The following is a 72,089-nucleotide window of genomic DNA, read 5'->3' on the forward strand; positions in this document are numbered from 1 at the left end:
GTTCGTATGCACCTTGACATCCACTGTAAAGTGTGTAAATTGCCTGTAAGATTCACCGTTTTTCACAACGACATCACGCTTTCTCTTATCAGCCACCGTATTTTCCTCCTACATCACGTGACACAATACGTCATTGTTTCGTGTGTATCATTCATTCGGTGTGCATGGTTCTGTTTTCAAATTAGCGCGAGTCGCGATGTGTTTGTGTGTGTGTGTGTGTGTGTGTAGTGCACTTAAGGCCTGACTAGCACGCTGGGTCATGTTGCTGTCATGCATCTGGCCGAACACATGTGGTGTACATTTGTCCGAACGCAGTGATACTTCCTTGAAAACTGAAACTGATGTTGTCAGTGTGTATGTGTGCACGCGTTTGTGTGTCCCCACGAGCGCATCTCTCGTCCTCCACTCTTTCTGTAGGCACACACTGATGAATCGTACGTGCTGGTGCACTGACGTGTGTGTGTGTGTGTTTCTTTCTTTAACGTCTTTTCACTAATAAGTGATATTACTATAATTATACAGTAGACCGGGGGGAGAGGGGGTGGGGTTGGGGGAGCAGTACACGTGTGTGCGCGTGTGGAGATTGGGGGGTGGAGAGTGGGGCGCTGGGAAGAGGTGGTGGGATGACTGATACAGGAAAAGAGACACTGATAAGAATTGGCAGAACTGAACAGGGAGAACTACGAAAGACTGAACTGATTTAGAGTAAAGTATAACTATTTCAAACATTCCTGTAACGCAGTGAGGATAAAGCATGATCATTATAACAAAAACATAATCAACGGTAGATAGCAACTGGATTTTGTTTCAAATATTCTGTGATTTGTCCGAGTAATTAATAATTATTCAAAATCTGATATCCGACTTCTAACTTGAGGACAAAGACGTGTTTAGTGGAAACTATTCAGTGAGTTTTTGAAAGACCAGTTTTGTTCTGGGACACTCGACAAGTATATGATAGACATTAACTTCTTTTCCGTATAAACACGCCGCGTGTGTTTTTGCAATATTTTGTACCGGACTGACGAAGAGCATTCAAACGAAATGATAAATTAGACTGACTTCTGAATGGTCTTTAATGGGAGACAAATAAATTACGCAAGAAAGCCTTGGGGATGCTCAGTAACTGTGACGGTAATATTGGCAGTCGGAATCTTTTAACCTATTTCAGTAAGCCTATCACGGGAAACTTTGTCAATACACCTATAACACTCTTGTAGATCTAATGGTAAACTGAAAAGGACTGAGCCTTCACAGTTGTGCGCTGCCTCTGTGGCAGCCTGATCTGCCCCACGGACGTATAAATCCGTGGATCTGCCCGCTCACTTGACTGAAGAAATTCCACAGTGCGAGGGCACCCCAAATTAATGAGAGTTATACGAGTGCCTTTGACCGACAAAAGATGTATAACATGTTTTGTTTCGGTTATTATATCAAGACGGAATTTTTTATTCGGAGATCTAAGAACTAGCATGCAACACTCATTTCGAATCTACGCAAAGGAGAATTTGTCTCTCATTTTTAGGAAGATCTAAAATGTGATTCAAGGCCGTAAGTATGGCAACTAGTTCAGCAGCAAAGATGGAATAATGTTTGCCCAAGTGACATTTTCTCGTGGCACAGTTCTGGTATTGTAAGCTGATCCTGCTTTTCCATCGTATGTGTGTGTGTGTGTGTGTCGTTGTGCCAGTGTGTGTGTGTGTGTGTGTGTGTGTGTTGAGGGGGACGGGCCGGGTGCTGCTGGGTGCGTGTCACTACGAGCGTGCGTGCGCGTGTTCAGTCATCCAACTCAGTTTGGCCTACATTATTTCAGTTGTGCCTATTGTATTTTTTTGGCAGCAGACTTTCCCTCTCTCTCTTCCTACCCCTTCTCTCAGTGTGATCTAGGTATAGATACATACCCCGAAGAACACCACTGATTACATTTGCTGTACCTGACTTCTCACCTCCGATATGAGTTAGCCTACTGGCTTCTGTCATGTTCAAAGTCCTCTATCCACATTAGTACCTTGTCCTGAATGCCGCAACCTTTCGATTTAGTTTTCATATCGTCTTTTGTGCGGGCTCATCAAAGCCGCGCCTACCGAACGTCCACGCAAACTATATTATTATGTCTGTTAGATCGTTGTCATTGAGCATTTTTACCCCCGAGTCTTGATTAATACCTTTTCATAGTTGTGTAACCTAACACACGTCAGTTCTCCCTGATTATATCAGTACATCCATGCTGATACTTTGACAACTGATTATTCTCAATTTTGTCTGAGTGTTTATTGAACACGTCCCTGATTATACTTTCGACAGTTGTTGGTAAGATGGATTGTAGTACCCTGGTTCAAGTCATTTTCGATACCTTGTTTAGATTGTACAATATCATCCTCAATCTGCCGGCAGCCACTTTCCAGCCGTATAGTAGGCCCAATTTCCAGCCTTCTCAGTTTTCTCCTTTTATTATTATGAACAAAAATTCTACATCCACATTTTACAAGTGTTTATGAGGAGCTGCAAAATATGAAAGAAATCTTAACATAAAACAAATTTCTGTATGTGAATAATTTCCACAGAAATGGACAAACTGATAAACAGAGAGAGAGAGAGAGAGAGAGAGAGAGAGAGAGAAATCGAAACTTTTTTATTGAGGGAAAAGGAATAGGCACTTATCGGCCTGTTTTCATCCTGCCCTCGTAAGAAAACGTATAAACTAATCTAGGAAATACAAGAAGACTGAAAAAAGGAGGAAACCCACATCGCATGGCAACAACAACAAGAACAAATAAATGGCATAGAAAATACACAATTCCCCACAAAATAACATAGTATGCTTTTGCGTGAAGGAGAGAGGGAAGAGGGTAAGAGAGGAAGAGATACGAAGAAGGAAAGAGAGGAAAACTGTTGAGAGAGAGGGAGAGCGAGGGAAGGAGGAAGGGGGCGGGGGGGGGGGGGGGGGGAGACAGACAAATAGACAAGGATATTGAGAATACATCATTTGTTTATCAGTCTCAGTAATTTCAAGGATTCGTCGAACATAGCTCTGACATTAGATGTTTATGATATGGTCTTTTGAAGACGCTGAAACTGGAGAGAGAGAGAGAGAGAGAGAGAGACTTTAAAACGCATCGTGCAAGCAAGCTGGAGAGTTTTTGTTGTCGTTGGTTTTGTTGGTTTTGTTTTGTTTTCCGGCGGCATCTTTTATTTCATTATTCCATTGAGAGAGAGAGAGAGAGAGAGAGAGAGAGAGAGAGAGAGATGGATTTATTATATATATATATATATATATATATATATATATATATATATATATATATATATATATATATATATATATATATATATATATAGTTTAAAACGCATTGTACAAGCAAGCCTGAGAGTATTTTTTACTTGTGGTTTTCCGCATCTGTTCACATTTATTTTATTTTATTTTTTATTTATTTGTTTTGTTTTTGTGTGTGTTTTTTTGTAAACAAGGCAGGTTAATCTCGATCTCTCGCCAGAGCGTAATTTGGGTCATCTGTATTGTCAGTGACTGAGTTGTGTTAACTGATCGAGCAAGGGTACCATGCTTGTGTCAACTGTGTCCGGCAGACGGAGGACACAGTGCAGAAGAGAAAACACTGAGAGACTTCATTTGACGGAATGCGACCCTGTAAGTGTACGACAGTCTTTTAATTCACCCAGCTGAGCTTTGCGTCATATGAAACTTAATCTTCAATGAAAATTCATCTGCCGCAAAGCTCAGTTGAATTAATCAGCTGATTGCTAAACTACCGTGCCACACCGAGAAAGGAGCTTTGTACGGCTTCGATTCTTACTTACTTACTTACTTGTATTTGTATATTGCGGTGTTGAAGGCCTAACCGGCCTGTTCACCGATCCAGAAAATATCTCCCACTTGTTATGCAGCATGCGTGGCATATTAATGGTGACAGGCTGGGTCGTACAGTGTAGGCAGGCTCTTCCAATGCGTGTCCAGTCTGTTTTTAAAGGCGTTTACTGATGGGGCGGTCACCACACTATCAGGGAGGCCATTCCATACAGTGACGACTCTCTGGGAAAAATACCCAGCACGCAAGCTCAGCCTGCAATGACCCTTGGCCAGCTTGAGGGTGTTTCCCCGGGTGTCCCTGCCTTGAAAGAGGTGCAGCATGGGTCGATCTGTGTCGTATATTCCGTGTACGTACTTGTACACGTCTATCATGTCACCTCTTGTTCGGCGATGTTCCAGGCTAGGCAGTCTCAGACTAGCGAGACGCTCTGGGTAGGAGAGCTGCTTCAGGGAGCCTATCAGGCGGGTTGCTCGCCTCTGTACATCCTCTATGTCAGTGCGTAGGGTCTTGTGTCTTGGCTGCCAAACTGAATGACCATATTCAATGACTGGTCTCACCAGGGACTTATAGAGCGAGACAAAGGTTTCTGGCGTGAGATGGTCGAAAGACCTTCTTATGACCCCTAGGACTTTGTTGGCTTTTGCTGTTGCATGTGCCACATGATTTTTGAAGCTTAGGTCTTTGTCCACCAGTACACCCAGGTCTCTCTGTACGTCACTCTCCTCCAGCCAATGTGTGCACTCCACTCCCAGAGGATCCCGTCCTCTCATGCAGTAGTGGGCTGCTTCCTTAGGGTTGCCCAATCTTAGGACGCTGCATTTATCTGGATGGAAACGGAGTTGCCAGTCCATGGACCATTGCTGTAATCGATTTAGGTCCTCTTGAAGCATACCCCTCGACTCACTATCGTCACTGCATGAGAAAATCTTGGTGTCATCTGCAAAGAGCTCGACATGACTGTGGACATGACGTGGCAGGTCATTGATGTAAATGACGAAAAGTTTTAATTTTGTTTATCATCGTCTGTCACAGATGATGACCTTCATTGACGTGGCGTGCGCGACCTCCGACGCTGTGGGCACAAACTGAATAAGTAGAGGTGAGTAGAAATTGGGGTTGGGAGTTGAACAGCAACAGCAGCAACAACAACAACAAAAGTTAAACCAATTTTCACGCCGCTCCGGCGGCACAGCCCAGGACTTGAACAGTCCTAATTTGGTTAAACCTGGGATATCGATCTACACTAAAAGGATAACATTTTCAGCTTCCCTTGAATAATGCCAAGATGCATGGGGGCCCCTGCTGCTGTTGCTGGCTTGGATATGGCAGACTGGAATATATAGTTCTTGGAAAGAATGTAGATTTAAAGGTTTAGATCAAGGGGTGCAGTTGGAAATCTTCCTCATTTTGTGTACAGATGTGAAAAAATAAAACCCACACAAAGGCGTGTGATGATCCTGAAGCTATAAAAACCTCACCACCCCCTCTTCCTCACACACCTATTTGATTTCATTTAAAAAAACAAAAAACAAAAAAAAAAACACTAAAAAACGCACAAAAAAACACAACAAAATGAAAGCATGACACAGCTGCTGTGTAATAAACATGTGGGAGGAGAATATTTGTTAATCAAGAATATTGTTTAAGCACTGTATACAGCAAAGTTGGGTTTTTTTTCATGTTATGATTCATTTAGCACAATATTTTATCACTTTAAAAAAAAAAATTTTTTTAAGCATAACATGATATGTATACTGAAAAATTCAGCCACTATACCCAGGCACGCACAGCATGTATACTCACATATTCAGCCCACTGTACCCAAGCACACACAGCATGCATACTTGCATATTCAACCCACTTTTCCCAAGCACACACAGCACGTATACTCTCATATTCAGCCCACTTTTCCCAAGCACACACAGCACGTATACTCTCATATTCAGCCCACTTTTCCCAAGCACACACAGCATGTACACTCACATATTCAGCCCACTTTTCCCAAGCACACACAAAAATGGACACCTGCATGCTTCCCCCCTTCACCACCTCATAAACTGTAGTTCCCCCATCTTGCATGCAAACCATCAACCCTCCCCTCCAGCCCTGAAATAGTTTTCCCACCCATCCCATCCCGCAGTGGTTTGACTCGATGCTCATAGTACTCGTAGTACTTTATTGTTTGAAATATATGAAAGAATTATAATCATATGTGTATATATATGTATATATATATATATATATATGTGTGTGTGTGTGTGTGTGTGTGTGTGTATCTGTATGTGTGGGAGTCATTGCATGACTTGGAACACTTGTGGAACCAGGGATAGTTTTATTCCTGTATTGGTTCGGTTCTTGGCAAATGGTTTTGATGTTTGGGTTTGTGCGTGCTTGCTTATGTGTGCCTGTGTGCATGTGTATCGGTGTTTGTGGGTGTTGGGTTGGGGGGTGGTAAGCAAGAAGGGGGTTGGTGATGGAGAGGAGGGAGAAGAGGGATAGTGGAGGGGACGTGGACATTTCTTTACAATTTCTTAATTATTATTTTTAGAGGTTGTGTTGCTTATGCCAAAGGATGTTGACTTTGCTGTGGAATTGATTTTTTTCATTCATTGAGTTTGAAATTGAGATAAGATGTTTTAGTGTACTGTGAAAATGTTAATTTTCATTTTGCAGTTTCATGTTTTTATTCTTTGAGATTGTGTTGTTTTGTAGCTTAATTTTTATATAAAGCTCATCATCATAATCATTTGTTTCATATATTTTGCAGGTGTATATGCTGAATGTGTGCATGGATGCATATGTATGTTTGGATGTGTGTGTGTATGTGTGCGCTTGTGCTTATGCGCGTATGTGTGTGTCTGGTTGTGCGTGTGTGTGTGTGTGTGTGTGTGTGTGTGTGTGTGTTTTGAATTTTGGAAGGAGTGTGCAATGTGTTGTGTGTATTTCTCACATATGTATAGTTTGCCAGATTTTTCTGTCATGTTCATAGTCTTCACTACACTTTGTTTCTTTTTCCGAGATAGTAATGTTATTCGGATTCTTCTATCTATCTGTTTTTGGCTTGTTGTTGTTGCTTATGTTTTTGTTTGATATGTGAGTAATTATGTAATTGTTATCCAACATCCATCCATTACTCCACCCCCTCGCTGCTTTTTTTTTATAATTTTTTTTTTAAAGAATTTACTTGATTTTTTAATGTATTGCTTTCACTGAGTGGGTTTCAGTCTTTGGTAATATGCAACAGTGTAAGGATGTGTGAAAGAACAGGACTGTATAGCAAAAATTTGGTGTTGGTTTTAGCATATCTTTTTTTTTTTTTTTTTTTTTTTTTTTTGTAATTCAGTTGTCAGCTTTAATATATTTGCACTTGAAATAACTCCCCCCTGCCTTCCCCCAAATCCCAGAAAACCATGACATAATTTTTTATGGTTGTGTTATTAGGGATGATGTCATCAAGGTGTCACCGGTCTTCACAGGGCCACTGAAAAAGCTAAGTCACCTGCCTCTCTCTCTCTCTTCTGTCTGTCTGTCCACCTGTGTGTCTGCCTGTCTCCATCTGTCTGTCTGTCTATCTGTCTGTCTATCCCCCTCTTAGTATGGATGTCCTGAGTGTGGATGTGTGCACCAGTTGAGCATGGTATTGAGCTAACCCTCTAACCCTTACTAACCCTTACTGTGGTGAGGAGTGTTTTGTGTGCGTGTGTGTGTGTGTGTGTGTGTGTGTGTGTGTGTGTGAATTGCGAAGAACAAATAACTGCGGCGCGAATGCCCTTGAGTTTCTTAGGTTTCAAGCAGCCCACTGAGGATGGAGACCAGCAACACCAAGGCTGTGGAAGACGCCAGTGGGATCCAGGATATGGGGCCACTGCCGCTGACAGGTGAGGGATTGCTTTCAAAATCAGATTTTGTACCGAAACTAGAAACCTTGACGATTTCAGGAAATGTAATACATCTTTGACTGACTCTCATGAAGATCTTGTCAGCACCAGGGAGAGAACCACCACGAACCTTAGCTTCACAGATATCATGGCAGGCACAAGAACTTATTGTTAAAAGACTGGATTAACCATCAGTAAGATAGGGCATAGAAATAAGCACCAAAAAGTCCAAGCTGATTGCCACCACCATCACTGCCGATACCCCTGTCCATAGACCATTAAGCAGCACATTGGCCCATATGATCTGATAAAGAAAAGAAAACTCTACTGGTGTGGCCATGTGATAGATTTGGATAAGGCCTTTGACAGATCCCACAGGGAAAGCCTACAGCTTATACTCTATGGAATTGGGGCCCCAGAGCAGATAATCCTTGTCATCAAGAGTTTTGACACCAATTTCACATGGAAAGTAGGAAACAGTAAACAGAAAAAAAGCTATTTGTAAAGACCAGGGCTTTGACACAGAACCCACAGACTTTGAACAGTCTGGTGAACAGTTCTTTGTGTGCTACCCCAGTGACTAAAGAGGCTGAAGGAAAAGATGATGATGATAAATTTAGAATACAAGTGTGTGTCACTAGATATAAGAGAGGCAAGGCCTTCAAGACACTTGTGATATACACTTGATCCAACAAAGGAACTGTGGAGAAAAAAAAGGGGTGTGGATGATCCAGCAAAAAAACACATATGTAGCCTTCAGCTTAGGTATTCATTTTCTGACCAAAACAAATCTCAATAACATAAATATGGTATACCATGCTGAATGAAAACTGGATGAAAAATTAGACCTGGAGAAGTCTGGTAAACAGTTGTTCTCTGTGATGCCCCAGTGGCCCTTCACAGACTGAAGGGAAAAAAAAGATAGACTGATTTGGATACAAGTCTGTCACTAAGTACAAACTTTGGTAAATTAACTCATGAATCTTTCATAAATAGATATTCCAGACTTTGTGACATCTTTAGTAGTGTTGTGGGAGAATACAAATGCAGTCCACATGAGATTAATAACAACTTAATTCCAAAAATATTCAAAGCTGTTCAATCCAAAGTTTGAGATTTTTCCCCCAAAATATGCAGAAATATTTATCTCAAGAAAACAATGTGTTGATTTGTTACAAATTCAGTGCTGTCAGTTTGACTGTTTATTCTTAGAAAATGTCAAAACCAAAAGTAAGTGCATTTAACCATTAGAATTCACTTTCGCGGTCTGTCACTGTTGTCAGTGACCAAAAGATATTTCTTGCTGTCTTCGGGAACAGCACCAGGGGGAGACCAGCACAGAGGTCCACGGTACCAAGGAGGATGGCAGGGGAGACCAGCACCAAGGTCAATGCCAGGGGGAGACCAGAACATGGGGCCACTGCTGCCTTGAGGTGAGGGATTGCTTTCAAAATCAGACTTTGTACCCAAACTAGAAATCAGTGAAATATAGCTATGACTGACTGGTTTGAAGATCATGTTGGCACAGTCAGTATTGAAGGAAATAACACCACGAGCCTTCCAATGTCACAAATGAACAAGTGTGCCAAACCATCAAGCAACAGATTGGCTATTTAAGATCTGATCTCAGCTACAAAAAGAAAACAATGTTGGTATTGGCATATAACAGATTTCGAGAAGGCCTTTGATAGTGTCCACAGGTAAAGGGAATTGCTTATACTTCCTGCATATGGGATCAACCCTAACAAGAGCTTTGACACCAGTTTCATATGGAAAGTAGGAAAGAGCAAACACAGTTTCACTACACATACTTTACCGTGACCCACTAGTGCAGACTCCGGCAGCGAGTCCGATTCCTGTCCTGTGCAGTGCTTAAGACAGTTCAATTCCGTTCAGTTACTCCGAGGCGTCACTGTGTTCAGACAAACCCATATTCGCTGCACCAAATCTGCGCAGCAGATGCTTGACCAGCAGCGTAACCATACATTCTTAGTCAGGCCTTGAGGAAAAATTAAAAGAAATGTGCATAAACAAATAAATGGATACATAATTGATTTAATGAGTAAATAAATAAACAAATAAAAAATAAGAAATATGTATACAAACAAAATGCAATGAAAATAAAATTCAAGTCAAAATAGATGGTGAAAATAAGTAAGCAGATATATACAGAAATTAAATAAAAAGTATGAAAAAAACAAAGGAATAGTGACAATAATAATTACGTATCAAAACTTCCACACCAGGGGGACATCGGCACCGGTCGACGGAGACCAGCACCATGGTCATCGGAGACCAGCACCAAGGTCATCGGAGACCAACACCAAGGTCATCGGAGACCAGCACCAAGGTCGACGGAGAACAGCACCAAGGTCATCGGAGACCAGCACCAAGGTCGTCAGAGACCAGCACCAAGGTCGACGGAGACCAGCACCATGGTCGTCAGAGACCAGCACCAAGGTCGTCAGAGACCAGCACCATGGTCATCGGAGACCAGCACCAAGGTCATCAGAGACCAGCACCAAGGTCGACGGAGACCAGCACCAAGGTCGTCAGAGACCAGCACCAAGGTCGACAGAGACCAGCACCATGGTCGTCAGAGACCAGCACCATGGTCGTCAGAGACCAGCACCTAGGTCGTCAGAGACCAGCACCTAGGTCGTCAGAGACCAGCACCAAGGTCATCGGAGACCAGCACCTAGGTCGTCGGAGACCAGCACCAAGGTCGATGGAGATCATCACCTAGGTCGACGGAGACCAGCACCGAAGTCAACGCGAGGAGGAGACCAGAACATGGGGCTACGGTCGCCTTGAGGTGAGGGATTGCTATTAAAATCAGACTTTGTACCCAAATTAGAAATTAGTGAAATTCGCTATGACTGACTGGTGAAGATCATGTAGGCACAGTCAGTATTGAAGGCAATACCACCGTGAGCCTTCCAGTCACAAATGAACAAGTGTGCCAAACCATCAAGCAACACATTGGCTCATTTAAGATCTGATCTCAGCTACAAAAAAAACAAACAATGTTGGTATTGGCATATAACAGATTTCGAGAAGGCCTTTGATAGTGTCCACAGGTAAAGCGTATGGCTTATACTTCCTGCATATGGGATCCACCCTATCGAGAGCTTTTACACCAGTTTCATATGGAAAGTAGGAAAGAACGAACACGGTTTTGTGCTGAAAACAGTTCAATTCCGTTCAGTTACTCCAAGTCGTCACTGTGTTCAGACAAATCCATATATGCTGCAACAAATCTGCTAAGCAGATGCTTGACCAGCGGCGTAACCAAACGTGCTTAGTCAGGCCTTGAGGAAGAATTAAGAGATATGCATAAACAAATAAATGGATACATAATTGAATTAATGAGTAAATAAATAAACAAATAGAAAATAAACAAATAAAAATAAAGATGTTTGTATACAAACAAAATGCAATGAAAATGAAATTCAAATTAAAATAGATGAAGAAAATAAGTAAGCAGATATACACAGAAATTAAATAAAAAGTATGAAAAAAACAAAGGAATAGTGACAATAATAATTACGTATCAAAACTTCCACGCCAGGGGGACATCAGCACCGGCCGACGGAGACCAGCACCAAGGTCATCGGAGACTAGCACCAAGGTCGACGGAGAACATCACCAAGGTCATCGGAGATCAGCACCATGGTCGACGGAGATCAGCACCTATGTAATCGGAGATCATCACCTAGGTCAACGGAGACCAGCACCGAGGTTATTGGAGATCATCACCAAGTTCGACGCAGACCAGCACCAAGGTCATCGGAGACCAGCACCAAGTTCGACGCAGACCAGCACCAAGGTCATCGGAGATCAGCACCATGGTCGACGGAGATCAGCACCTAGGTCATCATAGATCATCACTTAGGTCGACGGAGACCAGCACCGAGGTCAACGTGAGGAGGAGACCAGAACATGGTGGCAACGGTCGCCTTGAGGTGAGGGATTGCATTTAAAATCAGACTTTGTACCCACACTAGAAATTAGTGAAATATCGCTATTACTGACTGGTTTGAAGATCATGTTGGCACAGTCAGTATTGAAGCGTCGCTGTGTTCAGACAAATCCATATACGCTGCACCACACAGCAGATATGCAAGTTACACAGATAAGAATTAAACTAAAAAATACAAACTTGAAAAATAGTGACAATAACAATAATAAATAAATAAGGAAATATATGTGGACACAGACACGCACAGACAAGCACACACACTCACACACACACACACATACACACACACACACACACACACACACACACACACACACACACATACATACACATACATATATACACAACAGATATGCAACAAACATGCAGTTTCATGGAGATGAAATCATAAACAAAAGTCAACACCACAGTTAAAAACACACGAGCACCGACACATAAAAGCACGCACACTCCCCATTTCCCAGATTACCTCTGCCTCCCACTCCCCACCCCCACACCCACACTCGCACACATTCTTACGTATCAAAACTTCCATGCCAAGGGGATATCAGCACCTGTCGACGCAGACCAGCACCAAGGTCGTCGGAGACCAGCACCTAGGTCGTTGGAGATCAGCACCATGATCGTCAGAGACCAGCACCTAGGTCATCAGAGACCAGCACCAAGGTCGTCGGAGACAAGCACCTAGGTCGACGGAGATCATCACCTAGGTCGACGGAGACCAGCACCGAAGTCAACGCGAGGAGGAGACCAGAACATGGGGCCACGGTCGCCTTGAGGTGAGGGATTGCTTTTAAAATCAGACTTTGTACCCAAACTAGAAATAGTGAAATTTCGCTATGACTGACTGGTGAAGATCATGTAGGCACAGTCAGTATTGAAGGCAATACCACCGTGATCCTTCCAGTCACAAATGAACAAGTGTGCCAAACCATCAAGCAGCACATTGCCTCATTTAAGATCTGATCTCAGCTACAAAAAGAAAAGTATGTTGGTATTAGCATATAACAGATTTCGAGAAGGCCTTTGATAGTGTTCACAGGTAAAGCGTATGGCTTATACTTCCCGCATATGGGATCAACCCTATCAAGAGCTTTGACACCAGTTTGATATGGAAAGTAGGATGGAGCAAACACAGTTTCGTGCTGAAAACAGTTCAATTCCGTTAAGTTACTCCGAGGTGTCACTGTGTTCAGACAAACCCATATACGCTGCACCAAATCTGCAAAGCAGAAGTTTGACCAGCAGCGTAACCAAACTTGCTTAGTCAGGCCCTGTGGAAAAATTAAAAGAAATGTGCATAAACAAATAAATGGATACATAATTGATTTAATGAGTAAGTAAACAAATAAAAAATAAGGAAATATGTACACAAACAAAATGCAATGAAAATAAAATTCAAATTCAAATAGATGAAGAAAATAAGTAAGCAGGTATATACAGAAATTAAATATGAAAAAGTATGAAAAAAACAAAGGAATAGTGACAATAATAATTACGTATCAAAACTTCCACGCCAGGGGAAACATCGGCACCGGTCGACGGAGACCAGCACCAAGGTCATCGGAGACCAGCACCAAGGTCAACGGAGAACAGCACCAAGTTCATCGGAGACCAGCACCAAGATCGACGGAGACCAGCACCAAGGTCATCGGAGACCAGCACCAAGGTCGACGGAGAACAGCACCTAGGTCATCGGAGATCAGCACCATGGTCGATGGAGATCATCACCTAGGTTGACAGAGACCAGCACTGAGGTCATCGGACACCAGCACCATGGTCGACGGAGATCAGCACCTAGGTCATCGGAGATCATCACCTAGGTCGACGGAGACCAGCACCGAGGTCAACGCGAGGAGGAGACCAGAACATGGGGCCACGGTCGCCTTGAGGTGAGGGATTACTTTTAAAATGAGACTTTGTACCCAAACTAGAAATTAGTGAAATTCGCTATGACTGACTGGTGAAGATCATGTAGGCACAGTCAGTATTGAAGGCAATACCACCGTGAGCCTTCCAGTCACAAATGAACAAGTGTGCCAAACCATCAAGCAGCACATTGCCTCATTTAAGATCTGATCTCAGGTACGAAAAGAAAACTATGTTGGTATTAGCATATAACAGATTTCGAGAAGGCCTTTGATAGTGTCCACATGTAAAGCGTATGGCTTATACTTCCTGCATATGGGATCAACCCTATCAAGAGCTTTGACACCAGTTTCATACGGAAAGTAGGATGGAGCGAACACAGTTTCACAGTTCAATTCCGTTAAGTTACTCCGAGGTGTCACTGTGTTCAGACAAACCCATATACGCTGCACCAAATCTGCAAAGCAGAAGTTTGACCAGCAGCGTAACCAAACTTGCTTAGTCAGGCCTTGAGGAAAAATTAAAAGAAATGTGCATAAACAAATAAATGGATACATAATTGATTTAATGAGTAAATAAACAAATAAAAAATAAGGAAATATGTACACAAACAAAATGCAATGAAAATAAAATTCAAATTCAAATAGATGAAGAAAATAAGTAAGCAGATATATACTGAAATTAAATATGAAAAAGTATGAAAAAAACAAAGGAATAGTGACAATAATAATTACGTATCAAAACTTCCACGCCAGGGGGGACATCGGCACCGGTCGACGGAGACCAGCACCAAGGTCATCGGAGACCAGCACCAAGGTCGACGGAGAACAGCACCAAGTTCATCGGAGACCAGCACCAAGGTCATCGGAGACCAGCACCAAGGTCGACGGAGACCAGCACCAAGGTCATCGGAGACCAGCACCAAGGTCATCGGATACCAGCACCAAGGTCATCAGAGAACAGCACCAAGTTCGACGCAGACCAGCACCAAGGTCATCGGAGATCAGCACCATGGTCGATGGAGATCAGCACCTAGGTCATCGGAGATCATCACCTAGGTCGACAGAGACCAGCACTGAGGTCATCAGAGACCAGCACCATGGTCGACGGAGATCATCACCTAGGTCATCGGAGATCATCACCTAGGTCGACGGAGACCAGCACTGAGGTCAACACGAGGAGGAGACCAGAACATGGGGGCCACAGTCGCCTTGAGGTGAGGGATTGCTTTTAAAATCAGACTTTGTACCCACACTAGAAATTAGTGAAATATAGCTATCACTGACTGGTTTGAAGATCATGTTGGCACAGTCGGTATTGAAGCGTCTCTGTGTTCAGACAAATCCATATACGCTGCACCACACAGCAGATATGAAAGTTACAGAGATAAGAATTAAACTAAAAAAAACAAACTTGAAAAAAAGTGACAATAACGATAATAAATAAATAAGGAAATATATGTAAACACAGACAGACACGTACAGACACACAGACAAGCACACACACACACACACACACACACACACACACACACACACCACACACACACACACACACACACATATATATATATATATATATATATATATATATATATATATATATATATATATATATATATATATATATACATATATATATATATATATATATATATACAACAGATATGCAACAAACATGCAGTTTCACAGAGATGAAATCTTAAACAAAAGTGCACAGGCCCAACACCACAGTTAAAAACACACGAGCACCGACACATAAAAGCACGCACACTCCCCATTTCCCAGATTACCTCTGCCTCCCAATCCCCACACCCACACCCACACTCGCACACATTCTTACGTATCAAAACTTCCATGCCAAGGAGATATCAGCACCAGTCAACGCAGACCAGCACCAGGGTCAACGCAGACCAGCACCTAGGTCGACGGAGACCAGCACCAAGGTCGTCAGAGACCAGCACCAAGGTCGTCGGAGACCAGCACCTAGGTCGACGGAGACCAGCACCAAGGTCGTCAGAGACCAGCACCAAGGTCGTCGGAGACCAGCACCTAGGTCGACGGAGACCAGCACCTAGGTCGACGGAGACCAGCACCGAGGTCAACATGGGGAGGAGACCAGAACATGGGGCCACGGTCTCCTTGAGGTGAGGGATTGCTTTTAAAATCAGACTTTGTACCCACACTAGAAATTAGTGAAATTTCGCTATGACTGACTGGTTTGAAGATCACGTTGGCACAGTCAGTATTGAAGGAAATACCACCATGAGCCTTCCGGTCACAAATGAACAAGTGTGCCAAACCATCAAGCAACAGATTGGCTATTTAAGGTCTGATCTCAGCTACGAAAAGAAAACAATGTTGGTATTGGCATATAACAGATTTCGAGAAGGCCTTTGGTAGTGTCCACAGGTAAAGGGTATTGCTTATACTTCCTGCATATGGGATCAACCCTATCAAGAGCTTTTACACGAGTTTCATATCGAAAGTAGGAAAGAACGAACACGGTTTTGTGCTGAAAACAGTTCCGTTCCGTTCAGTTACTCCAAGTCGTCGCTGTGTTCAGACAAATCCATATATGCTGCAACAAATCTGCTAAGGAGATGCTTGACCAGCAGCGTAACCAAACGTGTGTAGTCAGGCCTTGAGGAAAAATTAAAAGATATACATAAACAAATAAATGGATACATAACTGAATTAATGAGTAAATAAATAAACAAAAAGAATATAAACAAATAAAAAATAAAGATGTTTGTATACAAACAAAATGCAATGAAAATAAAATTCAAATTAAAATAGATGAAGAAAATAAGTAAGCAGATATACACAGAAATTAAATAAAAATTATGAAAAAAACAAAGGAATAGTGACAATAATAATTACGTATCAAAACTTACACGCCAGTGGGACATCAGCACCGGCCGACGGAGACCAGCACCAAGGTCATCGGAGACCAGCACCAAGGTCGACGGAGACCAGCACCAAGGTCATCGGAGACCAGCACCAAGGTCGACAGAGAACAGCGCCAAGTTCGACGCAGACCAGCACCAAGGTCATCGGAGATCAGCACCATGGTCGATGGAGATCAGCACCTAGGTCATCGGAGATCATCACCTAGGTCGACAGAGACCAGCACTGAGGTCATCGGAGACCAGCACCATGGTCGACGGAGATCAGCACCTAGGTCATCGGAGATCATCACCTAGGTCGACGGAGACCAGCACTGAGGTCAACGCGAGGAGGAGACCAGAACATGGGGGCCACGGTCGCCTTGAGGTGAGGGATTGCTTTTAAAATCAGACTTTGTGCCCACACTAGAAATTTGTGAAATTTCGCTATGACTGACTGGTTTGAAGATAACGTTGGCACAGTCAGTATTGAAGGAAATACCACCATGAGTCTTCCAGTGTCACAAATGAGCAAGTGTGCCAAACCATCAAGCAACACCTTGGCTCATTAAAGATCTGATCTCAGCTACAAAAAGAAAACAAGAGAGGCAAGGCCTTCAAGACTCACTGTGATACACTAAAAAAAAAAACATAAATAAAAAAACACCTTTAAAATGTGTTCTGTATTTGTTATAATAAAGCTTCGGGTTAAAAAAAAAAAAAAAAAAAAAGTCCTAACCAGATTCGAACCCTGCGTGTTCAGGTGAGAAGAAACTGCCATTTCCATTACACTATCATGGCTCCTTAACTGACGTTCTAAAATTTAATATTTGATACATACTTTTTTAAAGGGCGATAAATCAAATGCAGTATTCGCAGTGAGAACACTGTTTAAATCATATTATTCTGGTGTATCTTGGGCATTCAAAAAATCTTTAAGGGCGATAAAAAAATTCTTTTTTTAAAGTCTGTGGTAAAGATGATGTGGTTATCGCCGCAATCACACTGCAACATTTAGCCGTTTTCACTGGATATAGATAGATGTACAAGTTTAGTTACACCCGCCAGGAATGTAGTACGACATGGTCGATTCAATTTCTCTTATGTTCATTCTAGTTTTATAGTTAAAGTTGATATGAAAATTTAGTATTTTGTTAAACTAATAACATGTAGATCCAAGTACAAGTACTTCTAAACGTCGTAAGAAGTGAAAAGGACTTCATTTTGAGAAAAGTCAAGATTGGAAATTTTTCCGTTTCATCGTGATCAATTCAAGGGTATTAACTCGCATGGTTTACAATTTTTAACTGTGAATTCCGACTGATTTTGTGGATATTTTTATGGCAGTTTGGGGCATAATCCAGTAAGTGATGAGGCGTTCACAAATCTTTTTCTGAATAAATATTTAACGGTCTCCTTCTCCAACTTTCCATCACATGTTATCGTGTATTGTCCATTAATATAGGATTGAATGGGCAGGTCAACAACTTGAAACAAAATGGCGTCGTTCACGTTCGCGAAGAATATTAGCACGTGCTTTGAATGTGTATAAATATGTGTACGGAACTGATTTTTGATCATGACCTTCAGGGCTCAGCCAACAGATCTGTAAAGTCCACTCGTCGTATTGATTTTAGTATTTTCCGAAAAAGACCACTTGGGCGAATGAACATAGTGAAAACCCTGTACACTGAGAGTAAAACACACAAGCTTTTTATGTATTGAGTATAATTTCAAAATGTAATGTTTAAGATGAGAAAGATCAGTTTAAAGCAAATTAAGTGCCATAGCATTAATTACAGAGTAATTTCCCTTCTTTACTATCTGCACCAAAACGTTGGCAAAATAAATAAAACTTCCATGCTTAGCAAAAGAAGTTCCTGTTTGAACAAAAAATGATAATAATGACTGCTCTTGTTGTTGTGTCAGAATATCAGATCAAAGTGCCAAGTTTAGAGAATACAAAAAATATAAATATAACAGTAAATGCAGTTTGCATATAATTAGGCTTCTTTTTTTATTTTTTTGTGCCCATCCCAGAGGTGCAATATTGTTTCAAACAAAATGACTGGAAAGAACTGAATTTTTCCTATTTTTATGGTATCAACTCACAACGTATTTGCAGAGAAAATGTCAATGTTCAAGTTTACCATGGACACACACACACACACACACACACACACACACACACACACACAACCGAACACCGGATTAAAACATAGACTCAATTTTTTTTTTTTACACAAGTGAGTCAACTATGTTGGTACTGGCATATAACAGATTTCGAGAAGGCCTTTGATCGTGTCGACAGGTCAAGCGTATGGCTTATACTTCCTGCATATGGGTTCAGCCCTATCAAGAGCTTTCACACCAATTTCATATGGACAGTAGGAAAGAGCGAACACAGTTTCGTGCTGAAAACATTTCAATTCCGTTCAGGTGGAGGCGTCACTGTGTTCAGACAAATCCATATACGCTACACCTAATCTGCTAAGCAGATGCTTGAGCAGCAGCATAACCCAACGTGTTTAGTCAGGCCTTGAGGAAAAATATAAGAAAAAAAAATATGCATAAAGAAATAAATGGATACATCATTAAATTACTGAAGAAAGAAAGAAACAGATATAAGATAAACAAATGTATATACCAAAAAATACATATACCAAAAAATACATATACCAAAAAATACAATAAGAATGAAATTGAATTTAAAATAGAATTTAAAAAAAACCCAAGGAAGCAGAGAGAGATGAAGAAATGAAATAACAAGAGAGGCAATGCCTTCAAGACTCACTTGTGATTCACTTGAACAAGAGGCAAAGCCTTCATGGCTCATGTGTGAATCCTGTCTAAATGACAACTTTTTGGTTCAATGCATAGAAAGGAAAATTGCAAGTATATTATATACCTGGTAATCACTCCATGTCCTTATGAAATATGTGTATGTTGGTGAAAGCCCGGTTCCCAATACTCTGTGATTGACAATGGAGAGAGAGAGAGAGAGAGAGAGAGAGAGAGACAGTGTGCGTTTACACTGTTAACCGTGACAGTCCGAGTTTGAAATCCATGTCTCATCCGTCTTCTCATACTTTATTTAAAATCATGCAACGATACACCAATCTAATGTGCAGGAAGCATACTGCACACAGAAAATGAACCCATGGCAACATAAGTGTTTGTCCTCTGGCAAAAGTTGTGCAGACGAAATCTACCCCGATGGGTACACAAACATATGCATGCACTCAAAGCCTGATGTATTGGGTTATGCTGCTGATCAGGCATCTGTGTGGTAGACGTGGTTTAGCACATATATGAGTTTGTTCTAATGCCACCATCTTGAGAAACTGACATTTTGAATGTACTGATGGAAATGGTTTCTGAAATGACTGACTGGTGGTGGAAGAAGATGAGCTCAGGTGGTTGGAGGGAGTGGTCATCAACCTGGAGGTTGCTTGTCGTTCAATGAGGGAAGCACTGGGCCAGCTTTTTAGCTGAAATGCTTTAACTGTAGTGATGTTCTTGTTTTCATTTATTTATCTTAATATCATTATCTTTTTTTTTTTTTGGTAGGTGTGACTTTGGTTAGATATTAAAATAAGATATCTTCATTTATCTTATTTTAATATCATTATTATTATTGATTTTTGTTGTTTATTTTTGGTAAGCATGACTTCGGTTAGATGTAAGTAATGGCTGCTTGTGTTGCAGCAAGTTGTGGACTTTATTCAGAGTGGTAAATGTGTTGGGACACTGAATATCAATCACCACAGTGATGGTTTTCATTTTGGCTACTTCTCATTCATAAAAATGCTGAATTAAATATGTAATATAGTTTCTGCCATGAACTTAGTTTTGGGATTTAAAATCTTGAACATGAGTTAGCCATTAAAAAAAAAAAAACAATTTGTGTGTGACTGTGTGTCATATAATATTGATCTTGATCTTGTATATAAAAAAAAAAGGGGGTGTGGGGGGAGGGATTTTGTGTGTGTGTGTGTGTGTGTGTGTGTGTGTGTGTGTGTGTGCATGAATAGTCGTATGCATGCACATATAACTACATGCATCAAATTGGCCTTTCCATTAATCTATCGATAGAGTAAACCAATCAAACCTGAACATTGACATAATTATACATAATACGCAAATTGTACATAACAGGCATAGAAAACAAAAAAAAATGCCAGCAGGCAACTCGTATATCCTAGGTCCAAATTTGAATACAGCTTTGCAAGAATGCACAATTATGAAGTCCAGAAAAATAAATAATCATGGCTATCTTGAAAAAAATGGATGGGAATGAATAGCATGGCTGAAGTAATAAATGACAGAAAAGGAAAAGTGACATATAAAATGATAAATTTTCAGGAGAGGGTTTCCAGAGGGTGGGCATAGTATTTTAATGGAAAGAGTCCCTGACATCCCCACAGGAGCACACAAACAGCACCTTCAACAAACCAAACATCAACTGATCAAGCAACAGAGGCTTATGATGTTGTATTGTATTGTGTTTATTTAGATCAAAAGCATACAGGTTTTCTCACAGAAGATTCTGTTGTTCCTGTCCTAGCTGATGTCCATTTCCTGAAACAGAAGGACGACGAATTGTCAGTCATAAGAGATAAATATGCAAAGACATGTGTTTGCAACTGAATTTTGTCGGGCTTCTACCATACAACCTTTTCAGCAAGGGAAACCCAAAAATGCGTGCATCATGCCAGCTGGTATAGTTTGTGGAACAAATACCCACAACCTGTCCAGCATGGGAGGCCCTACCAGGCATGTGACACATCAAATGACATAGCTCGACAGGTCACTGAAGCACTCAAGCTACCCCACCACGACAAGGTATCAGTTCCATGGGGTAGTAACATATCAAGTTTATTCATGTATTCATTTGTCAGAATGTCATATACAAACCAATGTGAAGCTCACTTTGTAAAACACAATATATTAGCACTAATGTTTACTGAATAGTTTGCAATTTAAAGAAAAAAAGTAAAACAATGGATTATGTTTAAGCATTTAAATCTGGTCTTCTTCTTATGCTACAATTTTTATTGACATTTCACTGTCTGCTGATTAACCATAATTCCATGCCTACAACACCAGTACAAGGCAGTATACCCTCCACACCACAAACCCTCTTCAAATTAGAATGGACCATCTCACGAGAAAGAGCTATAGATCTACATCATATATGTGAAGCAAGTTTTTTCAACAATCCCAAATTTCCTGATCAAGGCATCTATTTCAGAAAAAGTGCATGCCAACACAGCAACGCACTGTTTTGTGCAAACAACATGCACAAGTGTCCAAAGCTTCTGCTGTGGCTGCATGTGATCAAATGTCAATTAATATGCGAGTGTAAACTTCTACTTGTTATGTATCTGATCTATCAACCCGTTTGATGGCAGATACTTGAAGCTGAACTGGACACTTAAACTTTGTAATGATAAAATTTTATGGTGCCAAGTGTATTTTACATGTATATGTGTATACATGCATGTGTATTTTATATGTATATCTATCAATCAATGTATCTATCTATCTATATATAAGTTCTACATACATGTTACAACTTGTATATTTAAATAAAGATATAGAATATACACAAAATGTATACATACATTTTAACATACATGTGCACCTACCCACAACACAGTTTTGTCAGCCAGTTTGGCAACCTTCTCTGATCTATAGCCGTAACAGTTAAGATTGATAATATTAATGATGATAATGATCATACTATTCATAGCCATGTTTCAACTAAACACTAAATATAAGAAACCTTGGTCATTTGTTACGTACTGTGCTAGCCATCTAAAGAGAAAAGATGATCTTACCTTTCAGTGTTCACAGTGAAAGGGCAAGTCTGTCATGGATCCTGTCATATAATCCTGTCAATCACAAACACTTTTGTTTATATAACACATTAGATCAATGCTACATACACACAACAAAATGTGACTAACACACATACCCACACACACAAAATGGATACATACATTTTAACATACATGTGCACCTAACACTAACAGCTACCCACAACACAGTTTTGTCAGCCAGTTTGGCAACCTTCTCTGATCTATAGCCGTAACAGTTAATAATAATGTTAATGATGGTCAAGTTCACTGATGATGCAGGTGAGGGGAACATACTGACACCTTTCCAGATGGAGATGACATAGGATTGGTGCCACACAGCAGTGTTCCACCTTTTGCTGCCCTGTGTCTACTCTGATGGCAAATGTTTTCTCTCTCATTCTTTTGAGATAATGAGACTGCTACATGAAATAATCTATAATTGACTTGAATTTGTACCCTAAAACTCACATATATCTTATTATCTATATCTGTATCTATCTATCTGTCAAATATGTGCAAGTGTATTTTACATCTATATGTGTATACAGGCATGTGTATTTTATATGTATATCTATCAATCAATGTATCTATCTATCTATATTTAAGTTCTACATACATGTTACAACTTGTATATTTAAATAAAGATATAGAATATACACAAAATGCATACATACATTTTAACATACATGTGCACCTAACACTAACAGCTACCCACAACACAGTTTTGTCAGCCAGTTTGGCAACCTTCTCTGATCTATAGCCGTAACAGTTAATATTAATAATATTAATGATGATAATGATCATACTATTCATAGCCATGTTTCAAATAAACACTAAATATAAGAAATTGAGGTCATTTGTTACATACTGTGCTAGCCATCTAAAGAGAAAAGATGATCTTACCTTTCAGTGTTCACAGTGAAAGGGCAAGTCTGTCATGGATCCTGTCAATCACAAACACTTTTGTTTATATAACACATTAGATCAATGCTACATACACACAACAAAATGTGACTAACACACATACCCACACATACAAAATGGATACATACATTTTAACATACATGTGCACCTAACACTAACAGCTACCCACAACACAGTTTTGTCAGCCTGTTTGGCAACCTTCTCTGATCTATAGCCGTAACAGTTAATAATAATGTTAATGATGGTCAAGTTCACTGATGATGCAGGTGAGGGGAACATACTGACACCTTTCCACCTTTTGCTGCCCTGTGTCTGTCCCTGTAGCAAATATTTTCTCTCTCATTTTTTTGAGGTAATGAGACTGCCACATGAAATAATCTATAATTGACTTGAATTTGTACCCTAAAACTCACATATATCTTATTATCTATATATCTATCTATATATCTATCTATTCTATGCAAGTGTATTTACATGTATATGTATATACATGCATGTATATTTTATATGTATATTTATCAATGTATGTATCTATCTATCTATATATATATCTACATACATGTTACAACTTGTATATTACCTTTCAGTGTTCACAGTGAAAGGGCAAATCTGTCATGTATCCTCAATCCTGTCATATATCCTCTCAATCACAAACACTTTTGAGTTTTGTATATGTAACACATTAGATTAATGTTACATAGTAACATACACACAACAAAATGTGACTAACACTCACACATACAAAACGCGATGCATTTTAACATACATGTGCACCTAACACTAACAGCAACCCACAACACAGTTTTGTCCACCAGTTTGGCAACCTTGTCTGATCTATAACTGTAACAGTTAATAGGAATCTTAATGATGATAATGATAGTATTTACTAATAACTTTTTTTTCTCAAAAGTTGTATCACATAACTAAAGTAATAGGCACAAAATATCCATTTGATGATTGTGGCTGTTGAACTTGTATAAGATATGTCAGTCGATCATGTAAAATGATAATTATACATATATATATATATATATATGTGTGTGTGTGTGTGTGTGTGTGTGTGTGTGTGTGTGCGTGTGCATGTGTGTGTGTGCTAACATGTATGTTAATGTAATATATCATATGTACATTTAACACAATCCAACTCTACACAGTATATTTCACACAATTTTAATATAAACTTTAACTGGGTGTTGAAGAGGGAGAGGTGGCATAGCATATTTTGTTTTACTAAATGTATGTTCTATGTGGAAAGCTGTAACTGGTATGAACTAGGTACACATAAACATATATAAATAAGCAGCAACAACATTCGACAATCGTAGTCATAACTGACACAAGGCATGCAGCATTGTTGTTGGAGTGAGACGTGTATCTATCTCTATAAAAAATTATATTTCACATTATTATGCAAGAGCTGAATGACAGACAAGTGGAGAGAGAGCCAGGCACATCAACTGATCATACTATTCATAGCCATGTTTCAACTAAACACTAAACATCAGAAACTGTAGTCATTTGTTGTGTACTGTGCCAGCCATCTAAAGAGAAAAGATCTTACCTTTCACAGTGAAAGGGCACCTCTGTCATGTATCCTGTCATATATCCTGTAAATCACAAACAGTAACAATTTACATTTTAGTATATACGTGAAACTGAAACTGTAACTAGTGTAAGTGTAATGTAAAACTCTCTCTCTCTCTCTCTCTATATATATATATATACACACACACACATATATATATATATATATATATATATATATGTATATATATATATATATATATATATATATATATATATATATATATATAAAGATGATAGGGAAGAGGTATCATCACGCACATCTGTTTATGTATATTTGTGCGTGCCTATGTGTTGTGGGTAGCTGTTAGGTACACATATTATGTTGAAATGCATGTATCCATTTTGTGTGTGTGTGTGTGTGTGTGTGTGTGTGTGTGTGTGTGCGCTTGTGTTTGTGTGTGTGTGACTGAATCACATTTTGCTGTGTGTATGTAACACTGATCTAATGTGTTATGCAAATAAAAGTGTTAAAATTTTAATCATAACATTATAATATAAATTCATCATTTTAAGTCCAGTCCAGTTACTCAAGGAGGCATCACATTCACAGAGTTTGGACATATATATATATATATATATATATATATATATATATATATATATATATATATATATAGCTCAGAGAAGGTTGCCAAACTCGCTGACAAAAACAACATATAATAATGGAAATTATGATAATGGATACTTTTATAGCACACTATCCAGAAATCTGGTGTAGGTGCTGTACAAAAACACTTTTGTTTACATAACACATTAGATCAATGTTACATACACACAACAAAATATCACACACACACACACACACACACACACACACACACACAGACACACACACAATGAATACATACATTTTTACAAGTATGCATTTGCACCTAACACCAGATTTCTGGATAGTGTGCTATAAAAGTATCCATTATCATAATTTCCATTATTATATGTTGTTTTTGTTTCTGTTTATAATGTGCATGAAATAAAACAATGAGACTGAGAATGACTGATTTCTAAGTAAAATTTTAATCATAACATTATAAAATAATTTCATGGTTCTAAGTCCAGCTCAGTTACTCAATGTGGCATCATATTCACAGAGATTGGACACACACACACACACACACACACATATATATATATATATATATGTATGTATGTATGTATATCTATTATTTTAGTTGTTTTTTTGTTTGTTTGTTGTTGTTGTTGTTTTTTTGTTGTTGTTTTTTTGTTTTGTTTTTTTTGGGGGGGTTACATGATGGACTGACATATTATCTCATACAACTTGAGTTCAACAGCCACAATCATCAAACTGATTTTTGTGTGTATTACTTTAGCGGTGTGACACAACTTATGAGGAAACAAAAAATGTTATTAGTATTACTATCATTATTATAATAATTATTATTATTATTAAATGTCACGGCTTTCTATCAGAGAAGGTTGGTTGCCAAACCGGTTGAAAAAACGACCCACACCATCAGATTTCTTCTGTTTTCATTTACTCTTAACATCATGCCTATCTGTCTAGCAGTAACACAACAGTCACCTGAATAAAGATAAACATTTGACAAAACTTGTACACAATAAAAGACATCTTTTAACGTTTTCTTTCACTAACTTCGTACTTAGCAAACACTGATACATCCACCCACCTTCTTGATCCTCGATCGAACGACGCGACGCTATCCCACGATGCTTCACGATTTGGAAAAAATGCAAAGAAAAGATATAGGCTCACATTGTTTACACACTTGAGCCAAAAATCTATTCGTTAAAAAGGGTTCTGTATATGTTATTATAAAACTTCGGGTTAAAAGAACAAGAAAAAAAAAAAATTCCAACAGCAGAAGCGAACCCCAAGTTTTCGAATGAGAAGAATCTGTCTTACCCATTGCACTATCGTGCCACCTGCACTGATGCTCAAAAATATAGTATTTAATTTAAACATGCTTTTTTTAAAGGGCGATAAATCGATTGCAGTATTCGCAGTGAGAACGCTGTTCAAATCATATGATTCTGGTGTATCTTGGGCATTCAAAAAATCTTTAACGACAATAAAAAAAAATATTTTTAAGTCCTTGGTAAAGAAGACGTGGCTATCGCCGCAATCACACTGCAACATTTAGCCGTTTTCTCTGGATCTAGATAGATGTACAAGTTTAGTTACACCAGTTGACACGGTCGATTCAATTTCTCTTTTATGTTCATTCCAGTTTTATAGTTTTAAAGTTGATATGAAAATTGAGTATTTTGTTAAACTAAGAACATGTAGAGCCAAGTACAAGTACTTCTAAACGTCGTATGAAGTGAAAAGGACTTCTTTTTGAGAAAAGTCAAGACTGGAATTTTTTTTGTTTCATCAATTCAAGGGTATTAACTCGCATGGTTACAATTTTTAACTGTGAATACCGACTGATTCTGTGGATAATTTTATGGCAGTTTCGGGCATAATCCAGTAAGTGATGAGGCGTTCACAAATCTTTCTCTGAATAAATATTTAACGGTCTCCTTCTCCAACTTTCCATCACATGTTATCGTGTAATGTCAATTGAATTTTGGATTGAACGGGCAGGTCAACAACTTGAAACAAAATGGCGTCGTTCGCGTTCGCAAGACTGAATAGGCCTATGAGCACGCGCTTTGAATGTGTATAAATATGTGTACCCAATCATTATTTTTTGCACATGAACTTCAGGGCTTAGCCAACAGATCTATAAAGTCCACTCGTCGTATTGATTTTAGTATTTTCCGAAAAAGACCACTTGGGCGAATGAACATAGTGAAAGCCCTGTACACTGAGAGTAAAATACACAAGCTTTTTATGTACTGAGTATAATTTCAAAATGTAATGTTTAAGATGAGAAAGATCAGTTTAAAGCAAATTAAGCCCCCAGCATAAGTACAGATTAATTTCCCTTTTTTACTAACTTCACCAATACGTTTGCAAAATAAATAAAACTTCCATGCTTAGCAAAAGAAGTTCCTGTTCGAACAAAAAATGAAAATAATGACTGCTCTTGTTGTTGGGTCAGAATATCAGATCAAAGTGCCAAGTTTAGAGATTACAAAAAATATAAATATAACAGTAAATGCAGTTTGCATATGATTAGGCTTCATTTTTTATTTTTTTGTGCCCATCCCAGAGGTGCAATATTGTTTTAAATAAGATGACTGGAAAGAACTGGATTTTTCCTATTTTTATGCCTAATTTGGTGTCAACTGACAAAGTATTTGCAGAGAAAATGGCAATGTTAAAGTTTACCACGGACACACAGACACACAGACACACACACACACACACACACACAGACAACCGAACACCGGGTTAAAACATAGACTCACTTTGTTTACACAAGTGAGTCAAAAAGTAGGAAAAAACAAACGCATAGATTGTGACAATAATAACAATAGATAAATAAATGAATAAGAAAATATATGTAAACGCACGCACGCACGCACGCACACACGCACGGACGCACGCACACACACACACACACACACACACACACACACACACACACGTACATACACACGTACATACACACACACACATATATACACGCACACACATGCACACACACACGCACATACACACACACACACACACACACACACATGCACAACAGATGCAGTTTCACAGAGATTAAATCATAAACAAAAGTGCGCAGGCCCATCACCACAGATAAAAACACACGAGCACCGATACATAAATACACACACTCCCTATTTTCCCACATTGCCCCTACCCTCCTCCCCTCACACACACACACACACACACACACACACATGTCCACACACACACATACACACACACACACACGTACACACACACACACACACACACACACACACACACACACACACACACACACACACACAAATATGCAGAATTATTTATCTCAAGAAAAGAGAATGTGTTGATTTGTTACATACTGAATGCTGTCGGACCATCAAGCAGCACACTGGCCCATTTAAAGATCTGATCTTAGAATTGAATGAAAATAAAAATAACATCAAAATAGAATTAAAAAAATAAGCAAGCAGGTGGATAATGAAATGAAACAAAAAGTAGAAAAAAAAGTGACAATAACAGATAATGAATAAATAAATAAATAAATAAGGAATTAGATGTAAACACACACACACACACACACACACACACACACACACACACACACACACACAGATATTCAACAAACATGCAGTTTCACAGGTATGAAAGCATAAACAAATGTGTACAGGTCCAACGTTGCAGATAAAAAGCACAAGAGCCTCAACACATAAACACACACACACACACATGTAAATGTAAATAAATAAACAGACACAGACAGACGGATACACACACACACACACACACACACACACACACACACACACACACACACACACACACACACATGCACAGTAGATATGCAGCTATTATTATTTGGAGCATTTACCACTAATCATGAAATTAAGCCATGGGCATTTACAAATTTAAACCGCAAATATCAGAAAGAAAAAAATTGAACACAAGATGCAAAGCATTATTAAATTATTCACTCCACCCCACCTCATACACACACACACACACACACACACACACACACATCCACACCCACCCACACAGCCACCCACCACTGACCAGAAAAGATGTATGAATGTCTTCAGTGACTGGACCATGAGGACACCTTGACAGAGGACGATGATACCAGACACCTGAGGAGGCCAGCTGAAGAGAAGTTGCGTAGACATCTTTGTCTTTCTTTCTATCTGTCTGTCTGTCTCTCTGTGTTTCTGTCTGTCTGTCCCCCCTTGAGAGTGGGTGGCATGAGTGTGGTTTGCACTAGTTGAGCATGATGTTGAGCATGATGTTGAGACCCTAACCCTTCTACTAATACACTAACACAAACACTTACACAGCACAGAGTGGTTGAGCTGAGTGCGGTTGAGCGCAGTGTCTGCGTTTGTGATGATGGAGAATAAACAAGTAACTGGCCGAACGTCGGGAGTTTTGTAGTTTCTGACAGGTCAAGGACTTATTACACCAGCCCAGCGACTCCATCCCAGAAACCAGGAATTGTCATCACCAGGACATCAAATAGCCACTGATTAGGTAGGAGGTGAAGTGCTTCACTCACATAATCACTGGTGGTGGTGGTTGGTGGTGGTGGGGTTCTGGGGTGGTAGTAGTGGTGTAGGTGGGTGGTGGTGAGTGGTGGTGGCAGTGTGTGGTGACAGGAAGAGGCAGTGGAGGGTTGTGGTGGTGGTGGTGGGAGGGGGGTTGGTGGGTGATGGTGGGAGTGGGTTGGGTGGTGGTGGTGTGGTAGTAGTGAGTGGTGGTAGCGATGGAGCGAACACAGTTTCGTACTGAAAACAGTTCAGTTCCGTTCAGTTACTCCAAGTCGTCACTGTGTTCAGACAAATCCATATATGCTGCAACAAATCTGCTAAGCAGATGCTTGACCAGCAGCGTAACCAAACGTGTGTAGTCAGGCCTTGAGGAAAAATTAAAAGATATGCATAAACAAATAAATGGATACATATTTGAATTAATGAGTAAATAAATAAACAAATAGAAAATAAACAAAAATAAAAATAAAGAAGTTTGAATATAAACAAAATGCAATGAAAATAAAATTCTAATTAAAATAGATGAAGAAAATAAGAAGCAGATATATACAGAAATTAAATAAAAAGTATGAAAAAACCAAACAAAGGAATAGTGACAATAATAATTACGTATCAAAACTTCCACACCAGGGGGACATCAGCACCGGTCGACGGAGACCAGCACCAAGGTCATCGGAGAACAGCACCAAGTTCGACGCAGACCAGCACCAAGTTCAACGCAGATCAGCACCAAGGTCATCGGAGATCAGCACCATGGTCGACGGAGATCAGCACCTAGGTCATCGGAGATCATCACCTAGGTCGATGGAGACCAGCACTGAGGTCAACGCGAGGAGGAGACCAGAACATGGGGCCACGGTCGCCTTGAGGTGAGGGATTACTTTTAAAATCAGACTTTGTACCCAAACTAGAAATTAGTGTAATTTCGCTATGACTGACTGGTTTGAAGATCAAGTAGGCACAGTCAGTATTGAAAGCAATACCACCGTGAGCCTTCCAGTCACAAATGAACAAGTGTGCCAAGCTATCAAGCAGCACATTGTCTCATTTAAGATCTGATCTCAGCTACGAAAAGAAAACTATGTTGGTATTGGCATATAACAGATTTCGAGAAGGCCTTTGATAGTGTCCACAGGTAAAGCGTATGGCTTATACTTCCTGCATATGAGATCAACCCTATCAAGAGCTTTTACACCAGTTTCCTATGGAAAGTAGGAAAGAAGGAACACGGTTTTGTGCTGAAAACAGTTCAGTTCCGTTCAGTTACTCCAAGTCATCACTGTGTTCAGACAAATCCATATATGCTGCAACAAATCTGCTAAGCAGATGCTTGACCAGCAGCGTAACCAAACGTGTGTAGTCAGGCCTTGAGGAAAAATTAAAAGATATGCATAAACAAATAAATGGATACATAATTGAATTAATGAGTAAATAAATAAACAAATAGAAAATAAACAAATAAAAAATAAAAAAGTTTGTATACAAACAAAATGCAGTGAAAATAAAATTCAAATTAAAATAGATGAAGAAAATAAGTAAGCAGATATATACAGAAATTAAATAAAAAGTATGAAAAAAACCCTCAAAGGAATAGTGACAATAATAATTACGTATCAAAACTTCCACGCCAGGGGGACATCGGCACCGGTCGACGGAGACCAGCACCAAGGTCATCAGAGAACAGCACCAAGTTCGATACAGACCAGCACCAAGGTCGACGGAGAACAGCACCAATTTCGACGCAGACCAGCACCAAGGTCATCGGAGATCAGCACCATGGTCGACGGAGATCAGCACCTAGGTCATCGGAGATCATCACCTAGGTCGACGGAGACCAGCACTGAGGTCAACGCAAGGAGGAGACCAGAACATGGGGCCACGGTCCCCTTGAGGTGAGGGATTACTTTTAAAATCAGACTTTGTACCCAAACTAGAAATTAGTGAAATTCGCTATGACTGACTGGTGAAGATCATGTAGGCACAGTCAGTATTGAAGGCAATACCACCGTGAGCCTTCCAGTCACAAATGAACAAGTGTGCCAAACCATCAAGCAGCACATTGCCTCATTTAAGATCTGATCTCAGGTACGAAAAGAAAACTATGTTGGTATTAGCATATAACAGATTTCGAGAAGGCCTTTGATAGTGTCCACATATAAAGCATATGGCTTATACTTCCTGCATATGGGATCAACCCTATCAAGAGCTTTGACACCAGTTTCATATGGAAAGTAGGATGGAGCGAACACAGTTTCGTGCTGAAAACAGTTCAATTCCGTTAAGTTACTCCGAGGTGTCACTGTGTTCAGACAAACATATATACACTGCACCAAATCTGCAAAACAGAAGTTTGACCAGCAGCGTAACCAAACTTGCTTAGTCAGGCCTTGAGGAAAAATTAAAAGAAATGTGCATAAACAAATAAATGGATACATAATTGATTTAATGAGTAAATAAATAAACAAATAAAAAATAAGAAATATGAATGCAAACAAAATAGAATGAAAATAAAATTCAAATTCAAATAGATGAAGAAAATAAGTAAGCAGATATATACAGAAATTAAATATGGAAAAGTATGAAAAAAACAAAGGAATAGTGACAATAATAATTACGTATCAAAACTTCCACGCCAGGGGGGACATTGGCACCAGTCGACGGAGACCAGCACCAAGGTCATCATAGACCAGCACCAAGCTCGATGGAGAACAGCACCAAGTTCATCAGAGACCAGCACCAAGGTCGACGGAGAACAGCACCAAGTTCATCGGAGACCAGCACCAAGGTCATGAGAGACCAGCACCAAGGTCATCGGAGACTAGCACCAAGGTCGACGGAGAAAAGCACCAAGTTCATCGGAGATCATCACCTACGTCATCGGAGACCAGCACCAAGGTCATCGGAGACCAGCACCAAGGTCGACAGAGAACAGCACCAAGTTCGACGCAGAACAGCGCCAAGGTCATTGGAGACCAGCACCAAAGTCATCGGAGACCAGCACCAAGTTCGACGCAGACCAGCACCAAGGTCATCGGAGATCAGCACCATGGTCGATGGAGATCAGCACCTAGGTCATCGGAGATCATCACCTAGGTCGACAGACCAAAACTGAGGTCATCGGAGACCAGGACCATGGTCGACGGAGATCAACACCAAGTTCATCGGAGATCATCACCTAGGTCATCGGAGACCAGAACCAAGGTCGACGGAGACCAGTACCAAGGTCATCGGAGAACAGCACCAAGGTCGACGGAGAACAGCACCAAATTCGACGCAGACCAGCACCAAGGTCATCGGAGACCAGCACCAAGGTCGATGGAGAACAGCACCAAGGTCATCGGAGACCACCACCAAGGTCATCGGAGTCCAGCACCAAGGTCGACAGAGAACAGCACCAAGTTCGACGCAGACCAGCACCAAGGTCATCGGAGACCAGCACCAATGTCATCGGAGACCAGCAACAAGTTCGACGCAGACCAGCGTCAAGGTCATCGGAGATCAGCACCATGGTCGACGGAGATCAGCACCTAGGTCATCGGAGATCATCACCTAGGTCGACGGAGACCAGCACTGAGGTCAACGCAAGGAGGAGACCAGAACATGGGGCCACGGTCCCCTTGAGGTGAGGGATTACTTTTAAAATCAGTCTTTGTACCCAAACTAGAAATTAGTGAAATTCGCTATGACTGACTGGTGAAGATCATGTAGGCACAGTCAGTATTGAAGGCAATACCACCGTGAGCCTTCCAGTCACAAATGAACAAGTGTGCCAAACCATCAAGCAGCACATTGCCTCATTTAAGATCTGATCTCAGGTACGAAAAGAAAACTATGTTGGTATTAGCATATAACAGATTTCGAGAAGGCCTTTGATAGTGTCCACATGTAAAGCATATGGCTTATACTTCCTGCATATGGGATCAACCCTATCAAGAGCTTTGACACCAGTTTCATATGGAAAGTAGGATGGAGCGAACACAGTTTCGTGCTGAAAACAGTTCAATTCCGTTAAGTTACTCCGAGGTGTCACTGTGTTCAGACAAACATATATACGCTGCACCAAATCTGCAAAACAGAAGTTTGACCAGCAGCGTAACCAAACTTGCTTAGTCAGGCCTTGAGGAAAAATTAAAAGAAATGTGCATAAACAAATAAATGGATACATAATTGATTTAATGAGTAAATAAATAAACAAATAAAAAATAAGAAATATGAATGCAAACAAAATACAATGAAAATAAAAATCCAAATTCAAATAGATGAAGAAAATAAGTAAGCAGATATATACAGAAATTAAATATGGAAAAGTATGAAAAAAACAAAGGAACAGTGACAATAATAATTACGTATCAAAACTTCCACGCCAGGGGGACATCGGCACCGGTCGACGGAGACCAGCACCAAGGTCATCGGAGACCAGCACCAAGGTCGACGGAGAACAGCACCAAGTTCATCGGAGACCAGCACCAAGGTCATCAGAGACCAGCACCAAGGTCATCGGAGACCAGCACCAAGGTCGACGGAGACCAGCCATCGGAGACCAGCACCAAGGTCATCGGAGACCAGCACCAAGGTCGACGGAGAACAGCACCAAGTTCATCGGAGATCATCACCTAGGTCATCGGAGACCAGCACCAAGGTCGACGGAGACCAGCACCAAGGTCATCGGAGAACAGCACCAAGGTCGACGGAGAACAGCACCAAGTTCGACGCAGACCAGCACCAAGGTCATCGGAGACCAGCACCAAGGTCATCAGAGACCAGCATCAAGTTCGACGCAGACCAGCACCAAGGTCATCGGAGATCAGCACCATGGTCGATGGAGATGACCACCTAGGTCATCGGAGATCATCACCTAGGTCGACGGAGACCAGCACTGAGGTCAACGCGAGGAGGAGACCAGAACATGGGGGCCACAGTCGCCTTGAGGTGAGGGATTGCTTATAAAATCAGACTTTGTACCCACCCTAGAAATTAGTGAAATATAGCTATTACTGACTGGTTTGAAGATGATGTTGGCACAGTCAGTATTGAAGCGTCGCTGTGTTCAGACAAATCCATATACGCTGCACCACACAGCAGATAATTATGCAAGTTACACAGATAAAAATTAAACTAAAAAATACAAACTTGAAAAATAGTGACAATAGCAATAATAAATAAATAAGGAAATATATGTAAACACAGACACGTACAGACACACAGACAAGCACACACACACACACACACACACACACACATATATATATATATATATATATATACACACAACAGATATGCAACAAACATGCAGTTTCACAGAGATGAAATCATAAACAAAAGTGCACAGGCCCAACACCACAGTTAAAAACACACGAGCACCGATACATAAAAGCACGCACACTCCCCATTTCCCAGATTACCCCTGCCTCCCAATCCCCACACCCACACCCACACTCGCACACATTCTTACGTATCAAAACTTCCATGCCAAGGAGATATCAGCACCAGTCAACGCAGACCAGCAACAGGGTCAACGCAGACCAGCACCTAGGTCGACGGAGACCAGCACCTAGGTCAACATGAGGAGGAGACCAGAACATGGGGCCACGGTCGCCTTGAGGTGAGGGATTGCTTTTAAAATCAGACTTTGTACCCACACTAGAAATTAGTGAAATTTCGCTACGACTGACTGGTTTGAAGATCACGTTGGCACAGTCAGTATTGAAGGAAATACCACCATGAGCCTTCCGGTCACAAATGAACAAGTGTGCCAAACCATCAAGCAACAGATTGGCTATTTAAGATCTGATCTCAGCTACGAAAAGAAAACAATGTTGGTATTGGCATATAACAGATTTCGAGAAGGCCTTTGATAGTGTCCACAGGTAAAGGGTATTGCTTATACTTCCTGCATATGGGATCAACCCTATCAAGAGCTTTTACACGAGTTTCATATGGAAAGTAGGAAAGAACGAACACGGTTTTGTGCTGAAAACAGTTCCGTTCCGTTCAGTTACTCCAAGTCATCGCTGTGTTCAGACAAATCCATATATGCTGCAACAAATCTGCTAAGGAGATGCTTGACCAGCAGCGTAACCAAACGTGTGTAGTCAGGCCTTGAGGGAAAATTAAAAGATATGCATAAACAAATAAACGGATACATAATTGAATTAATGAGTAAATAAATAAACAAAAAGAAAATAAACAAATAAAAAATAAAGATGTTTGTATACAAACAAAATGCAATGAAAATGAAATTCAAATTAAAATAGATGAAGAAAATAAGTAAGCAGATATACACAGAAATTAAATAAAAAGTATGAAAAAAACAAAGGAATAGTGACAATAATAATTACGTATCAAAACTTACACGCCAGGGGGACATCAGCACCGGCCGACGGAGACCAACACCAAGGTCATCGGAGACTAGCACCAAGGTCGACGGAGAACATCACCAAGGTCATCGGAGATCAGCACCATGGTCGACGGAGATCAGCACCTATGTCATCGGAGATCATCACCTAAGTCAACGGAGACCAGCACCGAGGTCATTGGAGATCATCACCATGGTCGACGGAGATCAGCACCTAGGTCATCATAGATCATCACTTAGGTCGACGGAGACCAGCACCGAGGTCAACGCGAGGAGGAGACCAGAACATGGGGGCCACGGTCGCCTTGAGGTGAGGGATTGCTTTTAAAATCAGACTTTGTACCCACGCTAGAAATTGGTGAAATATCGCTATTACTGACTGGTTTGAAGATCATGTTGGCACAGTCAGTATTGAAGCGTCGCTGTGTTCAGACAAATCCATATACGCTGCACCACACAGCTGATATGCAAGTTACATAGATAAGAATTAAACTAAAAAATAGAAACTTGAAAAAAAAATGACAATAACAATAATAAATAAATAAGGAAATATATGTAGACACAGACGCACAGACAAGCACACACACTCACACACACACACACACACACACACACACACACACACACACACACACACACACACACACACACATACATACATACATACCCATACATATATACACAACAGATATGCAACAAACATGCAGTTTCATGGAGATGAAATCATAAACAAAAGTCAACACCACAGTTAAAAACACACGAGCACCGACACATAAAAGCACGCACACTCCCCATTTCCCAGATTACCTCTGCCTCCCAATCCCCACCCCCACACCCACACTCGCACACATTCTTACGTATCAAAACTTCCATGCCAAGGGGATATCAGCACCTGTCGACGCAGACCAGCACCAAGGTCGTCGGAGACCAGCACCTAGGTCGTTGGAGACCAGCACCATGATCGTCAGAGACCAGCACCAACGTCATCGGAGACCAGCACCAAGGTAGACGGAGAACAGCACCAAGGTAGACGGAGAACAGCACCAAGGTAGACGCAGACCAGCACCAAGGTCATCGGAGACCAGCACCAAGGTCATCAGAGACCAGGACCAAGGTCATCGGATACTAGCACCAAGGTCGACGGAGAACAGCACCAAGTTCATCGGTGATCATCACCTACGTCATCGGAGACCAGCACCAAGGTCATCGGAGACCAGCACCAAGGTCATCGGAGACCAGCACCAAGTTCGACGCAGACCAGCACCAAGGTCATCGGAGATCAGCACCATGGTCGATGGAGATCAGCACCTAGGTCATCGGAGATCATCACCTAGGTCGACAGAGACCAGAACTGAGGTCATCGGAGACCAGCACCATGGTCGATGGAGATCAGCACCTAGGTCATCGGAGATCATCACCTAGGTCGACGGAGACCAGCACCGAGGTCAACGCGAGGAGGAGACCAGAACATGGGGCCACGGTCGCCTTGAGGTGAGGGATTGCTTTTAAAATCAGACTTTGTACCCAAACTAGAAATTAGTGAAATTTCGCTATGACTGACTGGTGAAGATCATGTAGGCACAGTCAGTATTGAAGGCAATACCACCGTGAGCCTTCCAGTCACAAATGAACAAGTGTGTCAAACCATCAAGGAACACCTTGGCTTATTTAAGATCTGATCTCAGCTACAAAAAGAAAACAATGTTGGTATTGGCATATAACAGATTTCGAGAAGGCCTTTGATAGTGTCCACAGGTAAAGCGTATGGCTTATACTTCCTGGATATGGAATCAACCCTGTTGAGAGCTTTGACACCAGTTTCATATGGAAAGTAGGATGGAGCGAACACAGTTTCGTGCTGAAAACAGTTCAATTCCGTTAAGTTACTCCGAGGTGTCACTGTGTTCAGACAAACCCATATACGCTGCACCAAATCTGCAAAGCAGAAGTTTGACCAGCAGCGTAACCAAACTTGCTTAGTCAGGCCTTGAGGAAAAATTAAAAGAAATGTGCATAAACAAATAAATGGATACATAATTGATTTAATGAGTAAATAAATAAACAAATAAAAAAGAAATATGTATACAAACAAAATGCAATGAAAATAAAATTCAAATTCAAATAGATGAAGAAAATAAGTAAGCAGATATATACAGAAATTAAATATGGAAAAGTATGAAAAAAACAAAGGAATAGTGACAATAATAATTACGTATCAAAACTTCCACGCCAGGGGGACATCAGCACCGGTCGACGGAGACCAGCACCAAGGTCATCAGAGACCAGCACCAAGGTCATTGGAGAACAGCACCAAGTTCGACGCAGACCAGCACCAAGGTCATCGGAGATCAGAACCATGGTCGACGGAGATCAGCACCTAGATCATTGGAGATCATCACCTAGGTCGACGGAGACCAGCACCGAGGCCAACGAGAGGAGGAGACCAGAACATGGGGCTACAGTCGCCTTGAGGTGAGGGATTGCTTTTAAAATCAGACTTTGTACCCAAACTAGAAATTAGTGAAATTTCGCTATGACTGACTGGTGAAGATCATGTAGGCACAGTCAGTATTGAAGGCAATACCACCGTGAGCCTTCCAGTCACAAATGAACAAGTGTGTCAAACCATCAAGGAACACCTTGGCTCATTTAAGATCTGATCTCAGCTACAAAAAGAAAACAATGTTGGTATTGGCATATAACAGATTTCGAGAAGGCCTTTGATAGTGTCCACAGGTAAAGCGTATGGCTTATACTTCCTGCATATGGAATCAACCCTGTTGAGAGCTTTGACACCAGTTTCATATGGAAAGTAGGAAAGAACGAACACGGTTCGAAAACAGTTCAATTCCGTTCAGTTACTCTGAGTCGTCGCTGTGTTCAGACAAATCCATATATGCTGCAACAAATCTGCTAAGCAGATGCTTGACCAGCAGCGTAACCAAACGTGCTTAATCAGGCCTTGAGGAAGAATTAAAAGATATGCATAAACAAATAAATGGATACATAATTGAATTAATGAGTAAATAAATAAACAAATAGAAAATAAACAAATAAAAAATAAAAAAGTTTGTATACAAACAAAATGCAGTGAAAATAAAATTCAAATTAAAATAGATGAAGAAAATAAGTAAGCAGATATATACAGAAATTAAATAAAAAGTATGAAAAAAACCCTCAAAGGAATAGTGACAATAATAATTACGTATCAAAATTTCCACACCAGGGGGACATCAGCACCGGTCGACGGAGACCAGCACCAAGGTCATCAGAGAACAGCACCAAGTTCGATACAGACCAGCACCAAGGTCGACGGAGAACAGCACCAATTTCGACGCAGACCAGCACCAAGGTCATCGGAGATCAGCACCATGGTCGACGGAGATCAGCACCTAGGTCATCGGAGATCATCACCTAGGTCGACGGAGACCAGCACCGAGGTCAACGCGAGGAGGAGACCAGAACATGGGGCTACGGTCGCCTTGAGGTGAGGGATTGCTTTTAAAATCAGACTTTGTACCCAAACTAGAAATTAGTGAAATTCGCTATGACTGACTGGTGAAGATCATGTAGGCACAGTCAGTATTGAATGCAATACCACCGTGAGCCTTCCAGTCACAAATGAACAAGTGTGCCAAACCATCAAGCAGCACATTGCCTCATTTAAGATCTGATCTCGGCTACAAAAAGAAAAGTATGTTGGTATTAGCATATAACAGATTTCGAGAAGGCCTTTGATAGTGTCCACAGGTAAAGCGTATGGCTTATACTTCCTGCATATGGAATCAACCCTGTTGAGAGCTTTGACACCAGTTTCATATGGAAAGTAGGAAAGAATGAACACGGTTCAGAAACAGTTCAATTCCGTTCAGTTACTCTGAGTCGTCGCTGTGTTCAGACAAATCCATATATGCTGCAACAAATCTGCTAAGCAGATGCTTGACCAGCAGCGTAACCAAACGTGCTTAATCAGGCCTTGAGGAAGAATTAAAAGATATGCATAAACAAATAAATGGATACATAATTGAATTAATGAGTAAATAAAATAAACAAATAGAAAATAAACAAATAAAAAAAAAAAAGTTTGTATACAAACAAAATGCAGTGAAAATAAAATTCAAATTAAAATAGATGAAGAAAATAAGTAAGCAGATATATACAGAAATTAAATAAAAAGTATGAAAAAAAACCCTCAAAGGAATAGTGACAATAATAATTACGTATCAAAACTTCCACGCCAGGGGGACATCGGCACCGGTCGACGGAGACCAGCACCAAGGTCATCAGAGAACAGCACCAAGTTCGATACAGACCAGCACCAAGGTCGACGGAGAACAGCACCAAGGTCATCGGAGATCAGCACCATGGTCGACGGAGATCAGCACCATGGTCGACGGAGATCAGCACCTAGGTCATCGGAGATCATCACCTAGGTCGACGGAGACCAGCACCGAGGTCAACGCGAGGAGGAGACCAGAACATGGGGCTACGGTCGCCTTGAGGTGAGGGATTGCTTTTAAAATCAGACTTTGTACCCAAACTAGAAATTAGTGAAATTCGCTATGACTGACTGGTGAAGATCATGTAGGCACAGTCAGTATTGAATGCAATACCACCGTGAGCCTTCCAGTCACAAATGAACAAGTGTGCCAAACCATCAAGCAGCATATTGCCTCATTTAAGATCTGATCTCAGCTACAAAAAGAAAAGTATGTTGGTATTAGCATATAACAGATTTCGAGAAGGCCTTTGATAGTGTCCACAGGTAAAGCGTATGGCTTATACTTCCTGGATATGGGATCAACCCTATCAAGAGCTTTGACACCAGTTTCATATGGAAAGTAGGATGGAGCGAACACAGTTTCGTGCTGAAAACAGTTCAATTCCGTTAAGTTACTCCGAGGTGTCACTGTGTTCAGACAAACCCATATACGCTGCACCAAATCTGCAAAGCAGAAGTTTGACCAGCAGCGTAACCAAACTTGCTTAGTCAGGCCTTGAGGAAAAATTAAAAGAAATGTGCATAAACAAATAAATGGATACATAATTGATTTAATGAGTAAATAAATAAACAAATAAAAAATAAGAAATATCTATACAAACAAAATGCAATGAAAATAAAATTCAAATTCAAATAGATGAAGAAAATAAGTAAGCAGATATATACAGAAATTAAATATGGAAAAGTATGAAAAAAACAAAGGAATAGTGACAATAATAATTACGTATCAAAACTTCCACGCCAGGGGGGACATTGGCACCAGTCGATGGAGACCAGCACCAAGGTCATCGGAGACCAACACCAAGCTCGATGGAGAACAGCACCAAGTTCATCAGAGACCAGCACCAAGGTCGACGGAGAACAGCACCAAGTTCATCGGAGACGAGCACCAAGGTCATCAGAGACCAGCACCAAGGTCATCGGAGACTAGCACCAAGGTCGACGGAGAACAGCACCAAGTTCATCGGAGATCATCACCTACCTCATCGGAGACCAGCACCAAGGTCATCGGAGACCAGCACCAAGGTCGACAGAGAACAGCACCAAGTTCGACGCAGACCAGCGCCAAGGTCATCGGAGACCAGCACCAAGGTCATCGGAGACCAGCACCAAGTTCGACGCAGACCAGCACCATGGTCGATGGAGATCAGCACCTAGGTCATCGGAGATCATCACCTAGGTCGACAGAGACCAGAACTGAGGTCATCGGAGACCAGCACCATGGTCGACGGAGATCAGCACCAAGGTCATCGGAGAACAGCACCAAGGTCGACGGAGAACAGCACCAAGTTCGACGCAGACCAGCACGAAGGTCATCGGAGACCATCGCCAAGGTTATCGGAGACCAACATCAAGTTCGACGCAGACCAGCACCACGGTCATCGGAGATCAGCACCATGGTCGATGGAGATCACCACCTAGGTCATCGGAGATCATCATCTAGGTCGACAGAGACCTGCACTGAGGTCATCGGAGACCAGCACCATGGTCGACGGAGATCAGCACCTAGGTCATCGGAGATCATCACCTAGGTCGACGGAGACCAGCACTGAGGTCAACGCGAGGAGGAGACCAGAACATGGGGGCTACAGTCGCCTTGAGGTGAGGGATTGCTTTTAAAATCAGACTTTGTACCCACACTAGAAATTAGTGAAATATAGCTATTACTGACTGGTTTGAAGATCATGTTGGCACAGTCAGTATTGAAGCGTCGCTGTGTTCAGACAAATCCATATACGCTGCACCACACAGCAGATATGCAAGTTACACAGATAAAAATTAAACTAAAAAATACAAACTTGAAAAATAGTGACAATAGCAATAATAAATAAATAAGGAAATATATGTAAACACAGACAGACACGTACAGACGCACAGACAAGCACACACACACACACACACATATATATATATATACACAACAGATATGCAACAAACATGCAGTTTCACAGAGATGAAATCATAAACAAAAGTGCACAGGCCCAACACCACAGTTAAAAACACACGAGCACTGATACATAAAAGCACGCACACTCCCCATTTCCCAGATTACCCCTGCCTCCCAATCCCCACACCCACACCCACACTCGCACACATTCTTACGTATCAAAACTTCCATGCCAAGGAGATATCAGCACCAGTCAACGCAGACCAGCACCAGGGTCAACGCAGACCAGCACCAAGGTCATCGGAGACCAGCACCTAGGTCGACGGAGACCAGCACCTAGGTCAACATGAGGAGGAGACCAGAACATGGGGCTACGGTCGCCTTGAGGTGAGGGATTGCTTTTAAAATCAGACTTTGTACCCACATTAGAAATTAGTGAAATTTCGCTGTGACTGACTGGTTTGAAGATCACGTTGGCACAGTCAGTATTGAAGGAAATACCACCATGAGCCTTCCGGTCACAAATGAACAAGTGTGCCAAACCATCAAGCAACAGATTGGCTATTTAAGATCTGATCTCAGCTACGAAAAGAAAACAATGTTGGTATTGGCATATAACAGATTTCGAGAAGGCCTTTGATAGTGTCCACAGGTAAAGGGTATTGCTTATACTTCCTGCATATGGGATCAACCCTATCAAGAGCTTTTACACGAGTTTCATATGGAAAGTAGGAAAGAACGAACACGGTTTTGTGCTGAAAACAGTTCCGTTCCGTTCAGTTACTCCAAGTCATCGCTGTGTTCAGACAAATCCATATATGCTGCAACAAATCTGCTAAGCAGATGCTTGAACAGCAGCGTAACCAAACGTGCTTAGTCAGGCCTTGAGGAAGAATTAAAAGATATGCATAAACAAATAAATGGATACATAACTGAATTAATGAGTAAATAAATAAACAAATAGAAAATAAAGAAATAAAAAATAAAAAAGTTTGTATACAAACAAAATGCAGTGAAAATAAAATTCAAATTAAAATAGATGAAGAAAATAAGTAAGCAGATATATATAGAAATTAAATAAAAAGTATGAAAAAAAAACCCTCAAAGGAATAGTGACAATAATAATTACGTATCAAAACTTCCACGACAGGGGGACATCGGCACCGGTCGACGGAGACCAGCACCAAGGTCATCAGAGACCAGCACCAAGTTCGACGCAGACCAGCACCAAGGTCATCGGAGATCAGCACCATGGTCGAAGGAGATCAGCACCTAGGTCATCGGAGATCATCACCTATGTCGACGGAGACCAGCACCAAGGTCAACGTGAGGAGGAGACCAGAACATGGGGCCACGGTTGCCTTGAGGTGAGGGATTGCTTTTAAAGTCAGACTTTGTACCCAAACTAGAAATTAGTGAAATTCGCTATGACTGACCGGTGAAGATCATGTAGGCACAGTAGTATTGAAGGCAATACCACCGTGAGCCTTCCAGTCACAAATGAACAAGTGTACCAAACCATCAAGCAGCACATTGCCTCATTTAAGATCTGATCTCAACTACGAAAAGAAAACTATGTTGGTATTAGCATATAGCAGATTTCGAGAAGGCCTTTGATCGTGTCGACAGGTAAAGCGTATGGCTTATACTTCCTGGATATGGGATCAACCCTATCAAGAGCTTTGACACCAGTTTCATATGGAAAGTAGGATGGAGCAAACACAGTTTCGTGCTGAAAACAGTTCAATTCCGTTAAGTTACTCCGAGGTGTCACTGTGTTCAGACAAACCCATATACGCTGCACCAAATCTGCAAAGCAGAAGTTTGACCAGCAGCGTAACCAAACTTGCTTAGTCAGGCCTTGAGGAAAAATTAAAAGAAATGTGCATAAACAAATAAATGGATACATAATTGATTTAATGAGTAAATAAATAAAATAAAAAATAAGGAAATATGTATACAAACAAAATGCAATGAAAATAAAATTCAAATTCAAATAGATGAAGAAAATAAGTAAGCAGATATATACAGAAATTAAATATGAAAAAGTATGAAAAAAACAAAGGAATAGTGACAATAATAATTACATATCAAAACTTCCATGCCAGGTGAAACATCGGCACCAGTCGACGGAGACCAGCACCAAGGTCATCGGAGACCAGCACCAAGGTCGACGGAGAACAGCACCAAGTTCATCGGAGACCAGCACCAAGGTCGACGGAGAACAGCACCAAGTTCATCGGAGACCAGCACCAAGTTCATCAGAGACCAGCACCAAGGTCATCAGAGACCAGCACCAAGGTCGACGGAGACCAGCCATCGGAGACCAGCACCAATGTCATCGGAGACCAGCACCAAGGTCTACGGAGAACAGCACCAAGTTCATCGGAGATCATCACCTAGGTCATCGGAGACCAGCACCAACGTCGACGGAGACCAGCACCAAGGTCATCGGAGACCAGCACCAAGGTCATCGGAGAACAGCACCAAGGTCGACGGAGAACAGCACCAAGTTCGACGCAGACCAGCACCAAGGTCATCGGAGACCAGCACCAAGGTCATCAGAGACCAGCATCAAGTTCGACGGAGACCAGCACCAAGGTCATCGGAGATCAGCACCATGGTCGATGGAGATGACCACCTAGGTCATCGGAGATCATCACCTAGGTCGACGGAGACCAGCACTGAGGTCAACGCGAGGAGGAGACCAGAACATGGGGGCCACAGTCGCCTTGAGGTGAGGGATTGCTTTTAAAATCAGACTTTGTACCCACACTAGAAATTAGTGAAATATAGCTATTACTGACTGGTTTGAAGATGATGTTGGCACAGTCAGTATTGAAGCGTCACTGTGTTCAGACAAATCCATATACGCTGCACCACACAGCAGATATGCAAGTTACACAGATAAAAATTATACTAAAAAATACAAACTTGAAAAATAGTGACAATAACAATAATAAATAAATAAGGAAATATATGTAAACGCAGACAGACACGTACAGACGCACAGACACACACACACACACACACACACACACACACACACATATATATATATATATATATATATATATACACATATATATATATATATATATATATATATATACACACACACACAACAGATATGCAACAAACATGCAGTTTCACAGAGATGAAATCATAAACAAAAGTGCACAGGCCCAACACCACAGTTAAAAACACACGAGCACCGATACATAAAAGCACGCACACTCCCCATTTCCCAGATTACCCCTGCCTCCCAATCCCCACACCCACACCCACACTCGCACACATTCTTACGTATCAAAACTTCCATGCCAAGGAGATATCAGCACCAGTCAACGCAGACCAGCACCAGGGTCAACGCAGACCAGCACCTAGGTCGACGGAGACCAGCACCTAGGTCGACGGAGACCAGCACCTAGGTCAACATGAGGAGGAGACCAGAACATGGGGCCACGGTCGCCTTGAGGTGAGGGATTGCTTTTAAAATCAGACTTTGTACCCACACTAGAAATTAGTGAAATTTCGCTGTGACTGACTGGTTTGAAGATCACGTTGGCACAGTCAGTATTGAAGGAAATACCACCATGAGCCTTCCGGTCACAAATGAACAAGTGTGCCAAACCATCAAGCAACAGATTGGCTATTTAAGGTCTGATCTCAGCTACGAAAAGAAAACAATGTTGGTATTGGCATATAACAGATTTCGAGAAGGCCTTTGATAGTGTCCACAGGTAAAGGGTATTGCTTATACTTCCTGCATATGGGATCAACCCTATCAAGAGCTTTTACACGAGTTTCATATGGAAAGTAGGAAAGAACGAACACGGTTTTGTGCTGAAAACAGTTCAATTCCGTTCAGTTACTCCCAGTCGTCGCTGTGTTCAGACAAATCCATATATGCTGCAACAAATCTGCTAAGGAGATGCTTGACCAGCAGCGTAACCAAACGTGTGTAGTCAGGCCTTGAGGAAAAATTAAAAGATATGCATAAACAAATAAATGGATACATAATTGAATTAATGAGTAAATAAATAAACAAAAAGAAAATAAACAAATAAAAAATAAAGATGTTTGTATACAAACAAAATGCAATGAAAATGAAATTCAGATTAAAATAGATGAAGAAAATAAGTAAGCAGATATACACAGAAATTAAATAAAAAGTATGAAAAAAACAAAGGAATAGTGACAATAATAATTACGTATCAAAACTTCCACGCCAGGGGGACATCAGCACCGGCCGACGGAGACCAGCACCAAGGTCATCGGAGACTAGCACCAAGGTCGACGGAGAACATCACCAAGGTCATCGGAGATCAGCACCATGGTCGACGGAGATCAGCACCTATGTCATCGGAGATCATCACCTAGGTCAACGGAGACCAGCACCGAGGTCATTGGAGATCATCACCAAGTTCGACGCAGACCAGCACCAAGGTCATCGGAGACCAGCACCAAGTTCGACGCAGACCAGCACCAAGGTCATCGGAGACTAGCACCAAGGTCGACGGAGAACATCACCAAGGTCATCGGAGATCAGGACCATGGTCGACGGAGATCAGCACCTAGGTCATCATAGATCATCACTTAGGTCGACGGAGACCAGCACCGAGGTCAACGCGAGGAGGAGACCAGAACATGGGGGCAACGGTCGCCTTGAGGTGAGGGATTGCTTTTAAAATCAGACTTTGTACCCACACTAGAAATTAGTGAAATATCGCTATTACTGACTGGTTTGAAGATCATGTTGGCACAGTCAGTATTGAAGCGTTGCTGTGTTCAGACAAATCCATATACGCTGCACCACACAGCAGATATGCAAGTTACACAGATAAGAATTAAACTAAAAAATACAAACTTGAAAAATAGTGACAATAACAATAATAAATAAATAAGGAAATATATGTAGACACAGACACGCATAGACAAGCACACACACTCACACACACACACACACACACACACACATACATACATACATACACATACATATATACACAACAGATATGCAACAAACATGCAGTTTCATGGAGATGAAATCATAATCAAAAGTCAACACCACAGTTAAAAACACACGAGCACCGACACATAAAAGCACGCACACTCCCCATTTCCCAGATTACCACTGCCTCCCAATCCCCACCCCCACACTCGCACACATTCTTACGTATCAAAACTTCCATGCCAAGGGGATATCAGCACCTGTCGACGCAGACCAGCACCAAGGTCGTCGGAGACCAGCACCTAGGTCGTTGGAGACCAGCACCATGATCGTCAGAGACCAGCACCTAGGTCATCAGAGACCAGCACCAAGGTCGTCGGAGACAAGCACCTAGGTCGACGGAGATCATCACCTAGGTCGACGGAGACCAGCACCGAAGTCAACGCGAGGAGGAGACCAGAACATGGGGCCACGGTCGCCTTGAGGTGAGGGATTGCTTTTAAAATCAGACTTTGTACCCAAACTAGAAATTTGTGAAATTTCGCTATGACTGACTGGTGAAGATCATGTAGGCACAGTCAGTATTGAAGGCAATACCACCGTGAGCCTTCCAGTCACAAATGAACAAGTGTGCCAAACCATCAAGCAGCACATTGCCTCATTTAAGATCTGATCTCAGCTACGAAAAGAAAAGTATGTTGGTATTAGCATATAACAGATTTCGAGAAGGCCTTTGATAGTGTCCACAGGTAAAGCGTATGGCTTATACTTCCCGCATATGGGATCAACCCTATCAAGAGCTTTGACACCAGTTTCATATGGAAAGTAGGATGGAGCAAACACAGTTTCGTGCTGAAAACAGTTCAATTCCGTTAAGTTACTCCGAGGTGTCACTGTGTTCAGACAAACCCATATATGCTGCACCAAATCTGCAAAGCAGAAGTTTCACCAGCAGCGTAACCAAACTTGCTTAGTCAGGCATTGAGGAAAAATTAAAAGAAATGTGCATAAACAAATAAATGGATACATAATTGATTTAATGAGTAAATAAATAAACAAATAAAAAATAAGGAAATATGTACACAAACAAAATGCAATGAAAATAAAATTCAAATTCAAATAGATGAAGAAAATAAGTAAGCAGATATATACAGAAATTAAATATGAAAAAGTATGAAAAAAACAAAGGAATAGTGACAATAATAATTACGTATAAAAACTTCCACGCCAGGGGAAACATCGGCACCGGTCGACGGAGACCAGCACCAAGGTCATCGGAGACCAGCACCAAGGTCGACGGAGAACAGCACCAAGTTCATCGGAGACCAGCACCAAGGTCGACGGAGAACAGCACCAAGTTCATCGGAGACCAGCACAAAGGTCATCAGAGACCAGCACCAAGGTCATCGGAGACCAGCACCAAGGTCGACGGAGACCAGCCATCGGAGACCAGCACCAATGTCATCGGAGACCAGCACCAAGGTCGACGGAGAACAGCACCAAGTTCATCGGAGATCATCACCTAGGTCATCGGAGACCAGCACCAAGGTCGACGGAGACCAGCACCAAGGTCATCGGAGAACAGCACCAAGGTCGACGGAGAACAGCACCAAGTTCGACGCAGACCAGCACCAATGTCATCGGAGACCAGCACCAAGCTCAATGGAGAACAGCACCAAGTTCATCGGAGACCAGCACCAAGGTCGACGGAGAACAGCACCAAGTTCATCGGAGACCAGCACCAAGGTCATCAGAGACCAGCACCAAGGTCATCGGAGACTAGCACCAAGGTCGACGGAGAAAAGCACCAAGTTCATCGGAGATCATCACCTACGTCATCGGAGACCAGCACCAAGGTCATCGGAGACCAGCACCAAGGTCGACAGAGAACAGCACCAAGTTCGACGCAGACCAGCGCCAAGGTCACCGGAGACCAGCACCAAAGTCATCGGAGACCAGCACCAAGTTCGACGCAGACCAGCACCAAGGTCATCGGAGATCAGCACCATGGTCGATGGAGATCAGCACCTAGGTCATCGGAAATCATCACCTAGGTCGACAGAGACCAGAACTGAGGTCATCGGAGACCAGCACCATGGTCGACGGAGATCAGCACCAAGTTCATCGGAGATCATCACCTAGGTCATCGGAGACCAGCACCAAGGTCGACGGAGACCAGCACCAAGGTCATCGGAGAACAGCACCAAGGTCGACGGAGAACAGCACCAAGTTCGACGCCGACCAGCACCAAGGTCATCGGAGACCAGCACCAAGGTCGATGGAGAACAGCACCAAGTTCATCGGAGACCAGCACCAAGGTCATCAGAGACCAGCACCAAGGTCATCGGAGACCAGCACCAAGGTCGACGGAGAACAGCACCAAGTTCATCGGAGATCATCACCTACGTCATCGGAGACCAACACCAAGGTCATTGGAGACCACCACCAAGGTCATCGGAGACCAGCACCAAGGTCGACAGAGAACAGCACCAAGTTCGACGCAGACCAGCACCAATGTCATCGGAGACCAGCACCAAGGTCATCGGAGACCAGCAAGAAGTTCGACGCAGACCAGCACCAAGGTCATCGGAGATCAGCACCATGGTCGGTGGAGATCAGCACCTAGGTCATCGGAGATCATCACCTAGGTCGACGGAGACCAGCACTGAGGTCAACGCGAGGAGGAGACCAGAACATGGGGCCACGGTCGCCTTGAGGTGAGGGATTGCTTTTAAAATCAGACTTTGTACCCAAACTAGAAATTAGTGAAATTCGCTATGACTGACTGGTGAAGATCATGTAGGCACAGTCAGTATTGAAGGCAATACCACCGTGAGCCTTCCAGTCACAAATGAACAAGTGTGCCAAACCATCAAGCAGCACATTGCCTCATTTAAGATCTGATCTCAACTACGAAAAGAAAACTATGTTGGTATTAGCATATAACAGATTTCGAGAAGGCCTTCGATAGTGTCCACAGGTAAAGCGTATGGCTTATACTTCCTGGATATGGGATCAACCCTATCAAGAGCTTTGACACCAGTTTCATACGGAAAGTAGGATGGAGCAAACACAGTTTCGTGCTGAAAACAGTTCAATTCCGTTAAGTTACTCCGAGGTGTCACTGTGTTCAGACAAACCCATATACGCTGCACCAAATCTGCAAAGCAGAAGTTTGACCAGCAGCGTAACAAAACTTGCTTAGTCAGGCATTGAGGAAAAATTAAAAGAAATGTGCATACACAAATAAATGGATACATAATTGATTTAATGAGTAAATAAATAAAAAAATAAAAAAATAAGGAAATATGTATACAAACAAAATGCAATGAAAATAAAATTCAAATTCAAATAGATGAAGAAAATAAGTAAGCAGATATATACAGAAATTAAATATGAAAAAGTATGAAAAAAACAAAGGAATAGTGACAATAATAATTACGTATCAAAACTTCCACGCCAGGGGAAACATCGGCACAGGTCGACGGAGACCAGCACCAAGGTCATCGGAGACCAGCACCAAGGTCGACGGAGACCAGCACCAAGTTCATCGGAGACCAGCACCAAGGTCGACGGAGAACAGCACCAAGTTCATCGGAGACCAGCACCAAGGTCATCAGAGACCAGCACCAAGGTCATCGGAGACCAGCACGAAGGTCGACGGAGACCAGCCATCGGAGACCAGCACCAATGTCATCGGAGACCAGCACCAAGGTCGACGGAGAACAGCACCAAGTTCATCGGAGATCATCACCTAGGTCATCGGAGACCAGCACCAAGGTCGACGGAGACCAGCACCAAGGTCATCGGAGACCAGCACCAAGGTCGACGGAGACCAGCACCAAGGTCATCGGAGACCAGCACCAAGGTCATCGGAGACAAGCACCAAGGTCATCGGAGACCAGCAACAAGTTCGACGCAGACCAGCACCAAGGTCATCGGAGATCAGCACCATGGTCGGTGGAGATCAGGACCTAGGTCATCGGAGATCATCACCTAGGTCGACAGAGACCAGAACTTAGGTCATCGGAGACCAGCACCATGGTCGACGGAGATCAGCACCTAGGTCATCGGAGATCATCACCTAGGTCGACGGAGACCAGCACTGAGGTCAACGCGAGGAGGAGACCAGAACATGGGGCCACGGTCGCCTTGAGGTGAGGGATTGCTTTTAAAATCAGACTTTGTACCCAAACTAGAAATTAGTGAAATTCGCTATGACTGACTGGTGAAGATCATGTAGGCACAGTCAGTATTGAAGGCAATACCACCGTGAGCCTTCCAGTCACAAATGAACAAGTGTGCCAAACCATCAAGCAGCACATTGCCTCATTTAAGATCTGATCTCAACTACGAAAAGAAAACTATGTTGGTATTAGCATATAACAGATTTCGAGAAGGCCTTTGATAGTGTCCACAGGTAAAGCGTATGGCTTATACTTCCTGGATATGGGATCAACCCTATCAAGAGCTTTGACACCAGTTTCATATGGAAAGTAGGATGGAGCAAACACAGTTTCGTGCTGAAAACAGTTCAATTCCGTTAAGTTACTCCGAGGTGTCACTGTGTTCAGACAAACCCATATACGCTGCACCAAATCTGCAAAGCAGAAGTTTGACCAGCAGCGTAACCAAACTTGCTTAGTCAGGCATTGAGGAAAAATTAAAAGAAATGTGCATAAACAAATAAATGGATACATAATTGATTTAATGAGTAAATAAATAAACAAATAAAAAATAAGGAAATATGTATACAAACAAAATGCAATGAAAATAAAATTCAAATTCAAATAGATGAAGAAAATAAGTAAGCAGATATATACAGAAATTAAATATGAAAAAGTATGAAAAAAACAAAGGAATAGTGACAATAATAATTACGTATCAAAACTTCCACGCCAGGGGAAACATCGGCACCGGTCGACGGAGACCAGCACCAAGGTCATCGGAGACCAGCACCAAGGTCGACGGAAAACAGCACCAAGTTCATCGGAGACCAGCACCAAGGTCGACGGAGAACAGCACCAAGTTCATCGGAGACCAGCACCAAGGTCATAAGAGACCAGCACGAAGGTCATCGGAGACCAGCACCAAGGTCGACGGAGACCAGCACCAATGTCATCGGAGACCAGCACCAAGGTCGACGGAGACCAGCACCAAGGTCATCAGAGACCAGCACGAAGGTCATCGGAGAACAGCACCAAGGTCGACGGATAACAGCACCAAGTTCGACGCAGACCAGCACCAATGTCATCGGAGACCAGCACCAAGGTCATCAGAGACCAGCATCAAGTTCGACGCAGACCAGCACCAAGGTCATCGGAGATCAGCACCATAGTCGATGGAGATGACCACCTAGGTCATCGGAGATCATCACCTAGGTCGACGGAGACCAGCACTGAGGTCAACGCGAGGAGGAGACCAGAACATGGGGGCCACAGTCGCCTTGAGGTGAGGGATTGCTTTTAAAATCAGACTTTGTACCCACAGTAGAAATTAGTGAAATATTGCTATTACTGACTGGTTTGAAGATGATGTTGGCACAGTCAGTATTGAAGCGTCGCTGTGTTCAGACAAATCCATATACGCTGCACCACACAGCAGATATGCAAGTTACACAGATAAAAATTAAACTAAAAAAAACAAACTTGAAAAATAGTGACAATAACAATAATAAATAAATAAGGAAATATATGTAAACGCAGACAGACACGTACAGACGCACAGACAAGCACACACACACACACACACACACGCACACACACACACACACACATATATATATATATATATATATATATATATATATACACAACAGATATCCAACAAACATGCAGTTTCACAGAGATGAAATCATAAACAAAAGCGCACAGGCCCAACACCACAGTTAAAAACACACGAGCACCGATACATAAAAGCACGCACACTCCCCATTTCCCAGATTACCCCTGCCTCCCAATTCCCACACCCACACCCACACTCGCACACATTCTTACGTATCAAAACTTCCATGCCAAGGAGATATCAGCACCAGTCAACGCAGACCAGCACCAGGGTCAACGCAGACCAGCACCTAGGTCGACGGAGACCAGCACCTAGGTCGACGGAGACCAGCACCTAGGTCAACATGAGGAGGAGACCAGAACATGGGGCCACGGTCGCCTTGAGGTGAGGGATTGCTTTGAAAATCAGACTTTGTACCCAAACTAGAAATTAGTGAAATTTTGCTGTGACTGACTGGTTTGAAGATCACGTTGGCACAGTCAGTATTGAAGGAAATACCACCATGAGCCTTCCGGTCACAAATGAACAAGTGTGCCAAACCATCAAGCAACAGATTGGCTGTTTAAGATCTGATCTCAGCTACGAAAAGAAAACAATGTTGGTATTGGCATATAACAGATTTCGAGAAGGCCTTTGATAGTGTCCACAGGTAAAGCGTATTGCTTATACTTCCTGCATATGGGATCAACCCTATCAAGAGCTTTTACACGAGTTTCATATGGAAAGTAGGAAAGAACGAACACGGTTTTGTGCTGAAAACAGTTCAATTCCGTTCAGTTACTCCAAGTCATCGCTGTGTTCAGACAAATCCATATATGCTGTAACAAATCTGCTAAGGAGATGCTTGACCAGCAGCGTAACCAAACGTGTGTAGTCAGGCCTTGAGGGAAAATTAAAAGATATGCATAAACAAATGGATACATAACTGAATTAATGAGTAAATAAACAAAAAGAATATAAACAAATAAAAAAATAAAGATGTTTGTATACAAACAAAATGCAATGAAAATAAAATTCAAATTCAGATGAAGAAAATAAGTAAGCAGATATATACAGAAATTAAATAAAAAGTAAGAAAAAAACAAACAAATGAATAGTGACAATAATAATTACGTATCAAAACTTCCACGCCAGGGGGACATCAGGACCGGTCGACGGAGACCAGCACCAAGGTCATCGGAGAACAGCACCAAGTTCGACGCAGACCAGCACCAAGGTCGACGGAGATCAGCACCATGGTCGACGGAGATCAGCACCTAGGTCATTGGAGATCATCACCTAGGTCGACGCAGACCAGCACCGAGGTCACTGGAGATGATCACCTAGGTCAACGGAGACCAGCATTGAGGTCAACGCAAGGAGAAGACCAGAACATGGGGCCACGGTCGCCTTGAGGTGAGGGATTGCTTTTAAAATCAGACTTTGTACGCAAACTAGAAGTTAGTGAAATTTCGCTATGACTGACTGGTTTGAAGATCATGTAGGCACAGTCAGTATTGAAGGAAATACCACCATGAGCCTTCCAGTCACAAATGAACAAGTGTGCCAAACCATCAAGCAGCACATTGGCTCATTTAAGATCTGATCTCAGCTACGAAAAGAAAACTATGTTGGTATTAGAATATAACAGATTTCGAGAAGGCCTTTGATAGTGTCCACAGGTAAAGCATATGGCTTATACTTCCTGCATATGGGATCAACCCTATCAAGAGCTTTGACACCAGTTTCATATGGAAAGTAGGATGGAGCGAACACGGTTTCATGCTGAAAACAGTTCAATTCCGTTAAGTTACTCCGAGGTGTCACTCTGTTCAGACAAACCCATATACGCTGCACCAAATCTGCAAAGCAGAAGTTTGACCAGCAGCATAACCAAACGTGCTTAGTCAGGCCTTGAGGAAAAATTAAAAGATATGCATACACAAATAAATGGATACATAATTGATTTAATGAGTAAATAAATAAACAAATAGAAAATAAACAAATAAAAAATAAGGAAATATGTATACAAACAAAATGCAATGAAAATAAAATTCAAATTCAAATAGATGAAGAAAATAAGTAAGCAGATATATACAGAAATTAAATATGAAAAAGTATGAAAAAAACACAGGAATAGTGACAATAATAATTACGTATCAAAACTTCCACGCCAGGGGAAACATCGGCACCGGTCGACGGAGACCAGCACCAAGGTCATCAGAGACCAGCACCAAGGTCGACGGAGACCAGCACCAAGTTCATCGGAGACCAGCACCAAGGTCGACGGAGAACAGCACCAAGTTCATCGGAGACCAGCACCAAGGTCATCAGAGACCAGCACCAAGGTCATCGGAGATCAGCACCAAGGTCGACATAGACCAGCACCGAGGTCAACGCGAGGAGGAGACCAGAACATGGGGCCACGGTCGCCTTGAGGTGAGGGATTGCTTTTAAAATCAGACTTTGTACCCAAACTAGAAATTAGTGAAATTTCGCTATGACTGACTGGTGAAGATCATGTAGGCACAGTCAGTATTGAAGGCAATACCACCGTGAGCCTTCCAGTCACAAATGAACAAGTGTGCCAAGCTATCAAGCAGCACATTGCCTCATTTAAGATCTGATCTCAACTACGAAAAGAAAACTATGTTGGTATTAGCATATAACAGATTTCGAGAAGGCCTTTGATAGTGTCCACAGGTAAAGCATATGGCTTATACTTCCTGCATATAGGATCAACCCTATCAAGAGCTTTGACACCAGTTTCATATGGAAAGTAGGATGGAGGAAACAGTTTCGTGCTGAAAACAGTTCAATTCCGTTAAATTACTCTAAGGTGTCACTGTGTTCAGACAAACCCATATACGCTGCACCAAATCTGCAAAGCAGAAGTTTGACCAGCAGCGTAACGAAACTTGCTTAGTCAGGCCTTGAGGAAAAATTAAAAGAAATGTGCATAAACAAATAAATGGATACATAATTGATTTAATGAGTAAATAAATAAACAAATAAAAAATAAGGAAATGTGTATACAAACAAAATGCAATGAAAATAAAATTCAAATAGATGAAGAAAATAAGTAAGCAGATATATACAGAAATTAAATATGAAAAAGTATAGAAAAAAAACAAAGGAATAGTGACAATAATAATTGCGTATCAAAACTTCCACGCCAGGGGGGACATTGGCACCAGTCGACGGAGACCAGCACCAAGGTCATCGGAGACCAGCACCAAGGTCGAAGGAGAACAGCACCAAGTTTATCAGAGACCAGCACCAAGGTCATCGGAGACAAGGTCATCGGAGACCAGCACCAAGGTCGACGGAGACCAGCACCAAGGTCATCGGAGACCAGCACCAAGGTCGACGGAGACCAGCACCAAGGTCATCGGAGACCAGCACCAAGGTCGACAGAGAACAGCACCAAGTTCGACGCAGACCAGCACCAAGGTCACGGAGATCAGCACCATGGTCGATGGAGATCAGCACCTAGGTCATCGGAGATCATCACCTAGGTTGACAGAGACCAGCACTGAGGTCATCGGAGACCAGCACCATGGTCGACGGAGATCAGCACCTAGGTCATCGGAGATCATCACCTAGGTCGACGGAGACCAGCACCGAGGTCAACGCGAGGATGAGACCAGAACATGGGGGCCACGGTCGCCTTGAGGTGAGGGATTGCTTTTAAAATCAGACTTTGTGCCCGCACTAGAAATTTGTGAAATTTCGCTATGACTGACTGGTTTGAAGATAACGTTGGCACAGTCAGTATTGAAGGAAATACCACCATGAGTCTTCCAGTGTCACAAATGAGCAAGTGTGCCAAACCATCAAGCAACACCTTGGCTCATTAAAGATCTGATCTCAGCTACAAAAAGAAAACAAGAGAGGCAAGGCCTTCAAGACTCACTGTGATACACTAAAAAAAACCCCAAAAAACCCGTTAAAATGTGTTCTGTATTTGTTATTATAAAGCTTCAGGTTAAAAAAAAAAAGTCCTAACCAGATTCGAACCCTGCGTGTTCGGGTGAGAAGAAACTGCCATTTCCATTACACTATCATGGCTCCTTAACTGACGTTCTAAAATTTAATATTTGATACATACTTTTTTAAAGGGCGATAAATCAAATGCAGTATTCGCAGTGAGAACACTGTTTAAATCATATTATTCTGGTGTATCTTGGGCATTCAAAAAATCTTTAAGGGCGATAAAAAAAATTCTTTTTTTAAAGTCTGTGGTAAAGATGATGTGGTTATCGCCGCAATCACACTGCAACATTTAGCCGTTTTCACTGGATATAGATAGATGTACAAGTTTAGTTACACCCGCCAGGAATGTAGTACGACATGGTCGATTCAGTTTCTCTTATGTTCATTCTAGTTTTATAGTTAAAGTTGATATGAAAATTTAGTATTTTGTTAAACTAATAACATGTAGATCCAAGTACAAGTACTTCTAAACGTCGTAAGAAGTGAAAAGGACTTCATTTTGAGAAAAGTCAAGATTGGAAATTTTTCCGTTTCATCGTGATCAATTCAAGGGTATTAACTCGCATGGTTTACAATTTTTAACTGTAAATTCCGACTGATTTTGTGGATATTTTTATGGCAGTTTGGGGCATAATCCAGTAAGTGATGAGGCGTTCACAAATCTTTTTCTGAATAAATATTTAACGGTCTCCTTCTCCAACTTTCCATCACATGTTATCGTGTATTGTCCATTAATATAGGATTGAATGGGCAGGTCAACAACTTGAAACAAAATGGCGTCGTTCACGTTCGCGAAGGATATTAGCACGTGCTTTGAATGTGTATAAATATGTGTACGCAACTGATTTTTGATCATGACCTTCAGGGCTCAGCCAACAGATCTGTGAAGTCCACTCGTGTTGATTTTAGTATTTTCCGAAAAAGACCACTTGGGCGAATGAACATAGTGAAAACCCTGTACACTGAGAGTAAAACACACAAGTTTTTTTTATGTATTGAGTATAATTTCAAAATGTAATGTTTAAGATGAGAAAGATCAGTTTAAAGCAAATTAAGTGCCATAGCATTAATTACAGAGTAATTTCCCTTCTTTACTATCTGCACCAAAACGTTGGCAAAATAAATAAAACTTCCATGCTTAGCAAAAGAAGTTCCTGTTTGAACAAAAAATGATAATAATGACTGCTCTTGTTGTTGTGTCAGAATATCAGATCAAAGTGCCAAGTTTAGAGAATACAAAAAATATAAATATAACAGTAAATGCAGTTTGCATATAATTAGGCTTCTTTTTTTTTTTTTTTTTTTTGTGCCCATCCCAGAGGTGCGATATTGTTTCAAACAAGATGACTGGAAAGAACTGAATTTTTCCTATTTTTATGGTATCAACTCACAACTTATTTGCAGAGAAAATGTCAATGTTCAAGTTTACCATGGACACACACACACACACACACACACACACACACACACACACACACACACAACCGAATACTGGATTAAAACATAGACTCACTTTTTTTTTTTACACAAGTGAGTCAGCTATGTTGGTACTGGCATATAACAGATTTCGAGAAGGCCTTTGATCGTGTCGACAGGTCAAGCGTATGGCTTATACTTCCTGCATATGGGTTCAGCCCTATCAAGAGCTTTCACACCAATTTCATATGGACAGTAGGAAAGAGTGAACACAGTTTCGTGCTGAAAACATTTCAATTCCGTTCAGGTGGAGGCGTCACTGTGTTCAGACAAATCCATATACGCTACACCTAATCTGCTAAGCAGATGCTTGACCAGCAGCATAACCCAACGTGTTTAGTCAGGCCTTGAGGAAAAATATAAGAAAAAAAAATATGCATAAAGAAATAAATGGATACATCATTAAATTACTGAAGAAAGAAAGAAACAGATATAAGATAAACAAATGTATATACCAAAAAATACATATACCAAAAAATACAATAAGAATGAAATTGAATTTAAAATAGAATTTAAAAAAAACCAAGGAAGCAGAGAGAGATGAAGAAATGAAATAAAAAGTAGGAAAAAACAAACGTATAGATTGTGACAATAATAACAATAGATAAATAAATGAATAAGAAAATATATGTAAACGCACGCACGCACGCACGCACACACACACACACACACACACACACACACACACACACACGCACGCACGCACGCACACGCACAACAGATGCAGTTTCACAGAGATGAAATCATAAACAAAAGTGCGCAGGCCCATCACCACAGATAAAAACACACGAGCACCGATACATAAATACACACACTCCCTATTTTCCCACATTGCCCCTACCCTCCTCCCCTCACACACACACACACACACACACACGCACACACACACACACACATGTCCACACACACACATACACACACACACACACATGTCCACACACACACATACACACACACACACATACACACACACACGTACACACACACACACACACACACACACACACACACACACACACACACAAGTCATTGTATACAATCATAAATAGTACACAATCAAAAATACAACCTACAAATTCTGAAACTCTCAAACTCACTCACCCACTGATAGTCATTTTAGTTCACACTGGAAAGGGACAAACTGTTAAGAATTATTCAGGAGGGGAAAAGGTGGTTCTGCAGACTGAAGTTGAAAGACTGCAGCAAAGATGAGTGACGGAGAAGCTGAGGAAGTTGATTCCAAAGAAAGGGGGCTTGGAATGAAAAACTGTCTTGGCCATACATTTTGGTGCGAATTGGGGGAATCCTAAGCAGGCGGGTGTCAGAAGAAGAGCGGAGTGGGCATGAAGGTATGTAAGGAAGAATGAGATCAGAAAGATACTGTGGACCAGTAGCCTCGATGGACTTGACACAAAGAGAGACTACTTTATGAATGAATCTTTCTTGTACTGGGAGCCAGTGTAAAGCATGAAGGAGAGGAGAGACGTGATCAAATTTAGAGGAATGTAAGACAAGATGAGCAGCATGGTTCTCGACTTTCTGGTCTGGCAATGAGGTAGCTGGGTTAAACAAGAAGAAAGGAATTACAATAATCCAGGCAGGATAGCACAAAGATACAGAGGAGAGTTTTGGTGGCATCTTCAGTCAGGAGATGATAAATGGATGCAGTTCTGAGAATTGCAGAGTAACACAATTTGCATAATTATATTTGCAACATTCTGCTGGTAGGAAAGAGATTGGTCGAGTATGACACCAAGATCATGGACCAAAGAGGAACGGCCGTGCCACTGAGGGAGACTTAGGACTTAGGAAGGAAGAGAGACTGAGTAGCACAGTCTTTGTGGGATGATAATCATGATTTCACTTTTATCCTCATTTAATTTTGGCTTGTTTTTATTCATCCATGTCTTCAGATTGGAGATGCAGGCCTGAGTAGAGTCAGTGAGAGAGGGAAAGAGAAACGGAGGTCCTGACAGATACAGCTGGTTGTCGTGCAACTTCATATATGCAGTTTCAGATATGAAAGCACAAACAAATGTGCACAGGCCCAACACTACACATAAAAGCACACGAGCCCGGACAAATAAACACACACACACACACTCCCCATTTCCCACATTACTTGTGGGCTCCCCCTCCCCTCCCCGCCCTCCCCCTCTCCAAACACACACACATGCCTACGTATCAAAGCTTCCACAGCACACACACGCACGCACTCAAGCACGCACTCACATGCACCCATACCCCCCCTTACACATACACACATATATACATTCCCGCACATTCCAATAACTTGTAGCTCCCACATGACCCAAAATACAGACGTGCATACACACACCCCACCCCCTACACACACACACACACACACACACTCACATTCACACACACATTGCAGCCCCACAACACCCACACTCCTACACCCACACGCCCCACCCTTGCATCCATAACCACCCACACCCACATCCACACCCACCCGACACAGCCACCCACCACTGACCAAAAAAGATGTATGAATGTCTTCAGTGACTGGACCATGAGGACACCTTGACAGAGGACGATGATACCAGGCACCTGAGGAGGCCAGCTGAAGAGAAGTTGCGTAGACATCTTTGTCTTTCTTTCTATCTGTCTGTCTGTCTCTCTGTGTTTCTGTCTGTCTGTCCCCCCTTGAGAGTGGGTGGCATGAGTGTGGTTTGCACTAGTTGAGCATGATGTTGAGCATGATGTTGAGACCCTAACCCTTCTACTAACACACTAACACTTACACAGCACAGAGTGGTTGAGCTGAGTGCGGTTGAGCGCAGTGTCTGCGTTTGTGATGATGGAGAATAAACAAGTAACTGGCCGAACGTCGGGAGTTTTGTAGTTTCTGACAGGTCAAGGACTTACTACACCAGCCCAGCGACTCCATCCCAGAAACCAGGAATGGTCATCACCAGGACATCAAATAGCCACTGATTAGGTAGGAGGTGAAGTGCTTCACTCACATAATCACTGGTGGTGGTGGTTGGTGGTGGTGGTGGGGTTCTGGGGTGGTAGTAGTGGTGTAGGTGGGTGGTGGTGAGTGGTGGTGGCAGTGTGTGGTGACAGGAAGAGGCAGTGGAGGGTGGTGGTGGTGGTGGTGGGAGGGGGGTTGGTGGGTGATGGTGGGAGTGGGTTGGGTGGTGGTGGTGTGGTAGTAGTGAGTGGTGGTAGTAGTGGTTTGCGTTGGTATGGTGGTGGTAGTGGATGGTGGTGGAGACTGGGAGGAGGGGTAGTGGTGGTGAGGCTAAGTAGTGGTGGTGGTGTAGTCTGCAGTGGTGTTGGCAGTGTGTGGTGGTGAGTAGTGGTGTTAGCAGTATGGTGGTGAGTAGTGGCTGTGGTGGTGAGGGTGAGTCATGGCATTGGTGGTGAGTAGTGGTGTTGGCAGTGTGTGGTGGTGAGTAGTGGTGGTGAGTAGTGGTGGCAGTGTGTGGTGGTGAGTAGTGAGCAGTGTGTAGTGGTGAGTAGTGGTGGTGGCTGTGGCAGTGTGTGGTGGTGAGTAGTGGTGGTAGTGGTGGTGTGTGGTGGTGAATAGTAGTGCCAGTGTGTGGTGGTTAGTAGTGAGTAGTGGTGAGTGGTAGCAGTATGGAATAGTGGTGGTGGTAAGTAGTGATGTCAGTGTGGTAGTGAGTAGTGGTGGTGGCGGCAGCAGTGCGCAATGGTGAGTTGTTAGTAATGGTGTGGCAGTGTGTGGTTGTGAGTAGTGGTGGTGGTGAGTAGTGGTGGCAGTGTGTGTTTGTGAGTAGTGGTAGTGGTGAGTAGTGGTGGTGGCAGTGTTGTGGTTAGTAGTGGTGGTGAGTGATGGCAGTGTGTGGTGGTGGTGATGGTGAGTATTGGTGGCATCAGTGTAAGCTGGTGAGTAGTTAGTAGAGGTGGTGGCTGTGGTAGTGAGTAGTGATGGGAGTAGTGGTGGTGGCTGTGGTAGTGTCTTGTGGTGAGCAGTGTGTGGTGGTGGTGAGTTGTGGTGGTGTCATTGTGTGGTGGTGTCATTATGTGGTGGTGAGTTGTTGGTAGTGGTGTGGCAATGTGTGGTAGTGAGTTGTTGGTAGTGGCATGGCAGTGTGTGGTGGTGAGTACTAGTGGTGGTGAGTAGTAGTGGCAGTGTGTGGTGGTGAGTAGTGGTGGTGAGTGATGGCTTTGTGTGGTGGTGTTGAGTGATAGGGGTTGTGAGTAGTGGTTGCAGTGTGTGGTGGTGAGTGATAGTGTTTGGTTGTGGTGGTGTCAGTGTGCGGTGGGGAGTAGTTAGTAGTGGTGAATAGTGGTGGCAGTGTGTGGTGGTGAGTAGTGGTGGTGTCATTGTGTGGTGGTGAGTAATGGTGGTGGCAGTGTGTGGTGGTGGCAGTGTATGTCGTGGTGAGTAGTGATGGAGGTGGTGAGTAGTGTATTTAGTTGGTTGTGGTGGTGGTGAGTGATGGCAGTGTGTGGTGATGAGTAATGGTGGCTGTGAGTAGTAGTGTTGGTGAGCGATGGCAGTGTGTTGTGGTGGTGAGTAGTGAGTAGTGGTAATATGTGGTGTTGGTGAGTTGTGATGGCAGTGTGTGGTGGGGGTGAGTAGTGGTGGTGGTGGTGTGTAGTGGTTATGGTGAGTAGTGATGGTTGTGTGAGGTTGTGGTGAGTGGTGGTGGTGGTAATTGATGGCAGAGTGTAATGGTGGTGGTCAGTGGTGGTGAGGGTGATTAGTGGTGTGTGGTGGTGTGGGTGAGTAGTGGTGTGGGTGAGTAGTGGTATGTGGTGGTGAGAGTGAGTAGTGGTGGTGTGGGTGAGTAGTGGTGTGTGGTGGTGTGGGTGAGTAGTGGTATGTGGTGGTGAGAGTGAGTAGTGGTGGTGAGGGTGAGTAGTGGTGTGTGGTGGTGTGGGTGAGTAGTGGTGTGTGGTGGTGTGGGTGAGTAGTGGTGGTGAGAGTGAGTAGTAGTGGTGAGGGTGAGTAGTGGTGTGTGGTGGTGTGGGTGAGTAGTGGTGTGTGGTGGTGTGGGTGAGTAGTGGTGAGGGTGAGTAGTGGTGTGTGGTGGTGAGTAGTAGTGTTGAACAGTGGTGGTGAGTAGTGGTAGTGGTGAGTGATGTCAGTGTGGGTGAGTAGTGGTGGTGAGGGTGAGTAGTGGTGGTGAACAGCAGTGGTGAGTAATGTTGGTGTGGGTGAGTAGTGGTGGTGAGGGTGAGTAGTGGTGGTGAACAGTAGTGGTGAGTGATGTCGGTGTGGGTGAGTAGTGGTGGTGAGTACCAGTGGCAGTGTTTGGTGCTGAGCAGTGGTGGTTGTGCTGGTTGTGAGTGATAGCAGCAGATAGTGGTGGCAGCAGTGGTGGTGAGTGATGGTTGGGAGATTGTTGGGTGGTGTTAATGGCAGTGGGTGGTAGTTGTGGTAGTGGTAATGATGGGTGGTGGCGGCAGTGGTAGTGATTATTATGTCAATTTCCATGTCCTCAGGGACAGCACTGCCAGAAGCAGGGTCATCAACAAGGGCAACACCAGGGGGCAGCACCAGGGCCACCACCAGAGGGATCACCAGGGGCATCTCAAGAGACATCATCAGGGACACCACCAGGGGGCATCAGCAAGGCCACCACCAGAGTGGTATCCCCTAGAAAACCATCAGGGGCCAAGAACACCAGCGACGGCATCCCCAAGAACACCAGCGACGGCATCCCCAAGAACACCAGCGACGGCATCCCCAAGAACACCAGAAGGGGTACCCCAAGAACACCAGCGACAACATCCCCAAGAACACCAGCGACAGCATCCCCAAGAACACCAGAAGGGGTACCCCAAGAACACCAGCGACAGCATCCCCAAGAACACCAGAAGGGGTACCCCAAGAACACCAGCGACAGCATCCCCAAGAACACCAGAAGGGGTACCCCAAGAACACCAGCGACAGCATCCCCAAGAACACCAGCGACAGCATCCCCAAGAACACCAGCGACAACATCCCCAAGAACACCAGAAGGGGTACCCCAAGAACACCAGCGACAACATCCCCAAGAACACCAGAAGGGGTACCCCAAGAACACCAGAGACAGCATCCCCAAGAACACTAGCAGGGGCATGTACTACTGGCAAGTCAATGTAATGGCCTATCACAGGTACACCACTGCAGATTTTAGAGCAACACGCCTCACTGTGATGAGATCTGAAAAAAAAAAAATTTTTTTTAGTGCAGTGGAAATGTAGAAGTCAGTGATGACTGGGCATGTTGTGGGATTGATCTTTATTATTATTAAGAAAACTGAAAAGTGTGTTTTGCTTGTTTGCTTTTTTCAAACTACAAAGGAAATCGAGAAGACACCGACAGCTGTGTATGTGGTGATGTGTTGTTGTTTTTTTAATGTGAAGAAAATATAATCATTCATTGATTCACTATGGTTTTCTGTTCTTGTTGTTTTTTGTATCACAATATCATTATTTTTTTAACACTTAAAGAATAAAACTGGTTGCTGGAAAATCTATGCAATGGCCTATTACTGGTTTGTCATTGCAAGTCTTACAGCAACACACAAAAACTGAGAAAGTTGTGTGTGTGTTTGTTTACTTTGTTTTCCATATACATCAAATTTGAAGTAAAATAATAAAACATTGAACTTAGTGACTATAAGTGTAGTGATACTATATTTTCTAAGTGAAGAAATTGACATCAGTCATGATGTGCAATTTGTAAAACACAGAATAAAAGTATCTGAACAGACACCACATAAAACCGTTTTCCACAATAAAATCCATTTATGTGACATCAAAACTGAAATTTTGCTATTGAATAAAAAGGTAATGTGTTACACTTTCAGAATAAGATATGTAAAGGAACTTCGAAATAAGAAATCATGTGGTGTATCATGTCATGATAATCTTTTCTTTTCTTTTCTTTTTTTTAGGTGGGTTGCATTTTGATTTATGACCAGCCCATGTCTTTTGTGAATAAATAAATCTGATTGATTTCACACAACTTATCTGTATCTGTGTATCTTTTGATATTGTATGTTTCACGCTAAAGTGTTTTGTCTGAGAATTTTTTGCCATGTCTTTTGTAAAAAAAATAAATTTGATTGGCTTCACACAACTTATCTGTGTATCTTTTGATACCTGTTGTATGTTTCACGCTTAAGTGTCCTGCCTGAAAAAATTTCTGATTGTCTTCACACATGTTTGTATCTGTATCTATCAGTACCTGTTATTGGTCTCCTGTCTGTTCTCTGTCCTTCAGCATCTAGTTTACAGACACACAGCAGCCCCTATCCTCTTACACCCCCCCCCCCAACACACACACACACACACACACACACACACACACACACATCTGACAACATTATTACACTACATCTGACAACATTACACATTATTTGTACACCTTCCAATGAAAATACATGCATGCACCTGTGAACACTACTGTGCAAATACATTCACATTGATTATCCAAAGGTGCACATGTGCTGTCTGCTTGAAACATCTTATAAATTACTGAATAGCTGAATATAAGGTAAGTGCTTGCTGAACATTTTTGATTGTGCTATTTCAGCAACAACAACAAAAGTAAAGACATATCAACAGCACCCCTTCCTGCCACCCATCCCCCAGAACAAAAACAAAATCGATGAAAAAAAGGTGTATGGTATGGCACACTCAATAAAGAACACACTGGTAACTTTTCTTATTTTAGCACATAGAAATGATATAAGTAAAACACCCCACCCCCACCCCCCCTCACTCCCACAAAACAACAACTGACCTGCCAACACTGATATTTTTCCATGATTGTTTCATCAGCCATTTGTCCTGGCCTGTCCCCAGCATCACCAGCTCCCAATCCAGCACCATCATGGTCCTGCATCATCCGAATGATGACTGACTGACCATGTCTGACTCCAGTAACCCAAGTGAGAGTGGAGTGTTGTGGAAGAGTACAATGCCAGCTGCAATGATTCTGCAGGGTGCCACCTGTTCAAATGACAAAAATGCTGTATGTTATGATGAAATTATGAATAATTATTAACATTGATATATAACCTTAATTCAGTCATAACCAGTAGTGAAGCAAAGTATTTACTTTCAATAGCTGCATGCATCTTATTTGCTTGCGCATGTGCAAACACATGCATGCATCCTTGACTGACCCATTTTCCTCATCCAACATCTGTAATGCATTAGAACATGTGTTAAGTATGCATAAGCATTCTCAAAATGCACACAAAGCACACACACACACACACACACACACACACACACACACACACACACAACACACACACACACACACACACACACACACACAACTTGCATACATGTAAATACAGGTAGGCATGTGAGTGTGCTGACTCTCATGTTTTCCAGAAGAAATTTGGGCGTGGGGTGGAGGAGGGGGAGTGGGGTGGAGGTGTGGGGTGGAGGAGGGGGAGTGAGGTGGTTGAATGGGGTGGGAGGAGCTGTCGGGTTGGAGGAGTGGAGTGGAGGAAGGGGGAGGGGGAGTTGAGTGGTGGAGGGTAGAATGGGTGTAGGAAAGTGGAGTTGGCTGGAGGACAGAGGAGTGGGGTGGAAAGGGGGAGGATAGGGGTGGAGGAGGAATGAGCAGGGTGGGTGAGAGGAGTGGGGATGAAGAAAGTGGAGTGGAGGTGGAGGAGGGTGGTGCGGTGGAGGAGGGAGAAGTGGGGCGGTGGAAGGGTGGAGTATGCAAGACTGGGATAGAGAATGAACGAGTGTGGTGGAGGGTGGGGGAGTGGTTGCAGGATTGCCAGTGGGGCGGGAGAGGAGTACCCAGGCTGGAGATGGGGGAGTGGGTGGTTGTGGACTCTGGGGGAGGAGGGAGGAGACATGTGGGTGAGGGAGCAGTGGGTGGAGGTGGTGAAGTGGGGTGGAAGAAAGGGGAGTGGGGGTGGAAGAGGGGGAGTGGGGTGGTAGAGTGGGGTGGATGAGCTGGTGGAGAGGGAGTGGGGTGGTTTGAGAGGATGTGGATTGGGGTGGTGATGGAGGAGAGCGGAGTGGATGGAGGGGGGACTAGGTTGAGGAGTGGAAGTGGGGTGGAGGAAGGGGAGTGGGATGAAGAAGGGAAGAGTGGGGTGGAGGGGGAGTTGGTGGATGAGGGGGGGGGGGGGGTAAATGGTGTGGGCTGGAGGAGTGAGCTGTTGGGTTGGGAAGGAAGGATGGGGTGGAACAGGAGTGGAGTGGGGTGGAGGTCTAGGGTGGTGGAGGATTGAAAAAAAAATTGTGGGGTGGAGGTCTAGGGTGGTGGAGGATTGAAAAAAAAAACATTGTGGGGTGGAGGTCTAGGGTGGTGGAGGATTGAAAAAAAATACATTGTGGGGTGGAGGAGTGAGATGGAGGAGGGTGGAGTTCGGTGGTGGAGAGGAGTGGGGTGGAGGAGGGAGGGGGTGAGTGGAGGAAGGTTCAGTTGTGTGTGTTGAGGAGTGGGATGGAGGTGGGGGGGGGGGCTGAAGGGGATAGTGTGGGGTGAAGTAGTAAAATGGGAGGAGAGTGGGGTGGTGGAGGTGGAGTGAGGTAGAGGAGGGAGGAGATGGGTGGGGGAAAGGGAGTGAATTGGAGGAGTAAGTAGAGGGGTGGATGAGAGTTGTTGGCTTGTGTGGTGGAGGAGGGAGAGTGGGGTGGAGGAGAGGGGTGGGTGGGATGGGGAAGTGGGGTGGATGAGAGTGCTGTGTGGTGGAAGAGGAAATGGGGTGGATCAGAGTGCTGTGTGGTGGAAGAGGAAATGGGGTGGATCAGAGTGCTGTGTGGTGGAAGAGGGGGAAGTGGGGTGGATGAGAGTGCTGTGTGGTGGAAGAAGGGAAGTGGGGTGGATGAGAGTGCTGTGTGGTGGAAGAGGGGGAAGTGGGGTGGATGAGAGTGCTGTGTGGTGGAAGAGGGAAGTGGGGTGGATGAGAGTGCTGTGTGGTGGAAAAGGGGAAAGTGGGGTGGATGAGAGTGGAGTGTGGTGGAAGAGAAAATGGGGTGGATCAGAGTGCTGTGTGGTGGAAGAGGAAATGGGGTGGGTGAGAGTGGAGTGTTGTGGAAGAGGGGAAATGGGGTGGATGAGAGTGGAGTGTGGTGGAAGAGAGGAAATGGGGTGGATGAGAGTGCTGTCTGGTGGAAGAAGGGAAGTGGGGTGGATGAGAGTGCTGTGTGGTGGAAAAGGGGAAAGTGGGGTGGATGAGAGTGGAGTGTGGTGGAAGAGAGGAAATGGGGTGGATGAGAGTGGAGTGTGGTGGAAGAGAGGAAATGGGGTGGATGAGAGTGCTGTGTGGTGGAAGAAGGGAAGTGGGGTGGATGAGAGTGCTGTGTGGTGGAAAAGGGGAAAGTGGGGTGGATGAGAGTGGAGTGTGGTGGAAGAGAGGAAATGGGGTGGATGAGAGTGGAGTGTGGTGGAAGAGGGGAAGTGGGGTGGGTGAGAGTGCTGTGTGGTGGAAGAAGGGAAGTGGGGTGGGTGAGAGTGGAGTGTTGTGGAAGAGGGGAAATGGGGTGGGTGAGAGTGGAGTGTGGTGGAAGAGAGGAAAATTGGGTGGATGAGAGTGCTGTGTGGTGGAAGAGAGGGAAGTGGGGTGGGTGAGAGTGGAGTGACGTTCACTGTATGCACAACAAGTGGGCTTTTACGCATGCGACTGTTCAGTTTTTACCCCACCATGAAGGCAGCCATACTCCATTTTCGGAGGTGTGCATGCTGGGTATGTTCTTGTTTCCATAACCCACCAAATGCTGACATGGATGACTCTGAGGATTTTTAACGTGCATATCTGATCTTCTGCTCAGTCAGGCACAAGCAGGTCTGAACATATGTTGACCTGGGAGATCGGAAAATCTCCACCCTTTTCCCACAAGGCGCCATTACCGAGATTCAAACCCGGGACTTTCAGATTGAAAGTCCAACGCTTTAACCACTCGGATATTGCACCCGTCATTCTGCATAATGAAAAGTGATGCTTTATGCATCAGTGAGATGCGCATGTGTGTGGTCGTGCCGCGGCGACGGCGCGCGCCCTGCCTTGAAAACACAAATGTCTTTTTACTCTAAAAGTGTAGCTAGGCAACATTTGCAAATCTAATCATCCTACTGACAGCTAAAATGACTTTTTTTTGTGTGCCTCCATTGAGCATATTACAAAAAACAAACAAACAAAAAACAACAACCGATTTTGGAGACAAATATTTTTTTTTTAGGAACATATCTATTTCGTAACTGATCATAATTGGGCCATTCCATTCAGTTATAAAATGAAACTCATCCCCAATCACAGACATGTTACAAACCTTACAAAGCGGTAACTCTCATGTATGCCATTGTGTCTCCCTGTTTCTATATCCAGCTTAGGATTACTACATCGAAATCTGAAGAAGCTGATAACGTAATTATCGGGCATTTTACATATATTTTTCTCTACCAAATCCACTTTTGAAATTTTGATAAAACAAACATTTACTTCTCGCCTCTCAGTAGGGCATGTCTCCATAGATTTTGAAAACTACCTCTCAAAGCAATGTTGACATTCAGTCTTGCAGAAATTCCCTAAGAAGAATTGAGCATCCCAAACACAGTCATACCCCTGTTTCTATTAAAATTTGTCTGATACAACTCATCCATTTTGAAGAATAAATACCATTTCGATACAAATCAATTAAAGTAATATCAAATATATTTTCCAATAATATATAATTTTCTGTGTTTTATGTCACTGAGCTGGTCCAAAATCGAATTAATCTCATTTTCACTAACACACACACACACACACACACACACACACACACACACACACACACACACACACACACACACACACACACACACACACACACACACACACACACACACACAGTATTCTTTTTTTTCTTTTTTCTTTCTTTCTTTCTTCTTCTTTTTTTTTTTCGAGAAACTGTGTTCTCTTGAAATTCAGTTTACCAGTTCTGTTTCAGTTGGTACACAGTGTTTATTACATTTGATTAACGAAATTATGATTTCATTGGGCAATCGCAGTTGAGTAATATATTTTCCTCTTTTCAAATTCCTTCTTTATAGCGCTTCTGATACATTCATTTTGTACTTTATTGTAGTGATTCCGTCCATATCTTCCCAACACACACACACACACACACACACACACACACACACACACACACACACATGCGTGAGTTATAAAAAAAAAACCCAAACAAATAAACAAAACAAAAACAAACAAACAAACAAACAAACAAAAAAAACAACCCTCAGTGAAATCGAAGAACTCAGACTGCAGAGCATATATACTTGTACTTGGTTTACCAGTTCATGTTTCAATTGTGAAAATAAAACAACGCATACACAGAAACACGGACACAGACAGACAGACAGACACACACACACACACACACACACACACACACACACACACACACACATGTACGGAGGACAATCGACACGGGGGAGTATCGACACGGCCCGTGATGAGAAGTTTTGTCACTGTTTATCGTTTCTGATTTCTCTGAAGGAAAAAAACCCAATAAACTTTAGAAGAAAAAAAAGTTACTCTGATACGAGAATTAAGAGGCACATGATTGGAACTACAATAGCCTTCAGTCGACCACAGCCTTTTTCATCTATCTCATCTTTCTCTGTCTATTTTAGCATTCTCCCTCTCTCGCACTCTCCCCTCTCTATTACCCCCCACAACCCCCTCCCACTTTCTTTTCCGTGAGCGAAGGGACAGCATGCAGAACCACAAAGAAAGACAACTGCTGTGAGGGAATGGTCAATATCTTATCGAAAGGGGTCATTCACAAAACTAGATCAACCGAGGAGGTAAGAATGTTGCTGAGAATTTTCATTTTCGTCTAAATCAGCACTATCTCCAAGATTAACAAACAGCCCCTTTGTAGTCATAGTCATGAAATATGATCATAGAAAAACGTTTTTCTTTTTTGTTTTCCATTAACTTTCAGTTTCACTTTTGGATTAAAGTGAACGATTAGATTGTGATCGTCGGTACTTGATCTACTGCGCACAAACTCAAGTGTTGGAAGCATGCATGCCATCCAAATCCATATGTCGGTATTTTGTCCATCTACAGTTTCTGTCTCTCCCCCATTACGCAGTACTGTCACTCTTACTCAATTTTCTCTCTCTCTCTCTCTCTCTCTCTCTGTCTCTCTCTCGCTCTCTCCTATAAAAATCGAGTTTGGCATACTCCCGCACGCACTGCTGGAACAATCTACCCAAACACCTCATAGAACCTATTTCCACCACAACATTCAAAGAGAAACTTGGACAGTAC

General features: G+C 42.5%; 1 protein-coding gene and 2 long non-coding RNA genes across 3 annotated transcripts in view; 2 read left to right on the top strand and 1 right to left on the bottom strand.

Annotated features, from left to right (window-relative positions):
* Positions 1-19,238: 19,238 nt before the first annotated feature.
* On the bottom strand, positions 19,239-24,915 carry LOC143278388 (uncharacterized). Its single transcript, XR_013054029.1, has 3 exons — positions 23,211-24,915; positions 22,287-22,340; positions 19,239-21,024 (listed from the first exon to the last, which is right to left on the bottom strand). It is a non-coding gene; the product is annotated as an uncharacterized LOC143278388 (long non-coding RNA).
* A 10,513-nt stretch (positions 24,916-35,428) lies between these two features.
* On the top strand, positions 35,429-36,434 carry LOC143278386 (uncharacterized). The gene is made up of 2 exons (XR_013054028.1): positions 35,429-35,529; positions 36,287-36,434. It is a non-coding gene; the product is annotated as an uncharacterized LOC143278386 (long non-coding RNA).
* A 35,113-nt stretch (positions 36,435-71,547) lies between these two features.
* LOC143278387 (ketohexokinase-like) overlaps positions 71,548-72,089 on the top strand; it is a gene marked incomplete at its 3' end in the record, with an annotated part of 18,065 nt that continues 17,523 nt past the window's right edge. The window contains exon 1 of the mRNA XM_076583267.1: positions 71,548-71,617. The remainder of the gene's footprint in view (positions 71,618-72,089) is intronic.

Source organism: Babylonia areolata, unplaced genomic scaffold, assembly GCF_041734735.1.
Source record: "Babylonia areolata isolate BAREFJ2019XMU unplaced genomic scaffold, ASM4173473v1 tig00005820, whole genome shotgun sequence".
Taxonomy (NCBI): domain Eukaryota; kingdom Metazoa; phylum Mollusca; class Gastropoda; order Neogastropoda; family Buccinidae; genus Babylonia; species Babylonia areolata.